At 44.0% G+C, this 63,914-nt stretch overlaps 3 protein-coding genes and 1 long non-coding RNA gene across 6 annotated transcripts; 1 reads left to right on the forward strand and 3 right to left on the reverse strand.

Moving 5' to 3' along the window:
* Positions 1 to 3,039: 3,039 nt before the first annotated feature.
* LOC138922401 (uncharacterized) lies at positions 3,040 to 39,301 on the reverse strand. Of its 3 annotated transcripts, XM_070259088.1 has the most exons (4): positions 39,230 to 39,301; positions 38,768 to 38,893; positions 35,762 to 35,949; positions 19,408 to 23,533 (listed from the first exon to the last, which is right to left on the reverse strand). In XM_070259088.1, the coding sequence occupies exons 3-4, from the start codon at positions 35,806 to 35,808 to the stop codon at positions 23,011 to 23,013; spliced, it is 570 nt and encodes a 189-aa protein (XP_070115189.1). In that variant the 5' UTR covers positions 35,809 to 35,949; positions 38,768 to 38,893; positions 39,230 to 39,301; the 3' UTR covers positions 19,408 to 23,010. The 3 variants fall into 3 exon arrangements, 1 of the variants encoding a protein (XP_070115189.1); XR_011435490.1 differs by lacking the exons at positions 19,408 to 23,533; positions 39,230 to 39,301 and adding an exon at positions 3,040 to 11,848 and having other exon boundaries at positions 38,768 to 38,843; XR_011435491.1 differs by lacking the exons at positions 19,408 to 23,533; positions 35,762 to 35,949; positions 39,230 to 39,301 and adding an exon at positions 3,040 to 11,848 and having other exon boundaries at positions 38,768 to 38,852.
* On the forward strand, positions 38,871 to 40,750 carry LOC138922403 (uncharacterized). The gene is made up of 2 exons (XR_011435492.1): positions 38,871 to 39,750; positions 39,865 to 40,750. It is a non-coding gene; the product is annotated as an uncharacterized lncRNA (long non-coding RNA).
* A 918-nt stretch (positions 40,751 to 41,668) lies between these two features.
* Positions 41,669 to 47,201, reverse strand: LOC138922402 (beta-Ala-His dipeptidase-like). Its single transcript, XM_070259089.1, has 4 exons — positions 47,107 to 47,201; positions 45,867 to 46,031; positions 42,099 to 42,253; positions 41,669 to 41,915 (listed from the first exon to the last, which is right to left on the reverse strand). The coding sequence occupies exons 1-3, from the start codon at positions 47,182 to 47,184 to the stop codon at positions 42,230 to 42,232; spliced, it is 267 nt and encodes an 88-aa protein (XP_070115190.1). The 5' UTR covers positions 47,185 to 47,201; the 3' UTR covers positions 41,669 to 41,915; positions 42,099 to 42,229.
* An 11,792-nt stretch (positions 47,202 to 58,993) lies between these two features.
* On the reverse strand, positions 58,994 to 61,812 carry LOC138922404 (ral guanine nucleotide dissociation stimulator-like 1). The gene is made up of 4 exons (XM_070259090.1): positions 61,628 to 61,812; positions 60,050 to 60,171; positions 59,739 to 59,842; positions 58,994 to 59,412 (listed from the first exon to the last, which is right to left on the reverse strand). The coding sequence occupies exons 1-4, from the start codon at positions 61,667 to 61,669 to the stop codon at positions 59,255 to 59,257; spliced, it is 426 nt and encodes a 141-aa protein (XP_070115191.1). The 5' UTR covers positions 61,670 to 61,812; the 3' UTR covers positions 58,994 to 59,254.
* Positions 61,813 to 63,914: the final 2,102 nt, after the last annotated feature.

Consider the following 63,914-nt stretch of genomic DNA (forward strand, 5'->3'; position numbering starts at 1 on the left):
GCATTTCCATTTGTTTACTTAAAACAAGCTTATTTAATTAAAAGAGTTCTTGGAATTAAGTTCTCATCTTGGTCATATTTAAAAATTAATGATTATAAAATACCATTATTAAAAGAAAACCATCATGTAAATAAAATAGTCAACATTTGCCTTTCTCTTTTTTTAATTTAAAAATTGTTTTAGAAATTCTATGCAAACCTGTTCCATTCTTTCTGCGTGGACAACCCATTCCAAAACGAATGCTTGCACCTGAAGCACTGGTGCCGTATTATACTGATGCAAAGAATCGTGGTGACCTGGCGGATCCGGCCAAATTTCCTGAAGCAAGACTTGAACTCGCCCAGAAGTATGGTTATATTTTACCTGACGTTACTAAAGATGAACTCTTCAAAGTTACTACTCGAAAGGACCCAAGGCAGATTTTCTTTGGTCTTGCTCCTGGACGGGTGGTGAATATGGCAGATAAGAAAATCCTGAAACCTACAGAGGAGAATGTCCTCAAGTATTACAGCTCATGAATTCCCTTCCAAGAAAGCAGAGTTGGAAAAGAGGACTGGAAAAGGAGGCCATGCGATAAAACAAAGAATTGGTGCGGTCACTGTGTTTGAGTGATGTCTACGACCTGGCTCTCAATAATACTTTCATCTTGGTCATTGTATTATTTCTTATCATAGTCATTATCAAGGAAAGTCTGCCTAGCAATGGCTTAAACAAATTAGTTTTTTTCTTATTTTTTATCACCTAAGAAGAATTGGTAGTGACGGTAATAGCCATAGCAGTTCAATAATCTTGCAGTTTCTGTATCTGCAATTCTCATGGCCTCTCCCCAAGACCCTAAGATGATCACCATGGCTCCAGTAAGAATAACCTTAAAGGGCAGGAAGAAGCGGGGAGAATGGTTCAAGCTATAGCTGCCCTGTTCATAAGGAAGCAAAAGTTTTCTCATGACCACCCCTTGCAGACTTTCATATACATCTTATTATCCATAGCTGTGTCATTTGATTCCCTCTAAGGGCAATGAGGCTGACGCACTGAGACTTAACTATGCCTGCCTCTACAGTTGGTAGATGGGAGAGGCAGAACATCCTTGGGGATGGAAATTGATTAGCCAACCACTAAGGACTGCCAACGTCATCAAAAAAGTTATTCATTCAGTATATATTTGTTGAATGTCAAGTATTCTAGGTTCTATTTAAATAACATAATATACATATATTTTATAGGGTACTTGATATTTACAAAATATATTTTTATAAATATAAAATAATTAAAAATACTTTAGAAAAGGTGCACTACTTCAAAAAAAGATCATAATAGAAGTTTTCAATGTACATGTTTTAAAATGTGCTTTCAAAAACTGTACCTAGGCATTCTGGAAAATGTAATGAAAACAGGTATTGCAGTTTGAATGGTACTACGCTAGAAAACAGAAGTAAATAGTTGTAGCAAAAACTTGTAGATATAAAGATGTTTCTGTGAGAACATAAAGGGCTGATGTACCCATAATGCACATGACAGAGGGTTTAACAATGTGCTGCCAGGCACCGTAGCTTTTATATACTCGTTGATCCGTTGCTGCTGCTATTAAGTTGGTTTTTCTTACTAACGCAATAGGATAGACTTAGGGTAGATGATAATAACACATTGTGTTCTGTGAGAAAATATTGGGCCGTGGAAAAGAGAAAATTAAAAGGGGCGATTTAATTTTGAAGTTACATATATGATCCTGAAAGAGATAGAGAAACAACAGGAATAGTATTATCTTATAATAGCACATCTATTTATTTGGTAAATTTAAGACAACTGTTTAATAGTATCTTTATTATGTTCAAGATTATCATTATTATGTTTAAGATATTATTATTATGTTTTTAAGACATAATTTTCACTCTGAGCTCATTAGTAACAGTATAACAAAAGTTGAGGCAAATTCATTTTTGTTTTCAATCTGAAAAAAGTCACTTTTGGAAGTTTCAAGAATGGAAAAAGTGCTATAAATGTGTTTCATTAAATTGTTCTTTTAAAAATGTATTTTGAAAGTCTACAACAATGTATGAACACACCATTTTACTATTAATTTCTTCTCCTGTACATATCCGTGAGACCAGAATAAAAATGGACTATTTTCCTGGCTAGATATGCATTTATTTCATAAAGGAGCTCCTAATTGCGGAAATACTTGGGTGAAACCATCATCTCCATTCTCTGGATCCATTCCCAACGTCAGATGGAGAGACGAATGTGACTGGATTTCACCTGTTCAGCTTGTAACCCCAACCTTTGTCTCCACTTGGAATAAAGTTGTGTACTTTCGCTATCAAAAGGAACTTCCCATTCACCATCTGGCCCTTCAGCAGTCCCCTAAGCACTAAAAATAGAAGTAAGACTAAACGGGTGAAATTAATTTTAATGATTTGTTTTACTTAAGCCAGTATTTCCAAGTATTGTCATTTCAATGTGTACGTAGTGTACACTTAGTAATGAGATATTTGATCTTCTTTTTTTGTACTAAGTTTTCAAAATCTGGCTTTTACAGCCTATCTCAATTCAGACTATCTGCATTTCAAGTGTTCAATAGCCACATGTGGCTAATGGCTACTGTGTTGGACAGTCCAACTCCAGAGTATCTGGGATTTAGCTACTCTGTTTCCAGTTGACTAAAGCAGCACAGCTACCGTGACAATCAAGTTCGGTGGTGGGTTAAAATAGTTCTATATGAATTGATGTGCATAATGAAGATGCATGCCTAATTAAAATACAAAACCACCTCCCCTTGGAGAGAAATCAAGCAGGTACCATAAGCCAAAACATAGACCACACATCAGAAAATATTTAGATAATCATCACAAATCTGCTTTTAATTTTGAAATATTTGAAACATAACCAGCCAATATTAGAAGACTAACAGAAAATATTTGAAGTAATCCAATAGTACAAAATAGAGGCAATAAAAGTTATGAGTATTTAATAAATGTTGTGTTCAATAACATGGATAATATAGCCATGAAGTATCTTTAAGTAAAAAGAGTTAGAAGACACTGTGTCTGATATTACTTCATTTTGGTAAAATAAAAACATTTATCATTATTTGAACAAATACATAGTAAAAAACATTGAAAATGCTTATTTATGTTTTCTAAAGGCACCATTTTTTGTTCATAACAAAAAATAAAATAAGGCATGGCACTGTGCATGAGTAGCTAATCTGAAAAACCTTCCACTGTAAACGCCTGGATATGCAAGACAAATTATATCAAGCATTCTTGTACCTGCAAAATTGAGGTCATATAAAGGAAAGCACAATGCCTCGTTTTCCACAAAGGAGGAGGAGTTCAGAACAAGCTCAATGAGCATCCAGTGCTGAGGCTGGTGTACCGCTTCCCTAAGTTGATGGGTATGGGAGGATGGGTGGGGAGCTTCTCTAGAACCTAGAGGATTGGGTTTTACTATCCCTACTGGAAGAGGAACTCTGTACTGGGACCCTGAAGGATCCGTGTTTCACAATGAAACCCCTACAGTAAAACTAACCCTCAATGAAAAACTTGGCTGAAATAGAAACCCACAAACACAGGGAGTTGACAGACAAGTCTTTGTTTTTTTCTTGGACTCCAGCTGGGATTCCTCTAAGAATTTGTCACTAAATGTGTGCCATCCAGTTGGTGTGGCTTCAGTGTCCACCACAACTGTACCTAGGAAAAGTCTAGCCGAAAAATAAATATAAAAGTATATTCTAAATTAATTGCATTTCCGTAGCAAGAGAAACTCTACACCCAGGCTACACAACAGTTTCAAGATAAAGCATTATGAAGTTTTAGCTTCTAGTATAAATATAAATTTACAAATCCTATATTGGGGTTTCTATTGTTAGATAACAAATTCTTACAAAACTACTGGCTGAAAACCACCTTTCCATATACTTATGGGTTCTGTGGGTTTAGAATTCAGGAAAAGCATAGGAGGAAGCTTCTACATGTTGCATGGTGTCTGGGGCACAGGCTCGTGAAGACTTGACAGGTCAGGGTGACTCCGTGGCTGGTGGCTGGAATCAATCAGAGGAGTCTTCACATGTCTGTGAGTTGATTTTGGCTGTAGTCTGGGTCCTCAGTGAGGGTTCACAGGAGCACCAGCATTTGGCCTCTCCGTGTGACTTGGGATTTCCACTGCATGGTGGCCCCAAGGTTCCAAAAGCAAGCGTCTTTGCAAACAAGTCAGAATCAACATTGCCTTTCATGACATAGCTTCAGGAGTCCTGCAGCATCACATCTGCTATATTCTATTTGTTAAAAGTGAGTTACTTATATCAGCTGAGATTTGAAGGAAGGGGACACGGAAACTGCCCTCAATGAGAAGAGTGTTAAAGGATTTATGGACATATTTTAAAAACACCACAGTCTGCATTTGGGCTACAAATTATTTAAATTCCTCTCACTTGCAAAACATACTTACCTTCTCCCAAGACCCCTCAAAAATTTGATTTCATTACAGCATTTGGGTCCGGTTCAAGGCCCAGGATCTCATAATCTAAATCAGATCCAGGCCAGATTAAGTTCTTCAGATACAGTCACCCTTGATATGAAGACCTGTGAAGCAAAGAGGTAAGTTTTCTGCCCCCTCTAGCCACACCCCTCTTCCAAACATACACATCTGTGGGGATACAGGCATTGGATAACTGCTACTGATATACCCACTTAAAAAGATGGCAAAAAAAAAAATTTGTTATGTAACAGTGATACAGTGTCGGATACATATGCTGTGTATCCACAGCAATTCTGAGGTACACCCAGGTGCATGCTGGCAGTTCTCTGATGTAGGCTCAGCCCTACTCTCTGGAGGGTTTTTTTCTTGCTTTTGTTTTGCTTTCCCCATGGTGCTTGGCTTTGACTTCTGGTTTCTTGGTTCTGTACTCTGACAAGCTGCACGGTATTTCCATAGATAAAGCATGACAAATTATGAGCTAAAGATGCCAAGTTATAAGGCCCATTATGAAAAAACCTAACATGATTGAATGTAATTAATATCAACTGAAAGTAGGTTTAGAATGCTAAGAATTTATAAAAGTGGTATGATAAATTATAAAAAGCATATTTTAAATGATTAAGACACAATCTTAAAATCTGAAAAATAAGATACCACGAAGGGGTAGGTATAAAAAAGTAGAATTTTATAAACAAAAGTTTTATTAAAATTTAAAACACCTTACACGGGTAAAATAACAGTTTAGATACAACTGAAGACAGAATTAGTTAACCAGAAGAAAGGACTAAAGGGAATGCAGATTAGAGTGAAAAACAAATATGTAAGGTTTAATGAGCTTGTGGGATAAAACTGTATGGTCTAACATATCTAATGGAATGTCTTTGAGGAAAGGAAAGAGGCAATATATGATGTGAAAATGATTGAAAATATTCCAGACTTATCTTAAATCGTTAGATCCCAGAAGTATAATTACCCCCCAAAAGGATAAGTAACAATAAATCTATACCTAGAAATATTCTAAAGGAAATTTCAGAGTCAGAGCTTACAAGCAGCCTGGGGAAAAAAGACAGGATAACTACAAAAAACAGTAAGCTTGACGTTAAAGTTAACATCAATAAAATGTCGAAAGATAATATTATATATTCATGGTGCTCAGAAAAATTAACTATCATTCTAGAATTCCAAGCCCAGGTAAACTACCATTAAGCGTAGGCATGAAATAGACATTTTCTAGAGAAACCACGAGGCAGGAGGTGTCTACCACTTATAGACATTCATAAAAGAACTTACAAAGGGTGTCATTTAGGAGGAGGGAAGTCTCCACACTAGGAAGGAATAGGATACTAGATCCAATGGGGATCGAAGAATCTGTTAGATACATGGGTAAGTCCAATTAAGGTTTACCCAAGTTCTGGAGATATAAAAAATTATGGAAAAGAAAAGTGTGTAAGACAGGAGGCAGTGGAGTAACTGGAAGTAACAGATAATAAGCATCTTGTATATCTTGGGAGGAGACTAATCATAACTCACTTTAGACATTCTTAAATGAATTACGGTTATTAAAATTGTTAAAATATCACAAAAGTCAGAGAGAGAAGATAAAACTCTGTTTCAGGAATATAGAAGAGAAGGGACTTTGAAAATTCTCTCATGACAAAAGCACTTAGAATATTGCAAACACCATTGTAAAGGTATACTGAAATGCTCATGATTGAAAGTGTAACACCTCGGCTCCAAAAACAAAGAGTGAATGGACAGCTGGAGTGGAAAGTGAGAGCTGACACAGCTGCTGTGCCAGGAGGCACGTCTGTATAGTGGTGACCGAAGGCTTGGCTGATAGTCGTCCACAAGACAACGTGTAAGTTCTACACTAGGGCTGAAAGGGAGCACCGATGCTTCAGCCGTGCTTGTGGCAATTGTTGATAGTGGTGATCAAAGGGCTTGAGTGCTAATGGTCACATAGGATGTGGGAATTTGAGCAACAGATTTGAGCATGAAGCCTGGACTTGCAAAGGATCTCTGCTCTCCGTGTAAATGTGGACCAAAAGAAAATGCCCACCTTCAATAGGAAATGAAAAGAAATACTGTCTGCTTCAGTTCTGGCTGTGGAAAGGGTAGAAAAAAAATTTTCCCCCTAACATTTTATGACCACATGCTTCCATTCACATGGATTTTTGTGCTCATATTTGTATTGCTTTACTTATGAGGTCTGGGAACTCAGACGACACAGGATTTCTGAGATAAAGTCGCACCAAATGGAAACTTTGAATCTAAAATAACAAAATACAAGAGGAAGCAAGCTATCATGATGTCAGCAGCAGACAGAAACAAATCGCATCACTAATCTGTCAAGAAAAGCAGAATAGAATTATTGGACGGAGACTATGTGGTGTAGACTGGCTAGCTGTTCTCTCAATGTATTTCATCTTCCTCTCGGATTCAGAGATGGAGTCATTACATCTCCAAGTTTCCCTTATGGTTGGCTATGGCCATATGACCAAGTTCTGGCCTATGGAATGTGTCACTTTCAGGCCTACTTGATAGAAACTTCCAAAATACAATCCTCCATTCTCAACCTTGCAGAATGGAGAGAACAGTATGGGTTTGGAGGAGGAGGATCCAAGATGTATACTCAAATAGGCACAAGGAAGACCACTCAGCCCCAAATACCTGTTGATCTGATTTCTGTTTGCAAGGAATACATGGCACAGAGACTGATTGCGTTTTTGCAGCAACAGCTAGCACTAAACAAATCAATAAACTATAAAATATGTGTAAGTGATTAAACAGATAAAAGAAGGAATTGAAAATAAGAAAAAGAAAAACTCTTTCAGTAAGGACCAGGCAGATTTGGAAAAGAACCAAAGTGAATACCTATAAATTATATGCGTCATCTTGTATATCTTGGGAGGAGACTAATCATAACTAACTTTAGACATTCTTAAATGAATGACAGTTATTAAAATTGTTAAAATATCACGAAAGTAAGAGAGAGAGAAGATAAAACCCTGTTTCAGGAATCATATGAAAGCCTGGGGGAGGGTGTGGTCTTTACTCCCAGGGATCATCATCTGTATTATTGATCCTTCAGCCAGTTGCAGCTATGTGACAGTGAGGTCCAGAGACGGTCCTCTGCTTCAAGCAAATTTGGAACTATTCCCTTTAGCGGCTGCCACTCTGATCCTAGATTAATCCATAAAAGCTATGATCTTAAGCATTTTCCATCAAGCTAATGAAGCTCAGCCATCAGGGTTCCTACACTTGCTTGCACTCCTTAAGGGCCTTGGGATAAAATCCAGCAGTTTGTTCACCTGGTCAGAGATTTTTTTGTAACGTTGAAATAGTTTTAAATGCAACTGACTCCTGTCTCCAACTCTCAACTTTCCCTACATCCCATATTCTCTCGTATCAGAAGGCTTGAGAACGACAAAGCTGACTTAGGGTATGACTAAATTTGGCTGAATGGCACTGATTTTTGTGGTTTGCAGTCACATCTGTATTAAGTTATTTAGAACAGATGTAGCAAGATGACCACTCTCCACTGTGCTGATTCATCCTGCACCGTTGTGACACAACAGTGTCACAAAATACGTCAGGTGCAGCGCATGTCCTTTTTTTCATTGGAGTAAAGGCTTCTACCACAGTTCCTCATGCTGTTGACTATTTCAATATTTTACAATAGTTTACATTTTCTTTGGGAATTTGGCTATTATGTGGAATATGTTGACTACAGAGCAACTTGAGTTTTTCTTTATCATTTAAATGTAATAAGATGCTCATTATACAGCTGTTCAAGCCTTGTAAGGTGAGTACAGCAAGGTTCTGAAAACTAAAACATATTTTTGCTGAATTAGAGGAGAAACCCATTCACAAATGAGATGCAAAATATGTATTTAAAAAGCTAATAAAGTTTGAATCCTCTATCTTAACTGAAATGACATTTGGAAGAGTTTCAATGAACCCTGTTAGAAGTGGCAGATTCCTGGTTGGGTGTAGGAAGTTGCTGTGGCTGGGTGGCACGGAGGCTCCAATATTTCACATCCCTCGGTTTCTGTGCCCTTCGCCATGTGACTTGCACCGTCTGCCAACTCAGCCCTTCGAAACAGGCCTAGACTTGTGAGCTGCTTTGGTCAACAGAGTGGGCAAATGTGCCAGTGTGCCAGTTCTGACCCTAGGCCTTCAGAAGCTGTGTGTGCCTGTGGAGTTGATTTCCCCTCTGTCGTGATCATGAGAACACGTCTGTGTAGCCTGTTGGGGGATCAGGAACCATGTGGAGGAGAGATGCCTCACTCCCCCTAGAGGACATTCCAGACCAGCCAGCACCCAGCTGACAAGCCAGCTGAATGCGGACACCTGAGTGAGCCCAACAGAGCTCGGCAGAGCCCGTCCGAGACCAGCGCAAGCAGCCAGCTACCCCCGAGACTGTGCAGAAATGGTCAGTAACAGGTTTTTTGTTCTACCCAAGTTACGTTTTGAAGTGGGTTTATTATGCTCGTTATTGTGACAACAGATGCCTGACATAGAGGGATGCATTCTTTGTTTTTGTTTTTATTAATGAAAGAAATAAGAGGAAAAACAGCTAAGAATTAGGGAAATATGGGAAATGTAATAAAATGAGCCCTAAACTTCATAGACATTATTCAAATACTGTAGTGGGCTGCACGGTGGTCCCCAAAAGATATGTCCACATCCTAACCCCTGAAATTGGTGACTGTTACCTTATTTGGAAAAAGGGCCTTTGCAGTTGTAGTTAAATTACAGATTTGAGATGAGATCATCCTGTAGGATCCAGGTGGGCCCTCAATCCAGTGACAGCTGTTCTTATAAGACACACACAAGAGAAGACAGACATAGAAGAGGGGGCGACGTGAGGACAGAGACACATTGGAGGGATGTGGCCACCAGCTGAGGAAGCTTCAGCCACCAGAAGCCACAGGGGCGTGAAGTGGATGCTCCCCGCAGTCTCTGCAGGGAACGCGGCCCTGCCGACAACTGGATCTGAGAATCTTGCCTCCAGAGCTGGAGGAGAGGACATTTATGGTTTTTTTAGGCACCCAGTTTGTGGCAACTTGTTACAGTGACCCTAGGAAATTAATGCAGGTACCCAGAAGTAATTTGTAGTCAAAACATTTTAGATTCTGACCAAGCCGCTGCCTCAGAAACCACACGAGCCTCTTATTGTCTGTGATGGTCTCTAGGGAATGAGCTGGTCAGAGTCAGGAAGGAGGGGCTCGAGACCTTCCCATCTGTTCACCAGCAGCGATGCCCTGACACTCACCTGAGCAGGGAACAACGCTTCCCCGGGCCGTTCAAGCCTCATTATCTTCTTCTCCCTCGGATCACGGGATTATCCAATTCTTTCTCTACCACAAGTATCAGTATTTTCCAAGATTTTTGTATCTTAATGTCACGGTCATTAGCACTTCCTTAGGCCCATTCCTCACTAACTTTAGAAGCACATCCTGCTTAACACTGTTCAAAAATTATTTGAATACACTGTTTTCGTTGTCCCTCAGTCACAAACAAATGTAGATATTAATCAAACAGAATACTAATCTGTGATAGGAAAAAGCTGTAACCAAAGCCCTGTCAGACACAGTACGTCCGCTAGTTTCCTGTGACTGCATCTATTTCTATTAGGATTTTATGGATTAAGCACTGAAGATCCTAAAAAATAATATTCATTATGTGAACAGTATTTCCCAAGTATGACAGAAATATCACTAGTGGCGTTTAAAATAAAGTTATCTACCACATGTTGGGATTTTTAAATAAGTATGTATTATTCAAATAGATATTAGGAAAAAATAACACACCAATCTATGACTCCACATGTATTACTTCTTATGACAATGCTAAGTTTAAAAAAAAAAAAAGTGAGAAAGGGGCCGGCCCTGTGGTGTAGTGCTTAAGTTCGGCACACTCCACTTCAGTGGCCCAGGTTCGTGGGTTCGGGTCCCAGGTGCAGACCTACACCACTCATCGGCCATGCTGTGGCAGCATCCCACATGCAAAATAGAAGAAGACTGGCACAGATGTTAGCTCAGGGAGAATCTTCCTCAAGCAAAAAAAGGAAGCTTGGCAACAGACGTTACCAAACAAACAGAACAACAAACAAAAAACAAGAGTGAGATAAAATGCTGTGGTATAAAACACAGCAAAAACAATGAAGGAGTAGGGAAATGACTTAAGTTTGGAAAATGCCACATCATACATACCTTATACATTTGCTAATTTTTCAATTATGTAAATTCTAGGAAATCAATAAAAACTAATAATTCTTAGCCCTAAGATCATTATTAAACGAGAGTGCTCTGAAGATCAGTCTCTCCTCCACTGCTGGCAACCTTCACAGTTGGCATCACAAATCCTCATTCACCAGTTTTCACCTGAGTAGTAGCCTCCTTCAGATTACACCTCTAAGAAAGTACTGCAGCCTAATAAAACGTCCCAACTCTGTCACATCACACGTCTACATTCTGAGGAACAGATAACAGAATTATACACGTGGAGAAGGAAAACTGCAGAATACTAATTTTCTACATACTCAGAACCTGCCTTTCCTTTGAGATTTGGATACAGTGGCTAGAATCCATCTAACAAGAAGATAATGCCCTAATACCATACTGGTATAAAACGTGCACTTACAACTGGCCAAAGCACAACAGAAGTCTCTCTCTCGCTCTGGTAAACTTCCACGGCAGGTGTTCCTGGTCAGCAGGCGGTCTGTTGCAGGCCGACTCAGGGATCCTGGCTCCTTCCATCTTGCAGCTCTGCCCTGGAGCTTCCTCGTTCCCTGCATTCAGCTGACTGAAGAAAGCAAGCCTGGAAGCAGCAGACTCTTGATGAAGTATCATCGAGACGTGCTCTGAGACAATTCTCCATGTCCCAACCAGCTCTGCTTCCATCTGCTGACCTTTGACTTTCAGTATCTGGTCAGACATAACTAACAGTAGTCTTGCAATCTTGACTCAAAAGCAGTGTTGGGACCCAGGGCAGACTGCCCCCAAAATATGCTACAATGGCACGCTGATTATTTTGACTTAGTTATTTGAGAAGCAGCTGATGCAAAAATTGCACTTTGACCCTTTCCATTTCCCCCTGAAAGCAGCAAACGAATCTCCCATGTGAAAAACAGCTTCCTCACGAGGCTGACCCAACGGCATAAGGGTTAAGTTGGCGTGCTCTGCTTCGGCGGCCCAGGGTTTGCAGGTCCGGATCCCGGGGCGGACCTAGCACCGCTCATCAAGCCACACTGCAGCGTCATCCCACATAAAACAGAGGAAGGTTGGCACAGATGATAGCTCAGGAACAATCTTCCTCAAGCAAAAAGGGTGAGGCTGGGAGGGGGTGGAATTCAGGGCGGAGAGGCCTGTATAAACACACCTTGTTACTTTTTTACTAATTTACCACCACAAGTCCAAACTCTGCTTAGATTGCTTACTAATGAAGCACCCAAACCTAAGTATCTTTGTCCTGTCAAATCCTCACAAATTTAGTGTTTCTGTGTGTAAAAAGTATAAAAGCTGCCTGCTTTGGTCACTTCTGAGCGTTAATTTTAGGATCTCCCACGTGTACGCATTACATTCGAGTTTTCTCTTTAATCTGTCTTGTGTTCATTTTACTATGAGGCCAGCCACAAGAACTCAAGAGGAATAAGGGGGAAATTTCCCCCTCCCGGACAGGGGCATCTACCACTTCCACTCATACCTGCTTCGCCGCAAGGGAATCTGAAAAGTGAAACCTGGAGCTGTAGAACTGTATCTTATGGAAGGACAGAACCGATTTAGATGGACAGCTAGCCATCTCTGCCACATACCAATGCCCAAAAATTATCATATCGCTTGTCACTCTACCATTAATGAAGGCTTTGCAAGACCTTCGACAACCTTTTCTGAGAAACGCAACTGTCCCTGGAAGAGCATGCCTGGACTTACTACCTCCACGTCTGTAACACAAGGGAGCCACAGACAATACCAATCATTTATCAGTTTAGCTAATCAGCCAAACATGAATCCCTTGGTCCCACCCATGGAGAGATCCTGATTAAGAGAGTCTGGGGTAAGGACAAGGATCTGTAGTTTCAGAGAGCTCCCTGAGTGATTCTGATGAGCCAGATTTGGGACCCCCTGGAGTAAAGTCCCTTCTAACTTCAAAAAAAAATAATATAAACCTAACATATATTTACTAGACAGAGAGCTGAAGTGTGGAGAAGAGGGGAAAAAAGGAGAAGAAGGGTGAATGAGGAAGGAGAGTAAACAAACGCACTCAATAGGGATGTCACACAGGGATTCCAAAACAATCTCTCATGCAAAATGACTCTGAGGAATGTCACTTTTAGCAAACACTGCCTCCACCTCCCACCCTGAAATCCTAGGGTGTTAAACACCACCCATATGGAAAACCAGATTACAGACCCTGAAGATTCTTAATGAAAACCATTTGGTCTCATTTTTTGAAAGACTATAATTCCTACTACCTCTCCTCGAATGATCTAAATTGTCTAAGCTATTTGTAAAAGCAGATTACCACCTTAGTTTAAATTCTAATGGTTTTATAGTTATATGAACTTCTATAACTGTGATTTCTCATTCTAGAATAATTGATCCAATAATACGCATCAAATTCTGGTCCGGAATCCACGATCAGCAGAAATCACAAGTGAATTACACACTTTGAAAGAAGTGGTTTGTTGCTTGCTCTAGGTTTAAAACACAAAGTTTCCATTATCCTTAGTAACTGACAAGCATGCTGGGCTTTGGCTACATTTGATGATTACACTGCTATTATTCCAAATGCATCAAACAATAAATATCTTTTTCCTATTAGGCTTCCTATTACCTTACTTGTTTTTATTTAAAACTTTTCGTGTTTTTGTTTAAAGGGAGGAAAAAAGCATATAAGAGAAAATAAAAGAGAAATAGGAACATGAAACACATTGAAAAGCACTGGCAATTAAGACTGAGATTATCCAGCTTCAGCAAAATGCATCTGAAACTAGAAGAGCTGAAGTACTTAAAATTTGTTTTAAGAAGCCTATGTTCGGATCTCCAACAAGCACTACATGTGTCTCAAATGCAGACATCCCTGCTATGGAAGGACTCTCCTGGCTGTCAGCTTAGTAAGGGGCTGACTCTGCTGGAAAGCATGACATTACACAATTACAAATGCTTGACAGTTCATGTGGTTTAGACAATTTGAGCACTCTGAATTGAATACCAAACAAAAACAGTAGTGCTATTTGGTTTCATATCATTTGACTTATGGCTTCTGGAACATCTTTTAATTTTTTCTGTATTTGTTAATTTTAAGGAGTGACTGTCATACTACGGTGGCTTAAAATAAAGTTTACAATATAACCAATGTGTATCTAAGAAATAGTCCTCATAATATGAGATAATTATGATACAAAAACAATTATCAAAGGCTAGAAAACAATAGGCAAAGGGAGAGTCCCCAAAAGTGCCCTTTTTAGCAACCAAACTGCCTAAGCAAAGAAGTAAGATTTCCCAAATCCTATGGTGTGATCTTACCAATTTCTAATGAACTGGAAGATGCAATCCTTAAAACTAAAAACAAAATCCAATTACTTTTCTGCTTTAGGGACTCAGCATCTGCTAGAATGACACTCATATACGCTGGTTTAGAAACAAACCTACTAACATAAAGAAAGCAACTTCAAAAATGTGGGTATATACAGCCTTCCCTCTCCACAGTCTTCCACACTCCCATTCCTATTTTGACTTTTCCTTTTTGTCTCGAAACTCCAACGCTCTCAGGCATAACAGTCTTGTCTGGCTGTCCTCTCCCTCTGACCAGGTCTGACAGAGTGTTAGGAGTCAGCCAGCCTCTACCGTTTTCACCTCTGTATCCACACACACCTTTCCTCCCCTAGGAAACAGGAGGAGTCGTGGTACCAACCCCCATATGCTCACTGTGAGGCTCAATCCTCAGTTAACTGAGGATAAACTCAGTACGTAATGTCCTTAGACCAGTGTTTGGCACCTGGCAAGTGCTCAGCAAGTATTAACCATCATCATCATCAAAAACAATCTTCTGTTTGATATCCCTACTGCTGAAAGTACTTTCAGACCATAATGCTGCAAGAACATATCTTCTCCACCATCACCCCCACCAGATCTTTTTCATACAAACTGAATAGTCCCTGTGTAGACAGACTTCGCAAAAAGAAAAGACATAAGTGTATGTTTTTTAAAAATTTGGCAGGTACAAAAAATAATTTGAATATGTGCGAGGCACTAAGCATAACATAAGAAAACCCTGAGTACAGATCACAGTTTAAGAAAATTAAATTCAGGGGGCCAGCCCCATGACCAAGCAGTTAAAATTCTGCACACTCAGCTTCAGGAGCCTGGGTTCACAGCTTCGCATCCCAGATACAAACCTACTCCACTCATCAGCCATGCTGTGGAGGCATCCCACACACAAAACAGAGGGAGACAGGCAACAGATGTTAGCTCAAGACGAGTCTTCCCCACCAAAAAAAAAAAAGAAAAAAATTAAATTCCTATCTTTCAGTTCCGTTTCGGGATCCCTATCACCTTCTCTCTTCTAATAGAGCTACCCACTAATTTGAATGTGTTTGTAATTAATCTGCTTTATTACTTTGCCATATCTGTATTCCTAACAGTATGGACTTTTGCTTCACATGTTTCAAAACTTTAAAAAAGGAAAAATACTATGTGCATTCTTCTGGAAGTAGCTTTTTTTCCTCAATATGATATTCCTGACAATAATCCTCAGTGGTGCAGGTGGCTAAAATCCATTCAGTTGCACTCCTATAGGAATACAATTTATCCATTCTCCTCGGATGGACACTGCTTCCAGTTTTTGCCTTTTACAAACAGTGCAACTGTGAGCATTTTGTCATGTCCTCAGGCACTCACATACATGCGTTTCTCTGGGGCACCAGTTTGCCAATTTTAGCATGCATTAAACCACCTGAACGGCTTGTTAAGACTGAAAGCTGGCTCATCCCCAAAGCCTCTGATTCAATAGGTCTAGGGTGGAGCCCCAAATTTTGCATTTATAAGAAGTTCCTGTGAGATGCTGAAAACACAATTTAGAAGCACTGCTCCAGGATAAAGACCCAGGAGTAGAATCACTGGGTCAAAGTGTACATCCATCTTTAACTTTACTAGGTAATCCCAAAGTTATGGTACCAATTTACAATCCCACCAGTTGTGTGTAAGCATTCCAGTTATTTCCGCCCTTCCTAAACAGCAGACATTGTCAGATTTTTACACTGTTGCCAACCCAATGTTATGAAACTATACACCACGTTGGTCCTAAACTGCCTTTCCCTAATTGCTAACGAAGTCGAGAATCTCTGCATGCAGGTTTCCTCTTCTGTGAGATGCCTACTTGGGTCATAGGCCCATTTTTCTATTGTTCTTACTGATTTGTCACTGTTTACCTTTCTAGATACAATCCTTTCTCAATAATACGTACTGAAAATATCTATTCTCACTTGTGACTTGTCTGTTCACTTTCTTGATGGTTTCTTTTCATAACCACAAGCTGTCAAATTAATGCTGTCAAAGCGGTCAATCTTTTCCTTTATGGTCTACACCTTCTGTGATCTGTTTAAGAAGCTCTTCCTTGTATTAGACTCACACAATTACTGTCCTACATTGTCTTCCAAAAATTTCATAGTTTTGCCTTCTGTATTTAAGCCTTTAATTCACCTGTAGTTGATTTTTCTGAATGATATGAATTAGAAATGTATCCCACTCTCAAGAAGTTTCCTATTGGCTAAGGCCCACAGATATGACCAACTATAACTTCAGAGAGGATAATGATTCCTGTTAACCCCTACCTTATTGAGGTTTATTCTGCTCTCTCATCAAGGCAAACCAAACACTGGATAATTTTCATACGGAAAACTTGGAGGGTTATTAGCAAATTAGTCAGACTATGATCCCCACCCCACCATACTCCAGGAAGAATCCTTAAAAATACCACACACACAAAAAAAGAGGCCAGCCCTGTGGCCAAGTGGTTAAGTTTACACACTCGGCTTCAGCAGCCCCAGCTTTTGCCAGTTCGGATCCTGGCTGCAGGCAGGGCCATGGCACCACTCATCAGGCCATGCTGAGGCAGCGTCCCACAGAGCACAACCAGGAAGGCCTACAAGTACAATACACAGCTATGCACTGGGGAGCTTTGGGGAGAAGAAGAAGAAAAACAAAGGTGCAAATCGTAAAAACAAAAAACAAATTTTTTTAACTCTAAATTTAGTCTTATTCTAAAAAACTGAAAGTTGAGCATTGGGGAAAGTGTGGCAAAATGAGCATTCTCAACAGTACTGGCTGGAATATAAATCTATACAAACTTTCTAGAGGGTTATTTGCAATATATCAAAAGCCTTAAAATACATATCTTCTTTGAGCTATCAATGACTCTTTACAGAACTTATCTTAAGGAAACAACTGAACAAAATACATATTTAGGAATATTCACCATGGAACTCTTTCTAATAGAAAAAATTGGAAACAGCCTAATCTCCAACAACGCAGGATGGGTTACAGACGTAGCTGCTGCAGCACATCCATATATGGTCATGCGCCATCTAAGGACGTTTCAGTCAACAGTAGATCACGTAGATGATGGCCATCCCATGAGATTAGTACCACAGAGCCTACATGTGTAGGAGGCTATGATAGAAGAAAATTTTATATATTGAGGTGTATGGGGAAGCCGTTCTGGTTTAAATGCGATTTGGACTAAATTTTATTTAAACCAAAGAAGCCTGACTTACAGCCTGTCAAATGTTCGTTGTATATTGTCCCAAAATAAAGAATGTACTCTTTTTTTTTCAATATTTCTTTTTCTGCTTTATCTCCCCAACCCCGCCCCCCCCGCACACAGTTGTATATCTTAGTTGCAGGCGCTTCTAGTTGTGGGATGTGGGAAGCCACCTCAACGTGGCCTGATGAGCGGTGCCATGTCCGCACCCAGGATGCGAACCCTGGGCCGCCGCAGCAGAGTGCGCGAACTTAGCCACTCAGCCACAGAGCCGGCCCCAGAATGTACTCTTTGAAGGTAAGAACCAATGCCTCTCTTCTTATGACACCAGTACTTTTTGAAGATAAGTGTCCTTTCCCATGACACTGGGGTCATGCTGACCCACTGTGTATGTACTCATCTATAACAAAGTATCTCCTTGAACCCTTGAGAGAATGTACCCCTGTCACACTTGATGTATGTCTGTTTGGAAATGGTATATAATGGTGCTGAAAAATCACTCTTCTTCACAGCACTTACGAAGGCTGCACTCCCAGGCTGCAGTCCTCAGCTTGGCTCGAATAAAACTCCCCGCTGTAGAATGACTATTGATTATTCGTGTCAACAGCTCGACCATCTAGGTTTGTGAAAGTACACTTTATGATGTTTGCACAATGATAAAATCACTTACACATTTCTCAGAACGTATCCCCATTGTTAAGCAAGGCATGACTATAGTGGAATACTATGATGATTATATAGCTGTGTTAATGTGGAAAGATGTTTCTAATAGTCTGGTAATTTCTAAAACCAGTTAACAAGATGCACATATGATATTCTTTTATTCTCAAATATTTATGGAGAGCCTTGTGTATGCCAAGCACCAAGCAAGTGACTGGTAAACAAAAAGAGATCTGTTCCCTGCTTCTAAGGAGCTTACAAGCTTTGGAGGGGGATGAGGGGGAGGGAGACAGGCCACATACATATCTTCCAACTGACTCCTGTTGGCATATTAAAGGGATATACGTTTTGAAAATACAGACCATTTATATGTGTCTGTGTATCTATGTAATATCTGCAGCACCTCATCAGCATAGTCTACAAAGAGAACACACACGCTCAGCTGTATGGACTAGGAAGTGGGTCAACAAGAGGATACTTGGAGCAACTGCCTTGTGATGAACTGAAGCACACAAATCTTCTACAAAAATGCTCTAGGGAGAATCTTAAGAAACGCAATGTAGTTATGGAAAGTCATCCACTGGAAGACAGATGCGAGACAGATCGCAGAACCACAGAAAAAGAATTGGAACAAAGAGCTTCCGCTGTTGACAATTCAAGACTAAGACTGACCAAGATCAGGTACAAGTTCTTGAACAAATAACTGTTCTTCTACAAGTCTACAGCTTTACCCTTCCCTACTATGTTGGGATCTAACAAATAATAATGAAGCCTCCAAGATAAGAAAGATCTCATAATTAGGGTCAGGCTCAAAGGATTCTGACATTCTATATTCATTTCATTTAAACATCTGCACTACAATCAGTAAACTTACGAGAGTCATTAATTACAAAGGGAAAATTTTTTTCTTTGGAGCACAGAAACATGTCAGACACCTCAACCAAGAGATCAAAAGTTAACATTCACCAGCGATAAGACCTATCTACATCACACATGTGCCAATATGATGCACTGAGAAGGGAACAACCTCACCACTGTGGTATTCTTGTCACAAATGCTTAACCCTCAATTTAATCATGAAAGAACACCAGATAAATCCAAACTGAGGGACATTCTGCAAAATAACTGACCGGTACTCTGGAAAAGTACCAAGGTCACGAAAGATAAAAAACTGTCACAAATTGGAAGACACCAAGGAGACACCATAACTAAATGCAGTGTGGGCTACTGGACTGGATCCTCGACCAGAAAAAAGACATCACGGGTGAAACCCGAATAGAAGACTTTAGATTAACTCTATCAACTGCCTGGTTTCAATAACCGCACTATGGTTACATAAGAGGCTAACAAAGGGACGCTGGGTGTAAGGTATATACGAATTCTCCGGGCTATTTTTGCCATTTTTTTCTACTTCTAAAATTATTTCAAAGTAAAAAGTTTGCAAAAGTAACTTCAGATGAATGATAAAGAGATATGGGGGATCACTCAATAACTCTTACATAAAAATATGCTACCTCCTCGGGGCTGGCCCTGTGGCTGAGCGGTTAAGTTCGTGCGCTCCACTGCAGGTGGCCCAGTGTTTCGTTGCTTCGAATCCTGGGCGTGGACATGGCACTGCTCACCAAACCACGCTGAGGTGGTGTCCCACATGCCACAACTAGAAGGACCTACAACGAAGAATCTACAACTATGTCCTGGGGGGCTTTGGGGAGAAAAAGGAAAAAAAAAACTATGCTACCTCCTCCAATAATTGTGCTAAAAAAAACCCAGTAATTGCAAATAAGGCGTAAACCAGAATAATCTGTAAGTATTCACTAAAAACCTGTGATTGGGATAATCTAGAGAGCCGACTAACTTTCCTAGGGCACTGAAGTCTCTCCAGATAAATAATCTACCTCATTTTCCCTATTAATCTTTTTTAATTCAATTCAACTTATATTTATTTAACATCTACTATGGGCATGGAACTGTGCTGGGGCCTGATAAGATTTTGATACATTAAGAACATTTCAGTACACAAAATGACAAAGAAAAACATAGAGTAACAAAACTGGAAGGAACTTTTCACTCCCATACAATCTAGCAATCAATACCGGCACCCTTTTTAGTGTGATTGCTGCTAGGAGCTCAAGTGCATCCCCTTCAGCATAAGCGGTTCTGACCTCTACAATTATCTCCAAAAATTATCCCTGAAGATGCCAAAATGACTCTAAAACATACTCCATTTCTAGTACTTTTTTTCCATCTAATCATTATGTTGTTGGTGCATTACAGTACACAACACAAAATTAAAGAACTTGATTCTCTGAACGTCAAGGAAGGGTCAAGCTGGTATAAACCCACAGACGTTTACTTACTATCCTCTTAGAAGAGGTCAAAGGCAACATCACAGAAGGCCGGGGTTCTCAAAGTGTGCCCTCAGAGTCAGCAGCTTTAACATCACCCAGGAACTTGTCAGAAATGCAAATTCTCAGTCCCAGTCCAGACCTGCTGATTCAGAGACCCAGCCCAGCATCTGCGTTTTCACAAGCCCCCCCAGCTGACTCTGATGCACCATCAGTTTGAGAACCACTGATGGAACAGCAGAAAGACTGGCCCCGTGAATCCGGAGGCCTGATTCCAATCCTTGCTCTGCCACTAACACCTCTACAATGCATTAGCCGCTCAGCTTCTGTGGGGCTCAGCCTCCTGATCAGTGAGGGAACTGCAATAGCTCACTACCACAGTCCTTACACCCTAATTTGATAACCATGAAAGCATTCATTTGTATAAGGCCTAAAAGTGAAAACACCACTGCAGTATTTCACCACGTATCTCTCTCTTTCATCCAAATGAAACAATTAAAATTTCTTCTTGGCATCCACCAGCCTCTGAATCAGAGTTAACATAGCTACAATAATTTCTTCTGATTTTAAATAAAATTCTGTTTACTACTTTGCTGTAGCAAAAGCCATATAAATGCTAATTTTACAGTTTCCTATTTAGTTCTCTATCAAGTCTATTTTGGAGCAATTCCTCATAATAACAAAAATTCCAAGAAACCCACCTACTACAGACTGAATTGTGCACCCCCCCCCCCCACACACACACACAATTTTGATGCCGAAGCCCTAATCACCAATGTGATGGTATTTGGAAATGAGGTCTCTGAGAGGTACTTAGGTTTAGATGAGGTCAGAACGGTAGGGTCTCCAAGACGGGATCAGCGTCTTTAGAAGAAGACGAAGAGAGACCAGAGTTCTCTCTCCATCTCTGCCATGTGAAGACACAGCAAGAAGGTGGCTGTCTGTAAGCAAGGAAGAGCCCTCACCAGGAATCAGCACCTTCATCTTGGACTTAACCTCCAGAACTGGGAGAAGTAAATGACTGTTGTTTCAGCCACCTGGGGTTATGGTGTTTTCCTAGAGCAGCCCACAATGACCAACACACTCACTCAAAATACCCCTCTGCTGTGGGCATAGTTCAGAAGAACTGTGCTCCAACCTCGCATAAAGAACGTGTGTGATCAGACCACTGAAGTACTCAGCAACTATGAAAGAGAAAGAATTTTAAAACGTACAGATCTAGATACTTCCATTACTAAGAAACACAGCTTAATTTCATCTCCTAGTCATGGATTTATAAACCGCGATTCTTCTCACAGCCTGTGGAAACTATGACAAAAACCTCTCAGAGGAGATGTGAGAAAGAGGGAGAGAGGAGAATCAAATAAGAAGAGTCCGTTTTATAAAGGTTAGAGAGTTCTCTTCGAACACAAACCTAGGTAGCACGAATGTGGGCAGAAATGTCCCATCAATCAAGTGAATACCCACTAATCCTTGAGACCTAACTCAAATGCTGTATCCTGCAAGCTCGCGCCACTCCTTCCCAGGCAGTCAGACATAAATTACTCTGTGCTCCCCTTTCTCCATTTCAGCACTGAGCAAAAGGCACTATACTTGTTTATGGATCTGTCTCTTCCACCAGACCTTGAAATCATCTAGGGCAGCGTGTTACTCTCTCCAGCACCTAGAATGGTGACTGGCATGAAGCAGTTTGCTCAAGTGGAGCCACTCTGCTTTGCTGAATACAAGAGGAACTCTCTGTGCTATCTCACAGCTTTTCTGCAAATCTGAGATTATTCCAAAATAAACAGGTTTTTTAAAAAAGGCACCAGGAGCCAGTGTATTATCAGTAATAATCACACCTGCCTTACATGTCACGCAAGAAGACACCAGCTACTAGAGAGCCTTGCCTCAGTGTTTTTCAGACGTGCCAGCAGGAGTCAGTAACCTTACATGTAGCAAACTTGAAAAACAATGAGTAACAAACACTTGAGACGCTAATCCTGACCTTAACTTTGGTCAAACTGTTTAACTTTAGTCTCAGTTTGTGAAAAGGGACTAGTAATTCCGACCCTACACGGCTGCCGTGCTACATGAAGTCTACAGAGTATACATCAAATGAGCTCTCCTAACGATGTTCTAATCAATACGTGTTAGTGACCTTCCCCAGGCAGTGTTGCATCTGGACTAACGCTTCACCGCAAACCAGGTGCATACTGTAACTAGTTCCACCGGCACGGACTGTAAAGTCCCGACACAATCACCATTCGGGCTATGATTACCTAGAAAATAATCCTACATATGTGTCCACAGATGCCAACCCTGCCAAGATGTCCTAGTCCAGAACCCCCCAACCCAATAAACAGGCTATTCAAAACTCAACGCAAGCGCAGGGGTCAGCAGCTCCTGGCACCCACCTCCCCCCGACTAAGCTCCAGAAAGCGGGCACGCACACTCAGGCCGTGCTCGCCCACTAGGAAGAGGTGGGTATCTCCAGGGACGATCCCGCTGCTGCCAACAGCGACGTGCGGCAGCCTGGGGTCTCCCGCTAGTTGCTGAGAGCAGCTGGACCCTGAGTGGCCAGGACCGTCCCCTTCCAGGCGTGGTGCTCTCGGGCACCAGCATCCTCAACCGAAGGAGGCGCGGGTGGCAGCAGCGCATCGGTGCGCTGGGGAAAACAGGGCGTGGGCGGGCAGCCACGGACACCACCGCCCGGACTAGAAACCCACACCGGGCAGCTCCCCGCCTGGGCGCCCGCGTTCCAGTCGGAGAAGCCAGGCGGTCAGAAGCGCCCCGACTGCGTGCAGGGGTGCGTGGGGCGCCCGGGGAGCCGCTCCCGAGCCGACAGCCCGGGCCCGCGGGGAAACGGAGGCCCGCCGGGTCCCCGGGAGCCCGGCTCGCGGAGCGAGCAGGTGACGGCGGGGGCAGGGCGGCTGCGACGCCGCGCGGGCGGCGGGCGGGTGTTGGGCGAGTCGGGGCGGCGCCGGGAGGGACCGGCGAGCGGGGGAGGGGCGGAGGCGGGGCGAGGAGGGAGGAGGAAGAGCCTAGGGCCCTGGCGGGACTCCCGGCGCCCAGCTGCCCGGCCCGAGCCCTCAAGCCACCGCCCCCAGGCCCCGCGCAGACGCTGGACGGTCCCCGCCTCCAAACCTCCCCCCAGGCCCGGCCAGAAAATAACTTCCCCGTTTGCCGACGGAATCGCTCCTGCTGGCCCCTCTGACGGACTCCTCCGGCTCGTCGTCTTCCGGAGATGAAACCGGAAGTCCCACCCCTCCCCAAGAGGAAAACGGAAAGCCGAAGGAGTCAATCTAAGGAAGGGGAGACGCAAACATGAAGATATTCAAAGAGATAGTCAAAAAGAAATGATATACTAAAAAACTGTTTTCATAGTTAATAGTATTACAGGTACAAAATTAGGTTCTGTCTCATCTACCATTAAAATAGTTTTAAAAGCAGTTATTTAAACAATAGACTGAAACATACATTTAATAGGCATAGAACATGAATGGATCATTTTAAAACAGAGAGATGTAAATTTTTAAAAATTAGATAAAGAAGTTTGGCCAAAATAGTTCATCAAAAACTGCCAAAAGCAGATTATGAGAGTTTCCATCCATTAAATGAGCAAATACCAAAAATCTAATGCTAATGGTTAGAAGGTGCAGTAAGCTGGACAGCACTCACAAGTGTCAAATGGGTCAGACTTTCTGAAAAGCAATTCAGTTGTATCTAAGAACAACTTTAAAACCTCATCATTCACTTTGAAACCCAGTATGTCTACTTCTAGGGGCCTGTCCTAAGAAAATAATATGAAAAGGTTGCAATGATGTATACAAAAAGATGTCCACCACAGGGTCATATATAAAAGTAAAAAACTGAACAACCAACGTAACAAGCATTAAAAAATGGTCATATAAACCAACATATGCATGCATACGAAGTATTATACTGCCATAAAAATATCTACCAAGAATATCTAATGACAAAGAAAAACACTTCTCACATGATTTTAACCAAAAGCAGATTTTAAAATATTATGCATAGCACATTCAGTTGTGTAATACCCCCCCAAAAAATCAAAATATTAAAGTGGATATGGGTAATTTTTTTTCAGATTCATTAGAATTTATTAATTCCTCTCAATTTCCTACAACGAGCATATAATGCCTTGACAACAAAATTTAGAACTATTTTTAAAGAGGTTTGGGGGCTGGCCCGGTGGTGCAGCAGTTAACTGTGCACGTTCTGCTTTGGCGGCCCAGGGTTTGCCAGTTTGGATCATGGGTGCAAATATGGCACCGCTTGGCAAAAGCCATGCTGTGGTAGGTGTCCCACATATAAAGTGGAGGAAGATGGGCACAGATGTTAGCTCAGGGCCAGTCTTCCTCAGCACAAAGAGGAGGATTGGCAGCAGATGTTAGCTCAGGGCTGATCTTCCTCAATTTGGAAAAAAAAAAAAAAGAGGTTTGGTTTTTTTTTCTTTCACTTCATATACTTCTGGTACAAAATACTAAGCTTCTAACAAACCAAACCTTTCACAAATAACAGCTACGAAGTCTGGATAAAATACTAAAAAAATAACTATGTGATGGCTCTGGAGACTAAACAAAAGCTGGAAGTTTTTAGTGTGGAGTCAAGGCCCAAAGCAAGCAAATGGCAAAAGGTAATCCAGCACGCCTCCCCTTTTGGGAGGCTTTACCCAGAGGATATCCAGGGTCGGAGACCACTGACGAAAGACAGGCAGCTAAATCACAAGGGAAAAACCAGTTGTACTTCTGGATCAGAGGGAAAGTGTCCGAATGCAATGATAGCCACAGAAGAGTAAGAAGTAAATACCATAAAGGAGAGAGCTAAAGGAACACCTGAATCTATGAATAAACCCAGAAAACATAAACCATGTATGAACAAGAGTGAAAGCAGATTGCAATTAAACACCAGGAATGAGATAGGAGTGGCTGACTACTGCAGACATGACAGATAACGATGTGGTCGTAGTCAAGTCATCCGCCTGCTAAAATGAAAACACCAACAATATTTAAAGCAACACAACAAAATCCAGAGACCACACAACATAAAATTCAAAATGACCAAAATTACTTGAGTTAGGAAGAGTCAGAAAACCGTGTCCAAATCTCAAGCAAAAAGATGTATGGCAAACATGATGGTCAAAATGATGGAATTATTTTAAAAGAACCATACAGTAGCTGTTACAACAATATTAAGTGAAGTAAAGAAAATATGTTTGAAACAAATGGAAAAAAAAATAATAAATTTCAGCAAAGAAATAAACATTATTCTTTAAAAAGCCACATGTTAATGTCAGAAACAAAAGATAAAATATTTAGAATAAAAAAAGGGGCTTAATAACAAAATGGAAATGACAAAGTAAAGAATCAGTGAGTTTGAGGACAGATCAACAGCAATCATCTAACAAAAAGAATCTAAGGAAAAAGACAGAATTAAAAAAAAAAGTAAAGAGGGGCCAGCCTGGTGGTGTAGGGGTTAAGTTCACGGACTCTGCTTCAGCGGCTCAGGGTTCATGAGTTCAGACCCCGCATGAGGACTTACAACACCATCATCAAGCCATGCTGTGGCAGCATCCCACATACACAATAGAGAAAGAATGGCACAGACATTAGCTCAGGGCCACTCTTCCTCAGAAAAATAAATAAAAAATAAATTTAAAAAAGAAAAGAGACTCTCAGGGTCCTATCTGAGGACTACAAAAGGTCTAATGTATAACTAATTAGCTAGAGTCCCAGAGGAAAAGAGAGAGAGAGAAAGAAAACGGAGCAGAAGACACTTCTGAAGAAACAACGGCTTACTCAGGAATATCCAGCTTTGGCAAAATAAAGAAGTCAGTGAACCTTCTCAGCAGATACAAGTATAAAACTGCATAGGACTGTCAAAAGCAACAATTTTATGATTCTGAAAACCATATTCAGGCAACGAGTGGAAAATGCACTTTATCCAAAGCCCTAGGTAAGAGGCTGAGAAAGGAGCACTTGCCTGGGAGACTACCATCCCCGCGACTTGGTGAGAGAGCATGCTAGCTCTACCAACACATGACTGGCACAAAAAGAGGAGCTATGAGCTAAGGTGGTGGAGGGAGGAAGCTATTTGGAGCAGGCAGCAAACCTCTATCGCTCTGTCAGCCAGAAGGGACCAAAGTTGGTGGGAAGCAACCAAAGAAATCTCACAACATTGGTCCACAGAGGTATGAGCCCAGTCTGGGCAACTGTCAGACTAGCAAGAAACTCAGCAAGGAGATCCTATAAATGAAAGGCCAATAAAAGGACCAGATGAAGTTCCCCACACATGCCTGGTTGACTAAGCAAAGAAACTTCGAGGGAACGTGGTAGACAGTAAAAGCCCCAGAACAGAGGCTTGGTAACTAGGTAAACTTTGAATGTGCCCCCTGTACACCCACAAACAGAAAGACAGATGGCAAAGATCATAATGGGCTCAAGGTGTTTGACTACAAATTCTGCCCAAATCATTGTGTGACCATTAATTCTTACATTTACAGGGGAAACACCCAGAGAGTAAAGCAAAATACAAGTAAGCAAGCATTTAAAAACTGAACATAAACATCAGTGTCTGTACACCACAGGGAGATAAAATTCTATGCTTTTAAGACCATGCAAGTTAAGGGAAAAAAAGACATTCTAGAAAAGTGCATCAAAATCCAAACTTTCCACATCACACTATACAAAATGTCTTATTTTCAACAACAACAAAGAAAGAAATCATAAGCTGTGTTTATAAGAAAATATAAACTATGGTCCAGATTCAGGAAGAGAAAAACGTCAATGGAAAATTGGCCCAGATGTCAATGTAGCAGAGAAAGTCTTCAAGTATCTCCTGTAAAGAGGTTCTAAGAACTCTTTCAAATTTTCAAAAATTTTTTAAAAATATAATAACAGTGATTCCACAAATAGGGAATGCGAATAAGGAAATGAGAATGATAAAAACAACCAAACAAATGCTAGAGATGAAAAGCACTATAAGAGAAATGAAAAAATTATTACATGGGAAAACAGCAGATTTGAGAAGGCAGAGGAAAGAATCAGTCAAATTAAAGATAGAATGATATTAATTATCGACTCAGAAGATTGGAAATGAAAGAAAACTTTAAGGAAAATGAAAAGAGCTTCAGAGACCTATGGGACAATTTGAAGTATTTCAACAAATGTGCAGTAAGAATCCCAATAACAGAGAAAAGAGGGAAAGGGGTAGAAGAAATATTTTAAAACGTAATAGCTGAAAACTTTCTAAATTTGATGAAATACATTGATCTACAGATACAAGAAGCTTAACAAACATGAATAAGTACAAACACAAAGAGAGTCACACCTACAAACATCATAGTCAAATTACTAAAAAGAAAAAGACAATAAGAAAATCTGGAAAGCAATCAAATCCACCACATACAAGGAACAGCTACATGTTCAACAGGTGACTTTGCATCACACTGAGGAGAAAAAAATACAAATAAGAGCTGACTTAGAAGAAATAACAGAGGCCGAAAGCCAGAATAATAATACAGTCAAAGTGCTGAAAGAAAAACCATCAATAAAGAATCACATATCCAGCAAAACTATACTTTAATAATGAAGGGGCAGTAAAGACATTCCCAGATAAATAGAAGATGACAGAATTCATGTCAACACAGAATAAGGCAGTAAAGGAGGAACAGACAAAGAAAACACAGGAGACGCAGAATAATAAAGAGCAAAATAGTATAAATCCAACCAACTACATTACATTAAATGTTAATAAACACTACAGTTAAAAAGAATTATCAGATTGTATTAAAAGATCAAAACTATGTGCTAAGCATAAAAGACACAATTAACATTCAGAGACAAATATATTCAAAATATAAAACCTGGAAATGATACTCTCATGCAATCTGTAACCACAGGACAGCCAGAGTGGGTAGATGAATGCCAGATCTAAGAACAGATTTTAGGAAGAAGACTTACTAAAAGTGAAGAGGAACAAAGAAGTGAAGGCATAAATACCGGATAAATACAAGTAAAACTACTTCCATTCTCGTTTACATAGAAAATCCTCAGGATGTAAAATACACACATACACACACACACGCCCACACTAGAACAATTAAATGAATTTAGGAAATTCAAAGGATAAAAGGTTAATAAACAAAAATCAATTGCACTTTTAAATATTAACAGCATGCGATTTGATTTAAAATTGTGCAAAAATAAATTTAACCAAAAAATGTGCAAGGCCTATGCACTAAAGACTAGAGAACACGACTGAGAGAAATTAAAGAAGACTCGATGGCAGTTTCTTAAAAAGTTAAACACAGAGTCATCACATTACCCCAGTCATTTCCCTCCTAGGTAATTACCCAAGAGAAATGAAAACACGTGTTCACACAAAGACTCAGACAACAGCACATACGACAAGATATAGCAAATTAATTTACAGTGACAGAAAACAGGTCACGGGTTCCCTGTGGCAGGCAGGAAGAGGTGGTGGGCTGCAAAGAGGCATGGGGATACTTAAGGGGGTAAGAGAAATGTTCTTTTATCTTGATTCTGTAGATGGCTTCAGAGGTGTATAGAACTGTCAAAACCCATCAAATTGTGCACTTTATATAGATGCTGTTTATTGTATGTAAACTATTCTGCAATAAAGTTTTTGAGCAAAAAAATAAACAAAAGAATAAGTGAGTGAATGAACAAGGGTTTTAAAGCAAATAAGCATTATACACCTGTTGAAAAGGAAAGAATAAAATTTAAATGGTGAGGAAACTCTGTAAACAAGTTACACTTTTTAAAAAATCTCTAGTTTTGTTTCTTCTAATTTGTCTGTTTTAAGTCTTAAATCTGTCTTGAGCATAAGGGGATAAAACCTTAACAGGTTATACTATAAAAACCAGTCATAGAAACAAATCATTTAACTATGGCTATATAAGGAAAATGACCTCATATCTCATAGATTGTTTTTCGATCTGTAGAAATAATTCAGTTTTACTGCTGAAAGCAGTACCAGCTATCAGATGGAAAACAAGTCAATTTTATCGTCTGATTCATCTTGAACACATCACGTCTGCGTAGCCCACAGAATCACAAAATGTAAAGCTATTACAGCACTACAGTAGAAAAAGCGTCACTCCCTAACAGACTCAAGAGTATAGTCTACACTTGCCATCTCCCTGTCCAAAACAATGCTGGTGGAAACAGACTCCTCCTGAACAAGAATTGTCACAATAAGTAATTGCACTATGAAACTGAATGACTGCGTTTTTATTACCATTTTCATACAGAATTTTTACATACTTAAAATTCTGACCAGAAAGGTTAGATTAGAATCACCTGGGCCAATTTGGAAATGCTAAAAGATATGTATGGACACACACAAAAACACACACTTACACACTCTCTCTCTCAGTCACACACAGACATGTTTGTTAGTATATATATTTGTTTTTAAAAGGTAAAGATAACAGTAACATTAATAACAACAGATAGTACCTCTCTCTATCTAAATATAGAAACATATCGCAAATGTATAATACTGTCCTAGTTTTGCTTTACTGCCAAATAAACAAAGCAATTAATTCAGAGGGTGTCACTGATTCCTAAACTCATCATTCATGAACTTGATTATTAACGAAATTAATAATGAATAAATAAAACTGATATACCTAATTTCTTCAAAATTGATCACAATAAAAAATGCCTGCTTTGATACTATAATTGAAGTAAGTTATATAAGAACAAATGGATAATATAAGCCTTGTCTATTAATTCTTAAAACATAAACCATTTAAAAGCATTCCTGAAATCAGACAAAACAGTTAGACCACATCAGGAGAGCAACGAAAACAAAATGACCTGAATCGTGATGCAGGGAAACACGAACACCTCAGCTATCAAAAACTCACCAAGGCAGCAACATCACCCACCAAGCCTTAGCTAAAAGTAAGAAACCTGCCCAAAAGGGCTTGGAGCGGCAAAACATATTTGAAGAGATGATGTTTGAATTTAGGTACTGGGATTGAAGGTGAGTCTCTAAGTTCCTTCCTCAGATCCATCACCCCTTCCTGATACTTACTGATAAACCTGATTCATTGGCTTCTTATCGATGGCAAATAATGGAGAGCAATTGTGCTACTCTAGACAAGATCACTGATAGCAGTGAAACGGGAAAAGGGAAGAAAAACTAGAAAAAGCAGACAGAAAAAATTAAAAGTAATCAGGGAACATTCAGATATTTAAAAACACCCTTCTCTGGGTCAAAATGCCCAGAGGACATGATTTCTTAGAGCCCAACATGACAACGCACAAAATAATAATCCTAAGTCACTGAGACAATATTAAATCAGGTTATGGAGAGGTTCCAAAAGTTGAAAACTAGGAAATTAATTTTTTCAAAGGTTCTCACGAAAATGATTAAATTTAAAAAAAAAAAAACAAAAAACAAGAACATCATGAGACATAAGTCCCCAATGATTCGGGTCCATCCACCAAGCCATCTAAGCAGTTATGGCTGGTGGGCAAGGCCTGCGCGTGCTCCATGGCTGTGCTCTGCTGTCCTCAGGCCTCAGGCTTGCTGCCTCCTCCAAGAACCAGACTGCCAACCCTGACACTGGATTAGCCCTCTGCCTGCACATTCCCATCTGCCCCCACCACAGTTCTTACTACTCTGCGTTACAACTGGCATGTGACCTTCTTGAGCAGAAGAAATAAACTCTTTCACTAGCATCCCAGAACCCAGCACAGTACTCAGCATATAGTAGGATTTCAGTAAATACGATTTTTTTAAACTTATTAAAAAAAACTTAAGCTATGCTCTATCTGCAAAGCATATTTTGATAATAACAACAGACACCCAAAATATGCCACAAGAGCATAAAGTAAGAAGTTCCTGTTGACTGCTAAGATTAGAAAGTCTTCACAGAATGGACAGAGTTCCAACCACACATTCAAGCTCAGGATGAATTTAACCAAATGGCTAAAAAAAGTACAATGGTCCCCCCCTTACCTGTGGTTTCACTTTCTGCAATTTCACTTACTTATAGTCAGCAGAGGTCTAAAAATATTCGATGGAAAATTCCAGAAATAAACAATACACAAATTTTAAATTTCTCGCCATTCTAGGTAGCGTGATGAAATCTTGTGCCATCTAGCTCCCTCTCACCGGGGCCGTGAATCATCCCTTTCTCCACCGGATCCACGATACCCGCCTGTCAGTCACTCAGTAGCCCTCTTGGTTATCAGAGCGCCTGTCAAGGTATCACAGTGCTGGTGTTCAAGTCACCCGTATTTTATTTAATAATTTCCCCAACGTGTAAGAGCAGTCGTGCTGGAAATCTGGATATGCCAAACAGAAGTTATTGCTGTTACTCTCTTACTTTGCCCAATTTCTAAGTTTATCACAGCAGTGTACATGTCGGAAAAAACGTATATGCAGGCTTCAGTACTATGCAGTTTCAAGCACCCACTGGGAGTCTTAGAACGTATCCCCCCCACATAAGGGGGGACTACTGTATTTCGGGAGACAGGGATACTATAAGCACAAGTAAAAGAAAACGAGAGCAACTGGGTAACACATAGGTTTTCAAAAATGGCAGCAGTGAAAGGTAAGGCTGGAAAGACAGGCAGGGCTGCAGAGGAGCCAAGAGGGGTTAACATAATGGAACTTAACAAAATGGAGGTTAACATTACGGAGCTTCACACAATGGCATGCTCCAAAGGTCACACGGACACTTAGTCCTCCAGAGTGACTCCCTCTCCGCAACGTCCAGCAGTTTCATTGCATGTAGAATACATTTTGCAAGTAAGAGACAAAAGAAAGACAACAACTTTGCTATATGATTCCTCATGTCAACACTGTTTTACCCTGGACCAAATCAGAGAGTTGATACCATAAAAAATACTTCAAAACACTACGTGATGTTACGAGGAAACTACTGGCAAAACTTACTTTCGGGTGGTGATTATTATCCAAACCACACGTGATAAAATACTACTCACCATAAGAAGTGGTACTCTTATAATACAACTGCTATGCAATTTTTTTAAATTCTTCAATTTTGAAATCAAGTTGAAAGTATTGTGTCAAAAGACAGTGAAACAACTATCATTAATCTTCAAAACTGACAAACAAAAAAGACATATAAACAAGTGCCAGGATAATAAAAATGGCAGTGTTCATTTTTTAGAAGAAAAAAATAAATTGTACTAAAATTATTAAGCTAACAAAGCAACAGAAAAATATGAGCAGAAAAATGACAGTTATCTGCAAAATTCATAAATGCGTCTTTTGTATAACCATAATGATCATATTTTATGCTGTCATTTTGCATTTAATTGCTCACCCTGGTACTTTTCTTCATAGAAGCCATCGATATCCCACAGAGCCAGATGCTGAATTGCAAAAACATACTGTGACCATGGACTTATAAGAAAGTTACTTTGCTGAGCTGTGGTGTATGACAAGTTAATTTTTGTAATTACACTTCTTCCAACAATATATGAAGCTACTGCCTATGATTAGCCTATATTATTCAAAAGAGGCAAGAAAGTATTCTCTATAAAATACTAATCAGATTTTTTAAAGACTTCAGCTGATGTGAGAAAGTTAACTTTTCAAAAAGCTTTTCTATAAGACGGCCAAAAGTAAAAATCACCACCTCAGCTGAAATATATAAGCAGATTAATATGTTAAGGCATGACTATGTTTTCTGAATGTTATTAATACATAACGCCAAGTTATTTCAAGCCTTTAGGAAACGTCACATGCTAACCTTGGTCTTTTGATCATTACTTTTAGTTCTGCTATATTATGCTAAACATAGTATTCAAAGGATAAATCCATTAACCGTCATTTAGAAAGAAATGGCTATTGCACAATAATCTATCCGCAGGGCGTAAATTGTTTTAAATTTAAAATATTTGCAATGACGGTCACTGTCACATACTCAATAGTAATAAAACAGTAGGACATCATACATTGCTAAAACACAGGCTATTCCCTATAATATAGTATCTTTGTGCACATACTACAAAATTTGGCAGCTATTATGTTTTGTTTTATTCATTAAAAGAGAGCAAATGACATTTCCCTTTTAATAAACTTCCCCCATGTTGAAGCCAAAAGAGTTATTTAAAGATTAATGTTAATTATCAGGACAAAACAACCTGAGCCAAGTTTTCCAAATGCCTAGGTCAAATCTGCTCACTGGAGGAGGATATTTAAAAAATAACTATGTAATATATTTTTTTTTAAAAACTCTATCACTTAGAGACTTAAAATTTAATAGAAGTTATGTTTTAATTACATAATACTAACAAAATGGATATTTTCACTGCATTATACAAAAGGAACGTAAGATACTAAAATGCTCTAGATAAATCTGAAGTTTTCCTCAGGATTTTAATAAATATATAATGACCGATTTTTTTAATGTGTAACGTCGTTCCCACGTCATTTCCTAATCTAAAGGGGTTTGTGTTTGTGAAGGTGTCAACTCAATGTATATTCAAGACTTAATAAAAAGTCCTAGAATTTTGAGAATCTTGGAAATCTTTTATTTCAAATCCCTCGTGTGTTTTTTTCCTAACTTGGACTGCAATTTGAGATATGCTATTTCACGGTTCCACGTCTGCTTAGAGATCACCAACTCAGACACTGATCGTACAACAGGAGAAACATAAAGCACACAGAGCTGAAACACAATCACCAATAAAGCAAATACCTGGCCTTTCGGGTCCTCTTTGTTCTGACCCCTGCTATTTAAAAGGGAATGATAAACTCTGCAGACGTCATCGGGCATATACTAAGAAGGAACATGCTCAAATCCCAGCTATTTGTATTTTTCTTTCCCCTGCCCAGCCTCGATCTTCCTCCCTGGTCTACTTCATTCATTCTGCGTGCTCTCCAGCCACCTCAAATGGTCCAGGGACTCATTGCCTTTATTTCCAGTCTCTACCTTACTTCTAATCTCAGCATCTCTTCCTGGATGACCTACAGATATCAAACACTCAATACAACCAAAAACAAATTCATCTTGCTCTCCTCTCCCAAACCTGCTTCCATGGAGCTAGTCTGCCAGCTCTCTACACAAAGATCAGTGCTCTAAACTATTCTTAGTTCCTCCCTCTCTCACCTCCTCCTTCACTGGCCCTTAATCCTGTCCTTTCCACATCAAAAATGTCTCTCCACTCTATCCTCTGTACTCTACTTCTACTGCCTTATGTGGAACGTCATCAACTCCAGCCTCTCGCGTGCCTCAGTGGCTCCAGGGAGAGAGCCTCCTCTAATGGGGCCTCCACAGAAAAGCCTCAGTTACTGAAGCGAGCTTCTCACACAGCCCCTGAGGACAGTATTCAGTGTCTGAATAGCTGTGCGAAAGGGAATGGTACCTATTAAGGAAAAGGGACAACACCAGAGGGTGGGAGATCTGACAGCTTTGACGGTTTCAACTTGACCATAGGAAAAAGTACCAAGTAAAGCACACAGCCTTCAATTCAAAGCCCTTGACAAACTAAACCTTGTCCTCTTTCGGCGCTTCTCCCTCTTTTAGGCCCTGCTAAGACCCACATTAGGCTGCTGACTGGTTCTCAACCAGGTGTGCCTTCCAACAAGCTGCCCTCTTTGCCTAAAAAGCCCTCTCCTCCTACATCCGCACAGAGAACTCCCATGGGTCTTCCACGTTGCTGTGATATTTTCTGTGACTTCTCCAGGCCAACCTAATTACTCCGCCGTGCACCTCTGGCACTGACAAATGTTCTGTTGCAGCCAGTATCTTGGGACTGACTGCTGGGGTTACTGAAGATTACAAGGACAAGAAGTGGGATGGTTTACTTTTTGTGCCTAGCACAAAGACTTTTCAAAAACTTCATTAATTTTAAATGAAGTGAATTTGTTGGAACATAAAGCATTTTGGGAATTTAAATAAACGGAAAATAATCATTTTCTTTAAACTTAAAATGTTTGACAAGAAATGAAAAAGGTAACAAATTAGTTCTGGAAAAATGCAAACTAATTCCTATACTCCCATTCTGAATCAATCTTACAAATGGGACTAAAAAGAAGGAAGGAAGCGCCTGTCTGGTTTTTCAAGTAAGAGAAGGCAAAACCAATATGGCAGCAAGGTAAGGTTCTGCCTGCTCCACAGAACCCATGGTACAGAATCCATGTTTCCGACCTCTTGTTGTGCAGAACTCTCACGTTGCATGTATTAAGGCTGGATTTAAAGACTGTAGAGTAGTCTTAATAATCTGTGCAGAGACAGCATTTTATAGTTTCTAAGCCACGCTCACACACATTATCTCATCAACTACTCAAAGACACATCATTTCTCCACTTGGAGAGGAAGAAACTAAGGCCATTTTCCTACAACTAATACATAGAGGCTGGAATATGAACCCCCAAGAATTCTAACACTAACTACATTGCCTCCCTAACAACCACATTTTAAAGATGTCCAATACAGGCCTCAGAACACTAACCCAGGACACATACATGATGCATGCCAGGGCCAAACCACTCACCTAGCGTTCTTCTGAAGTTCACAATAAAAAACAGAATGAATGAACATTAATAAAATGGTTCACTTTTGGAGCCGTCCCAGTGGTGTAATGGTTAGTTCATACACTCTGCTCCAGCAGCCAGGGGTTCGCAGGTTCCAATCCTGGGCACGGATCTAGCACCACTTGTCAAGCCACACTTTCGCAGTATCCTACATAAAATAGAGGAAGATGGGCTCAGACGTTAGGTCAGTTGACAATCCCAAAGTTATTAAGTGTACAAGCAAAAAGAGGAAGATTGGCAACAGACATTAGCTCAGGGCCAATCAACCTTACCAAAAAAAATATTTCACTTTGAAATAGACCTTAACGAATAACTTTGCTTTAAATTATAACACTACATATTATTACATTTTACACGTTACTACATATTCCATAGACTATGTAACATAACATAGTCACAGATTCTAGCAACTAGGACGTGGAATCTTTTGTATTGGGAGGGATAGGGCTAAGGAGGAGTTGCATTATTCTGCCAACCAAAATAAGCAAGATTACAATTGGATACTAATTAAAATCCAAATTTAATTTTGAAGTTTTGTGCCCCCTCTCCATGAAATGGGTCCATGAGGAATGGACAGAAACAACTCATATCCACTTGTCTAATTCTGACAGGACATCAGATAAAATAACAAGAGTGCTACTTTAAAAGACTCTGCCCAATTACCCAGTAAAATGAAGGATTTATCACATTCATTGAACTTGGAACTATTCCTTCTTATACAACTAAGTTTGACTGCTCTGACTTTTATTTTCAGAGACTGTTTTTCCCTTCTCCACTCAGGTTCACTACATTGATTTAAAATGCAGAGGGCAAAACTCAAAGACAATGACTAACTCATTTTGATTGTCAACTTGTAAGCTAGTGAACATTAGTAAACATATTAGATACTAAAAATACAGTAGTAAAACTTATAGCTCTTTACCACTTAAAAAGCATTCTTATTATCTCATTTGACGCTAGCATCACTGTGAGGTATAGTTACAGAAATATTACTCAAATTTTTCAATAACACTCAGAGAAGAGAGGTGATGTTGACAATCCCAAAGTTATTAAGTGTACAGCTGCCTCGGCCCATGAGGACAGTATTCACACTGTCTGAATAGCTGTGGGAAAAAGAATAGTACCTATTAAGGATAGAGGGGGAAAACCTAAATTCAGTAAAAACATTATAACATTTCCCCAAACTACACTATTCAATTATTTTAGATATGATCATTAGAAAAAAAAATGAAGAAAATGTATAATTACACATTTCTACTCAGTAAGAGAAATCTGAATTAATTAGAATTTTAAATTGAAAATATTAAAACAAAAATCAATACTCCTACACTAGAAAAAATGAAAATTAGAAATCTCATACCACACTGGAAAAGTTTATACCATTTCTTCAATTTCATTTTTCTATTAATGTGTGTAAACTCTGTAGAACTAGCCAAAGTAATTAAATAAAATAGACATAATATCCAAAAATCATGAAAGTTTATACATTTTGGTAAACTTTTAAAAGTTAAAATTTATCTTTCCTAATTGAAAACTGGGTTAAAGATCTATCACAAATATACAAGTACAAAATTGCAGTGAAAGTTCCATCTTTGGTATATTCACATGAACAAACAAAATAATTATCACCTCTTTGAACGGAAGTTATAGACTTTTTCAGGTCAAAATTCTGTTAAAATATAACTATTTGAAGTGTTCAAAAATTTGCATTAATGTTAATATGGCAACATTTTAATGTGGACAATAACAGAAAAACGTCATTCCCTCCACAGAATTCTGCCTCTAGAAGTACATTTAACAAAGTTGGAGGAAACAGGATGCTTGTTGATAGTGACAGGCTTATTTCAAAACCCAATTATATCTGTTCATTCCCTTTTGCTAATTAAAGCAAAAGGCATCAAAATCTCTCCTAACGATGTTCTAATCAATACGTGTTAGTGACCTTCCCCAGGCAGTGCTGCATCTGGACTAACGCTTCACCGCAAACCAGGTGCATACTGTAACTAGTTCCACCGGCACAGACTGTAAAGTCCCGACACAATCACCATTCGGGCTATGATTACCTAGAAAATAATCCTACATATGTGTCCACAGATGCCAACCCTGCCAAGATGTCCTAGTCCAGAACCCCCCAACCCAATAAACAGGCTATTCAAAACTCAACGCAACCGCAGGGGTCAGCAGCTCCTGGCACCCACCTCCCCCCGACTAAGCTCCAGAAAGCGGGCACGCACACTCAGGCCGTGCTCGCCCACTAGGAAGAGGTGGGTATCTCCAGGGACGATCCCGCTGCTGCCAGCAGCGACGTGCGGCAGCCTGGGGTCTCCCGCTAGTTGCTGAGAGCAGCTGGACCCTGAGTGGCCAGGACCGTCCACTTCCAGGCGTGGTGCTCTCGGGCACCAGCATCCTCAACCGAAGGAGGCGAGGGTGGCAGCAGCGCATCGGTGCGCTGGGGAAAACAGGGAGTGGGCGGGCAGCCACGGACACCACCGCCCGGACTAGAAACCCGCCCCCACCGGGCAGCTCCCCGCCTGGGCGCCCGCGTTCCAGTCGGAGAAGCCAGGCGGTCGGAAGCGCCCCGACTGCGTGCAGGGCTGCGTGGGGCGCCCGGGGCGCCGCTTCCGCGCCGAGAGCCCGGGCCCGCGGGGAAACGGAGGCCCGCCGGGTCCCCGGGAGCCCGGCTCGCGGAGCGAGCAGGTGACGGCGGGGGCAGGGCGGCTGCGACGCCGCGCGGGCGGCGGGCGGGTGTCGGGCGAGTCTGGGCGGCGTCGGGAGGGACCGGCGAGCGGGGGAGGGGCTGAGGCGGGGGGAGGAGGGAGGAGGAAGAGCGAAGGGCCCTGGCGGGACTCCCGGCGCCCAGCTGCCCGGCCCGAGCCCTCAAGCCACCGCCCCCAGGCCCCGCGCAGACGCTGGACGGTCCCCGCCTCCAAACCTCCCCCCCCCGGCCCGGTCAGAGAATAACTTACCCGTTTGCCGACGCAATCGCTCCTGCTGGCCCCTCTGACGGACTCCTCCGGCTCGTCGTCTTCCGGTGATGAAACCGGAAGTCCCACCCCTCCCCAAGAGGAAAACGGAAAGCCGAAGGAGTCAATCTAAGGAAGGGGAGACGCGCGTCAGGCTGAGAGCCTGGCGGCGTCTGACCGGGAAGGCCACCTGGCACTTCCAGCGGCTCCCCGAGCGGGTAACCCCCGGGCGATCCCGCCTCCTCCCTCTCCATCCCTCCTCACTCCACCCCTTCGCTCGCCCGCCCGCGGTAAAGAACCCCGAGGGCGGTGCGGGAGAAACGGACGCGCCCGGGCCGGGCGGGAGCCGGAGGCCTGCGGGCCGGGCGGCCGGCCTCCGCCTCCACCGGCCCAAGCGATGCCCGGCGCCTCTGAGGCCTCCTCTAACGGAGCGAGGTTTTCCTGCTGTGCCAGGCGCGTGCGCACCTCCGGGTTAGGAGAACAGCCTCTGGATGCTCCTAGCAGGGGTCCTCAGAGTCGCAGACCCTAGGAAGCCACGAGCCGAATTCGGATTCTAACGGGTTCTAATGAAAAATGCAGGAGGATCGGGGTCCAGTTCTCAGAAGAGGGGGCTGGGCTGCGCTGGGCTGGGCTGGTGTCTGGCTAACACAGAGGCTGAGGGAGGGATGCGCTGGAATGAACATGTGGAGCGAGAAGAAGCCCAGACCAGGTTCTTTGTGTGTCTGTGGCCGACTGCCTTCCTCCAGCTGCAAGTGCAGAGAACGTGTGTCACCACAGGGCTCTTGCACTGTCCAGCACACACTCACGCAAGGTTTATTTTTATGAATACAACGTAAAACCAAGAACATTCCCAGTCCTCGTTATCTTCCATAAGAGCATCTACCAAATCTAACTGACAGTCCAAACCTGGACAGTCCCAAACCTGACATGTTGCCCTCCTTCAATACGATGACGTCCCCTCCTGATCATGTCACTATATACTCCCAGTAAGTATACTGGGTGGTCATCTTTATCCATGTGCATATGCTTCTTTGGTAAAATTTTTTAAAGCAAATACTTAAATTTCTCTATCCCCAACCTCTTTGTCTTCTTATTACTAGTTAATTGGTCTTCTGGCTAATCACTGGGCGGATTTCTGTCATCCCTCTGAATGTAATCTATCTGGAAAATACTTCCTATCTGGCTCCCAAACCACAGCAAGACCCAGGTAGCCACATGGCTTGGGTTTGGGTAGAAAACGTGGACCCATCAATGAGAGCTGGGGAGACCCATCATGACCCGGGGAGGCAGAAAACCACGGCTCTGGACTCAGGCATCCCAGGGTTGGAATCTCCTAGATTCAATGACCTCATTCGTCCTCCTCCTCTCCTCACCTGGTGGCAGCTGAATAATTGACCAAGACACTGCAGGTCTCAGAGATTCAGCAGGAATGCAGATCAGCAAATACATCTTCTTATTTAGTGACTTGGTAAAACTGATGTTCCCTTGCTCAGAAATGGTTATATTTTACAACCAACTTTTGTTAATTGACTACTATGAACACCCTTGTTAAAATATAAATTGGCGTCAGAAACCTCGTGTACAGTTAGTCCTTGGGACCTCTGCCAAATACATCAGGTAGGTCCACGGAATCCGAAAACCTCACAAGATTCAACCAAATCTGGCGAGCATGGACTGTGCTTAAATAGTGACGAGTACCAAACACCTGCGAATATTTAACCAAGAGGACTTGATGTTGTCCAGCACCAGAGAAGAAGTGGCTCCTTATGGATGCCTCAGCGAGGCTGATGCCACAGGTGGGTCCCGTTTCTGTGACAAGAGGCAGGGTAAGCTGGCCCCATGATCCAGCCGTTTTAGACATGACGCAGCAAGCTTTAAAACTGACATTTCAAGCACCCACAAAGAGATGGAATGTGTGGCACTTTGTTTTTATTTGGAATCATAAGAGAAACATTTTTAATAAACCCTTAACTTCTTCTCCATTAATGCTATTTAAATAGTGAATTCATAAAGACTGAAGTGATTTGTTTACTTATACTTAGCTGTAGAAAACTTACGTGCTTTTGTTTATTTGTTTACACCATCAAATCCAATCAAGCCAAACAAGATGGTCGACTGAAATGACTGATGAATGCAACCTGAGCTGACAGCTTCAAATTTGGGATGTGTTACTGATGTCAGGTTGATCAGTTCTCTGTCTAAAATTGATGCTATTTAAAGCTTTGAACAATTTAGATGTAGTCACTGAGTAAAATCCCAACGGGGTGAGAGAATTCCATCAGGGCTGATTCTGCTGTGGTGAATTTCCACGTGCGCAGGTGTCAGAGGGAGAGTGGCCTCTCCCGATGGGGTAGTGAGACAGAACAGGATGCAGGAGGGGCGGTGGGCTGGCGTCACTCACAGCAAAGGTAAAGAGGCTTAGAATAAAGATAGACGCATCTTCTCACAAGGAATCCCAAATGGCATAAGAGTGTGAATATTGGTCATTTCTGTTTCAAAACTTTTCAAGAAAGGAAAAAGTGAAGGGGAGGCAAGAAGTGAATATGTATCACGCTTCAATAACTCATCTGAAAATGAACCCCCAGGGAAATCATGGTAGTCGGTGGGGTAGACCAATGTTTTTATTAACAATATAAAAGGAATGTGTGGTGAAAGCAACGGTGACATAAGTACTGACAGTCAGTGGATGAATGATTATGTGTCCTGAGCACCTCAGGACACAGCAAACTAGAGCAATTCCACCAATCAAATGGCAAGAGAAGTCTAATCGAAGAACCCTCCTTGTGCTGGAAGGGCAGAATGAGTCCAGTCCGGGGACTACTGGGGCCAGACTTGGGGAAATCAAGTTGTTGAAGGTAGCTGTGACTTTAGAGAGGTGTGCAACAGAGACATTAAGCCATTTCCAGTGTCTCTACCTTTAAAATAGTTTATTACTGGTCCAAATGTCCAAAGACGTATTAAAGAGGGAAAATATTGTTTACTGGACAGAAATTCTCTGGATATTTAGATTCTATTCCTGTCCAGGGATGTGAGAGAGGGGATATGTCAGCAGCTCAGATGTAAGCTGGAAGGTTCCCGTCGTTGTTAATGCAGCTTAGCCGTCTCTAGGAAAAAGGCAGCAAATAATTGGGATCCTTCTATGTAGTTCCACCTAACAAAAGAAGAAATAAAGAGAAACTGTTATTTCCATTCAAATAATGGAGGAAAAGTAGTCTACAATTTAAACAGGAAGATTTGATGACATAAATTCAATCTAAAATATGCAGCATGTCGGAAGGTTACTGATGTGGACACCCTGTGGTTTGCACACTGAGAGATCAGCCCCCTCAAGAACCTGCTCACTGTTGATTTTCTCCTTCTGCGCGTGCTCTCCATCGTCCACAGTGCCCAGCGGGAGCATCATCACACTCTTTTGGATAACATCCTGGAATATATTGGCAATTGGTGTGGTTGATCCATCCCGGATCATATCTGGTTCTGTTCCAAACACTGAAACACAGGAAAAGAAGGCATTGAATAAATTAATGAGAAGACTACCCCCAGTGATCTCCGCAAATGTCGTGTTCACTTTATCTTTCTTTCTTTTTTTTTTTTTTTCCCACCATGAAATTTGGTGGCTGGGATAAGTAAGCGTCCTGATATCATGCAATTTATATTCTAAAATAGTCAATAGAGTCAAGAAGAAAACTGTGGTTGCCTTATTTACTATTATCTACTTTCAAAAAATATTTTTAAATAATATTTTAAAGTAACGTTAGACTTACAGAAAAGTTGCAAAAGTAGTACAGAGAGAGTTCTCATATATTCCTTACTCTGCTTTCCCTAATGTTAACATCTTACATAACTATTGTACAATTATCAAGAATAGGAAATTAACATTGGATAATATTATTAACTAGACTCAGCCTTTATTTGAATTTCACTCTTTCCCTTCTGCTGTACCAGGATCCAATGCAGAATCCCACACGGCATTTTGTCATTGCTCCTTAGTCTCCTCTTGTCTGTGACTGTTTCTCAGTCTTCCCTTGTCTTTCATGACCTTGACCCTGCTGAAGAGTACTGATCAGTTGTTTTGTAAAATGTCCCTCAGTTTGGGTTTATCTGACGTTTTTTCACGATTGGAAGAGGTCATGTGTTTTTGGCCAGAGTACCACAGAAGATGTACCTACCTACTTTTATGGTTGCTTCACGAATTAAGTATTAGAAACACTAATATTAAATATTAGGAACACATTTCTTTGGTGTTTTGTGTTTCTTTTGTAACCAACATATGAATAAATCGCTGTACTCAACTTTCACCTGAATGTTGCAGTGTTTGTACTCAACTTTCAAGGTATCCCAGGAAACAGTTTTAATGGATATCCTGGGGTCTAGAAAGAGATGAGTTGAAACCTTCTAGGCTATAGGGAAAGTTGCCAGAGATGGAGTGGGAATGAAAAATAAATGAAGACACAAAAGAGAACATGCCGTGTCTTCTGGATCCACAGAGCAAGGCGTGAATGTGAATAAAGATGATGTACACTCGTGCATTGCTTAACGACAGGATACATTCTGAGACATTCATCGTTAGGTGATTTAATTGTTAGATGGTTTAATTGTTGTGTACTCACACAAACCTAGGTGGTATAGCCTACCACACGCCTAGGTGATATGGTGCTAATCTTATGGGACCACTGTCATACATGCAGTCCGTTGTTGACGAAAAACTCATTATGTGGCAGACGACTGTCCTTTGTTGGCAGGACTGGTTTAGCACACAGACAGACAAAAAGGTGCCTTATGCATTCCTGCATTTTCCTGTATTTCATGTCTTTACTGTTGAATTTGACATTTCAATCACACATCTCTCTTCAGCTGGCATTCCATTCAACTTCCTAACTCTTCTTCCTCTTTTCTTCACCCCCAAATTTTACTGGTAAAATACTGCTACAATTGAGGGCAGTGGGGATGATTGTGTAGAGAAGTATGGCTCTCGGTGTTGGACTTGTCCTCTAATTTTTGACGTCTGTGTCCCTTGTACTCATAGACGCAGAGAGTTAGTGCTCCAAGGAGGTCTGGAGGCCATTAAACCCAGAGCTCTGTGACCGGGAAGAGCAAGTCCCCACAGGGCAGCCCGGTGCCAGCTTGCTCGCTCCACTACAGTTTAGCTTCTTCATTTTTAACCCCAGAGGACTTCCTTTACTTTCGTGCAAGTTCAGCTGTGCTTTTAAAAGTTTTTATGTATCGGCCAATATTTCCATGAGTTTTGCAGAAGGAGGGTTGGGAGGTTTCCAAGTCCATCATTTTCCCCCAAATTCAGGTCTCCAGAACGTGAGTTTGAACCCTGGCTTCGCTACTTCTAGCTGAGTGCCCTCCAGCAAATTATTTAATCTCTTCTCGCCTTAATCTGCACCCCGGGGAGGGCTGTTGGGAGGATTCATGAGACAGTGTGTGTAAAGAGCCCTGAACCACACCGTTTACCGTCAGTAATGCAGCCCATATAAAAGGAGAGTCCACAGTGAAGTTTTAAAAGTGTCTGCTTTATCTACAGCCCCACCGGGTACCACCCCTTGTTCCCAGTGTAAACCAGCAATCAAAATAGCATAAGTCTAACCTGTTTTGATGGCTCTTTTTGCTGCAAGATACTGATTATCTTTAATATTTGCGATCCATGGGTGTAGTCCTAGTGCCATAGAAACAACCGTCTGGTTGGAACGATTTCTTTGGGAAAATATATATTCAAGATGCTGCTTTACCTAAAGGTAACATTTTCAGTTGTAAGAGAAAATTTTGAGTAGCTCTCATAGCCTTGTATCAAGAAACTGATTGGAATCCCAAGCTGACGCATTCAAGCGTTCTGATTTTCCCTCAGCTCTTCCAGAGGGAGGACGCGGAGTGAGCCGGGTCTCCAGGACGGAGAGCTGCGCCCAGTGTGAGGAATGCTTGCTCTCACTCCCACCCCTCCCGAGACCCCCCAATCCCCCCTCCTGTCCCCACCCCTCCCCGACCACAGTGTCTCACTGTTAATGTCGGCTTATTATGAATTTGGGTAATTATGAAACCTTGAATGATATTGTGGGTAATACAAATATGATGAATGTTTGAGGTAATTATGAAACACAACACAAGTAGAACTTCTCAATTTGAATATCCCTCTTTTTGGACTTATCAGTATCTTAAGGAATATTTTGGGAACATTACACACTTGGAAATTTCCAAAAAGTGGGAGCAATTTCACGCTAAGCTGTGAAGGAGGCTCATTGACAGCATCTTTCTCTCTCCCCTGGGCTCCATTCCGGTTGCCATTATGGAAATCCACCAGAGAAAAACTCCATACTCTGAAATATTCATCCCTTCGACAAAGATTTAAGGCACACCTGTCACGTGGCAGGAACTGTTCTAGGTGCTGGGACATAGCTGTGAGCAAGACGAAGACCGTCCTGCGCTCATGTAAAGTGTGTGCTGTGAGGAGGAGGAACAGTCCATCCAGAAAGGGAAGGAGGGAGGAAGATGGAAACAAAAAGACGGAGGGACGCAGAGGGGAAGGAGGATCTTTGAGAATGTAATTAGCGCTAAGACGACGATAAAAGCGGACAGTGGATGGAGAGAGGGCGCCGAGGTATTCCTTGAGCTCCCTTCTTCAGAGTCTACCTTCTGTGCAACTTGAGGTACACTGATGATAGGTCGATACTTCAGGCACGCACCTCCTTCCAGACACAAACATTTTCATTAAGGTGGCTGCTTTCAGGGGGTTCATTTCAGACATCATGGACGAACCAACGCTGGGGGTAAAGATTTTCCGGCTCAGTCCAGCCGTAGACAAGTAGCTTCTCCGTCTGTGTGTAAAACCCATCTTGCCTTTTTATGCACCATTTAGTTTTCAAAAATTTCCCATCACTCCAACTCCAAATGGTTATTTGTCTGATGACTGTAATTGCATATAATTGAGGGAAGAGATTTTTACTGAACAAAAATCCTGTTGGTTTCTTGACATTTGTTCCAGTCCCTTCTGTATTGGAAAAAAGTGATACTTCAATGCTAACAACTGAGTTGCTCACTACTGTGTGGCATGTGGCTCTCAGGAACGGCGCTGCTGGACAGAAGAACAATGCACGTTTGTTACCTGTGTTTCCACCACGGACATGTTCATGTGAGGGACTAGACGGATTGAAAATTTTCCTACAACTCGGCCAGGTATGACTGTTTTAGCTCCAGGCTCCTCAAAGGCGCCCTCAATCCCGTGAATAGAAAGAGATGGGTACCTCCATAGGTGCATTAGAATTTCCTCCTAAATTGAAATAAAAGTATTTTATTATATGAAAGAATGTTTAATTAAAACTCAGTTGAATTGTATTGCTTGCATCACCAATTTCTGTACATCTGTGACACGGTTAATGGCAAGTTAATTATCGCCTCACTTAGATATGTCTGGACAAACAGTACAAGTGGACTTTCCCCTCAGGACACGAGATCTCTGCTGCCTTCGCCTGCCCAAGCCACTCCCATTGGCGAGGGCCCCTCGTCGCTGAAGTTTGCAGTTACTAGATGGCAAAAGGGCCCTTTCAGAAACTTGGGTTCATTTATAAATTTCTATCCCAGTCATTGCGATGATAATTTGTGTGCTAAATGTATTTTATTTTTCAGAAGGCTTCAAAGAACTCTGCAGATGTTTGAGCCAGTTTTCAATCTTGCTATGGCCGCTGTAGAGCTAGTCTGAGGAAGAGCTACACTTCATGATAAGAAACTCTATCGCTCTCTTCTGCATGCTTCTCCCTCTCTTGGCTGTTCCCCCAGGAACCAGCCATAGCTAGCAAACACCCTAGCAGGCAAGCGTTTTAGAAAGGAGGAGGAGGAGGAGGAGAAGGGAAAAGGAAAAAATCTAAATTTGCCAGTAACGCTTTCGGCTTTGGGTCTACTTATTACACCAAGGCAGCAGTGACGTGGCAGTCTACAGATTAGCCCCTAAGTCTCTTGGTTTTGTCTAGAAAAATGAACAATTAGGGTCATGGAGCTGGAATAACCTCAGACTATCCTCAATCTTTAAACAGTTAGGGAGCCCAGCTCACCGGCTGCAGGCCGGCTTGGGATTGAGTCCAGAAAACTGATTTGGAAAAACGCATCTGTGAAATGAGCAATTGCTCCACGGTTAGGTGCCTGAGTCCGGTGCCAGTGGGACCCCAGATAAAGGTCTGCTTGATCTAGACCACAGGGAAGTGGCCTTGAAAGTGAAAGTCCCCCTTGGAATTAACATCTGCTTTCAGTTCTAAGATGTGCAGATAAACAGGACACAGTAAATTAAGCCTTGGGAAAATATTTGTTACCATCATTCTTTGTTCAGATTATCCATCAACTTGTGATCATACCTTGGTGTCAAACAGAATTTTCTTAACCTGGCTGCTATTCCGGTATTCTTCTAGGTCCAGGTCAATGGCTTCGTACATTTTTTTTTTCCTCTTCAGTAAGAGGAGCCACGTGGTCATAGATTCCAGGGATCAGAATATGACCCGATGAGTCTACAAGGCTACCTACAAGATACACCCAGGAAACAAAGCCACACGGAGTCACCGGTATGCTGATGTTCTGGCCCTGGAGCAGGATCACTGGGGACTCTCCTGGGCTTGCAGCAGACCTTGTGACCGGCCCTGGTCCCCACAGCAGGGCCACTGACAGCAACTCACATCCCAGAGGTGATGGTCAGAAGAAAGAGCTGGTCACCAGGCAAACTCAGCCTGACTTGGACCCGCGTGAATGTCCACCTTGTCAATGGCGGGATGAAAACACACGGCTCTGCAGTAAATTCCATTGGGTATGACTTACCTGCATTATATCCCAGTTCTCAACTCCACCTTTATATCATAAACAAGCTTCTTTTTTTTAAATTTTATCTTATCCTGAGTTAAAAAGTAACACGTTCATTATTAAGAAACTTTTTTTTTTTTGAGGAAGATTAGCCCTGAGCTAACTACTGCCAATCGTCCTCTTTTTGCTGAGGAAGACTGGCTCTGAGCTAACATCTGTGCCTATCGTCCTCTACTTTATACGTGGGATGCCTACCACAGCATGGCTTTTGCCAAGCGGTACCATGTCCGCACCTGGGATCCAAACCAGCAAACCCCAGGCTGCCGAGAAGCAGAACGTGCAAACTTAACCACTGCGCCACTGGGCCGGCCCCCAAAATTTTCAATATATATGTTTATATATATATATATACACACATACCTGAGAAACTGAAAACCATCACTCCTTCTCAATTTTTCTCCTCCTACATACACCATAATAATATAATAAATACTCATCTTTAATCAAAAGCATCATATCCCTGAGGTCTAGTCTATGAGATATACATCATGACCACAAAAGCCTCCACAGTGAATAAGAAGATACTCAAATCTGTTCTTTATGAAAGAGTTTTGGACCGATAGGAATGGGAGAAAATCATCAGTGACTATCTATAAAAGAAACAGAAGTCAAGATTTAGCAAACACTGCTCAATATCTTGAGAAAGTACTTATCAAAGATACAATGCAACTAGCAAGTAGACGAACAGAAATGACAGGAAAATGTCTCCAGGGCAGCCAACTTAATCCCCATTCAAGTAAAGACACTTCATAAAGATACGCTTCATATTCTTGATGGGACAGTCTTTCTTGACAATATCAGAAAATTACTGCGAAGCACTGTACTTTCAAATCTTTCTGTTAAAGTCGATAATTACAAAGCACAGAGTTGAAGGCTCTATGAGGATGGATGCCTTCCACCTAGTGATTGGACACCTGCTGTGTTCTAGGCCCCAGAGGAATGAATACACAGGACAGCGCTGTCTCTGACCACAAAAGGCTAAATATCAAGTGTGACCCGACATGAGCAGACCACCAGGTGGCTGGCTCTGTAGAGACGCAATCAAAGCCAAGGTAAACACTCTACCAAAATCTACAGTAGTGGGGACGGCAGTAGTGCGATACATAACGGGCTTCCCAGCACTCTGAGAATGATCATAGACAGCAAAGCCCTGAGGTCTGAGGGTGTCAAGGGAGCAAAATGTGAAGCGATGTCATCACTGTTCTGGTTTTCAACCACATCCTCCTTGGGCCCCCTCTCCTGGTCCTCCGAGGACTTTGCCCAGACTTGTGTAATCCCACTTTGGGGACAGTACTGCAGATTGCTGTGCATGCATCAGCCTCCCTGCAGGTCCTGAGTTATGGAATTCTCCTCATTTAGCCCAATCAAGCATGTTGTATACTGAGTAAATGACACAAACTCATTAGTAAAATTCAAGTCAAAATAATAAGCTGAGCACTGAGCGATTGGGACTGTCACTGATTGGCAGTCCACCCTCTAGCACCCTCACCAAAATCAAAACAAAACATCAAAGTACCGCCAATAATACAATCACTAAGTCTTCCCTTTAGGGTATGTCCCTCAACTTCTGCTGGCATTCTTGTGTGGAAGAACAGAGCTGCAAAGATGAATAAGAGACAGACCCTGCTCACAAACCAGCCAGAAAGATGCAGGGTAAAGAAATAACTCTGGGTCCACGTGCAAAGAGCTCTAAAGAGGGGCAAACCGTCAGGAGCACAGAGAGCACACGGTGAACCAGCCAAGGAGGAAGCGTCAGGGAAGACGACGGCATCGCAGTGGGGCCTCAGAGGTTGAGTAGGAGGCGACAGGCACAGTCTCAGTGGTGAGAAGAGAGATGCATGTCTGAAACATCCAGATTGACAACAACGAAGACCCGAAATACTCTAGCAGCCAGGATGCTCAGTGTCCATCTTATGACACTGAGCTGTGACATTTTTCCTGTCAATTTAGCTGGTGTTACCAGACATTACCACAGTGCGTGTTTGTGTATTGGGGGATTCAGATGTCATTAGCACATTAGGCTGTGATTTGAGCAGCACGGGCTCTCCACATGTCACTGCACATCTCCCGTAGAACTGCCCGGCCCGGTCCTCGGTGTAGGTTTCCACCTCGGACCCTGTTTTCTCAGGACACAAAGCAGCCATCCCAGCTGCTGGCTCAGGCTGTGCCAGCAGACACACATCCTGACAGGAGAGAAGCGACATGTCCTCCTTTTCCTTCCCTTTACATCCTACGGCGCCGTGATAGTTGGTGTGTCCTTCCGGGCTTCAGAAACAGTTCAGACCTTCACCGAGCCTTTCCAATCTAAAAACTTCTTGCCTTTCCCCTCACTTTCCACCAAGGGGGTCATCTCCTGCTATGTTGATGAGTTAGATCATTACAAGAAATACTTGAGCTCACTGCCGCAAAGTCTACAAATATCCCACCATTCTTAACCATCAATGACTCCTCTCCTGATTCCATTGAAAATTCATCTTGATCCTTGGTTTAGCCTAATTGTCTCCCTTCTTCCTCCTCTCTAGAGAAGTTTTATTATTGATTCCAAACGTCATGTTCTCTGCTAGCAATCTCCCCTCCCCTCCCCCATCGAATTCCTTTCACTCATTCAATCTCTTCATTGTTGAAACAACAGCCTCTCCTGAACCCATTTCTCTCTAGTTCTCGCCCCACGTCTTCCTTCCCCTTCACAATGAAGCTGAAAGATCAGTGTTCATGGAATTACCAGCTCCTCACTCCCCCACACTTCAGACAATGGTCTGTGTATTAATCAATCTTGATAATATCACAGCTATCTCCCCATAATTAAATCCAAAGAGTGTTTCTGCATCTTTCTATTACTTGGAACAAACGCAGAACCGGGCCACGATTTTCTTTTGGAATGATTCCCTGTCCTCCGTTTCTCGACATCTCAGGCTCCTGACTGCCTGTGAACCAGCTCACACTCCCTGGTGTCCTTCACAGGGTCCTTCTCACACAGCACTATTGCGAAAGCTCAGGACTCAATGTGAGCCCTATTCTCTCCATTGACCCTACGTTGTCTCAGTACTCTTGTGCATTTCTTCTATTGCTTCAATGCCTTCCACTGTTATCTCTATGATGGCGATGTCTAAAAACCACGTCCAGATCTTATTTCTGAGCTATAATGCTCCAGGTGTATGTTATAGGCACCTTAAGCAAACATATTTCCAACGGAAGCTGTTAACTCCCCCTCGCCAACTAGACACCCCTTCACCTCTCGGTCTCCGATCTCGTCTGATGACTACAGTTGACATCCAGGGAGTGATGTTTAACGCAAACTCTCAGAACCACCTGACAGAACAAGCACTGCTGCTGCCAGCACACTGAGCAGTCACCCTTCATCTCCGCCCCAGGATCCACACACGTATTCCTACTCTATACTCCGTTTCAGTTCAAAACGTCAGGTCCTCCGAGATCCCTTTGTTCAAACTGCTGCTGAAGTAAGCCTTCCCTCCCCGCCTGTTGTCTGGTGACTTTCCCTTCAGGCCACTGTGGAACAAATTAGGACATTCTTTTGATTGCATATTGTGTAACCTTTGAAATTGTCTCAAATAATAGTAAAATGATTATAATCACAGTGGATATTTGACAACTGAGATATGAAAGTAGAGAGCAGAATCCTGATTTTATAAAAACAAATGCATGTTGACCTCTGCAGGGAAAGTTCATCCTCTGTCGCACCAAACAGCATCATCCCAGGGGATGAGACAGTGAAGCACGAGGCCTGTGCTCATTAAAGAACAAGGTTCCTGCCAGGAGGCCAGAAAGTTTGTTTTTCCATTGTTTCACCTCACAGTTAGACGCTTTGCGTGCCCTACGTGAGCAATTCATTTGATTTTTTTTGTTTCTTTTCCAGATTGGCGCCTGAACCAACATCTGTTGCCAATCTTTTTCTTCTTCTTCCCCTTCTTCTTCTCCCCAACCTCCCCTCCCCAGTTCATAGTTGTGTATCCTAGTTGTAGGACCTTCTGGTTGTGCCACGTGGGATGCCCTCTCAGCATGGCCTGATGAGCCGTGCCATGTCCCTGTCCAGGATCCGAACCCTGGGCTGCTGAAGCGGGGCACGGGAACTCCACCACGTGGCCGTGGGGCTGGCCCCCCAACTCATTGAATTTAACATGTGCTCTCTCTCTCTCTCTCTCTCTCTGGGTTGTCTTGTTTCAGTTTCGATGGGCTGGGGAGTAAGGTGAACATCCCTGAGGACTCCCCTTGCTGAGTGGACATGTGTGGTCCTGGTGAAAGCCCTCACCCAGTGGGGCTCCTAGAGATGTGACTCAGGGCCACTAATTCCCTTTTGGTGCCTGGCAAACTGGGACTCATCTTCCTCTGTCTGCTATTTGCTCTGTATTATGTCTGCTCCTTTGGAAGACAAAAATTTGTGTCCAAAGGGAAAGTTCCAGAAATGCTTCCAGGGATGATGATGGGACTTTGATTTCCAAGTGAGTATTTCTGGCATCTGATTCAATTCCGTTGTCCTTAATCAAAAGCTGGCTCGTTCTGGATTGGTTCCATCCTTTCACAGCGATAGCACCATCTTCTACGGTCATTACCAAAAATGATCATTTCGTTTGAAAGCTCTTCCCTTAGAAGCCACTGCTGTGTTAGTACTTTATCAAGTTAAAACACTTAATTTTACATGCCTGGGTTTCTGTTTTGGTTTTTTGGTTTTTGAAAGCAGCTGAGCATGTTTGAACTGAAAATGAAAAGTATTTATTATGGAAGTACCCATGCTACCTCATTAGGATAGAATAGGACATATCATTTATTTGTTATAAGATGCGAAAATTCAGAAGTTTTCCCTTGATCGGTAAAATTGCCCCTCTCAAGAAAGGTTTTTTTCTTTATGTTCAGTAACTTATTTTGGAGACCCACGGGGTCATGTCCAGTGAGATAGTTCTGTTGGAGTGAGGATAGTGCTGCTACAACCTGTCCTTCGTGCCACCTGCGACATGCCCTACTCTGCACCAAAGACCAAGGACGGTCCTTCTGAAGACAGGGCTATGTTTGCATTATGAGTTGAGAGATGCTGAAAAGACCTCCTATGGTTTCCCTTATACCCTACACTACACAAATAGACACTTATGCTTTTAAGTCTTGACATTTCATCTCGAGTGTCTGTTAAAACGTGAGTATCTAGGATAGAAAGCGGCTGTCCTCCAGAATCTTACCAGGGTTTCCTGCTGGCCACTTTGGAGGACAGAGCAGAGTGACCCACTAGGGGAGGGGCGCATGACTGCCGGGCCTTGGGGAAGAGCTGACCGGAAGCTGACTCACCAAGGACTGTCCATGCTTGTCTTGGTTTGCAGTGACAGCAGCTGAACGCAACTTAAAGGATTTTAATTTGCATGCAGCTTTGCACAACAACTTTCCATCTTACTTCATCCTCCTTGCTTCCTGTGACATTTGGGGATGGCATAGTTTCAGGGATTCACTGAACTCGTTTACAATGTTCAAATAGTCTTGTATGATGTGTGCGCTTGTTAATTGAGGTATAATTGACATATACTTTATATTAGTTTCATTTGTACAATATAATGATTTGCATGTATCGTGAAATAACCACCACGATAAGTCTAACTAACGTCTGTCCCCAGACGTAGTCAATATTCATTTTCTGGATGAGGACATGTTGTGTTTTAAGGTGCAGAAGAATCGGTAATGATGTCATACTTTTCCGTATGCAACTTGATGAATTTGAACATAAGTGTCCACCCATGAGACCATCACCACCATCGAGGCCATAAACATATCCATCATCTACCAAAGTTTTCTCCCACCCCCTTTACTATTATCATTATTTTGCTTTAAGAACACTTAACAGAATATATACTCTGTTAGAAATTTGAAGTACAAAACACAATACCGTGAGATTGCTACATTATACGCTAGGTTTAATTTTTAGAGGAACCTCCAGACTATTTTCCATCATTACAGTATTAGTTTACGTTCCCATCAACAGTTGCAAGGCTTCCTTTTCCTCCACAACCTCACCAACATTTGTCACCTCTACTTTTTTTGATAATAGCCGCCCTAACCGGTGTCAAGTGATATCTCCTTGTGGTTTTGATTTGCATTTCCCTAAAGATTAGTGATGCTGAGCACCTTTTCATGTGGCTGTTGGCCATTTGTGTGTCTTCTTTGGAAAAATGGCTATTCTACTCCTTTGCCCATTTGTTAACTGAGTGCCTTGGTGTTTTTGCTATTGACCCGAGAGATGAAAAAAGAAAAAAAAATGTCCAGGCATTATGGATGCTTCCCAGTTGATGCAGATGATTTTGTCTTTATGGTGATGACAAAATATCGTGTTGTGTGCTTTTTCTTCAGCAGTTATCATAAGACTAGCAGTAGAATGGCAAAGCAGATAATCAGGATCTCCCGGGTTTCCAGTTTTACAACACAAATAAGACGAGTGGTAAGGAATTTTTGATTATTTCAAGGAAATTATTGAGATCACAGTCCGTGGAATGTAGGACTGACAGGTCCACGAGGAAATTAAAGTGAGGACATGGTGATCTGGCATCACTTCCGATCTGAAGGAACAGGTATCTTCTGTATGAATGTTTGAAGACATATTGGAAATCAGGAATTTGTGGTGGATGAATACATTTTCTGAAGGGTTTATTTCTTTATTTAGGAGGAAGATTACCCTGAGCTAACATCTGTGCCAGTCTTCCTCTCCTTTGTCCGTGGGATGCCTCCACAGCGTGGCCGATGAGTGGAGTAGGTCTGCACCTGGGATCTGAACCCGCAAACCTCAGGCCCCTGAAGCAGAACACACGCAACTTTAACCACTCAGCCATGGGGCTGGACTCTAACTTATTTAGTTGTGAACATGATCGTTTGGGTTATGTAAATATCAGGACCTGGGAGTGAGTCGCTAAGAGTGGGGTAGTTGATAATGTCACAATTGATTTAGACCCTAAAGAGGCTAAGAGCAACAACTGGCCAATGGGTTAACCAAAGGAATAGTCAGAAAACACAGAAAGGATGGGAATTGGGATCTATAGTAAGCTGGGGGATCACGTGTCCTCAGAGAGAGTGCCAGGACTTGCACAGGTGAGAATGGCAAGAGCAATAAAAGAGAATAAAATCACACTGAAACAAGGAGGGGGTGTTACGAGACGGGGGAGGAAAACTGATCTGGAGCAGTCCTGAGTTTTGACCTTGAGCTTTCTGTCCTTGACCCAAATCTGCTTGACGATGTCCTGGGACACAGGTCAGAAGAGCTCCAGAGGGAGAGAGGAAGGGTGGAAGTATAGGGAAACTGAGATAATTGTCCTAAGAAGCCATGCTTCATTTCTCATTTGGGTCCAGTTTCATGATTACTTTTACAGGATGAGAGGAAAAGAAGTGATGATGGTCAAGTCTTCGCAGAGGAAGCTGCGTGATCGTGGGAATCAACCCAAACCAAAGCCCGGATTAAGAATTCCCATCTCTTTGAGGATGCGCAGTTACATATTCAGAAGGCCAGTTACTAGAATGCCATCCCACCCAGCAGTGAGGGGTCGCTGGGAGAGCACGTGGCACCAGCCCCAACAGGTCTGCTGGCAGGAGAGAAGTGGCAAGCCCTTTGGAACTTGCCGTAGCCTTGCAAAATTGCACCTTGCAGCAGAGGTGAATTCCTGCGGGGTGCGCTCGCATGGGGTGCCCCGTCCAGTCCCATACACACCCCTGCCCTTCCTCAGATTTGGCAGAGATGATTCTGGGAACTGGTCTGGGCATCCCATAGCTCCACGGCCAACAATTGCTGGTGACTGTGGAAGATCTGAGCAAACAGGAGGGGACGGGGAAGAGGGCGGGAGAGAGCGATTGTGGACAGGCTCAGCAGCCAGGCAGAGAAAGTGAGCGCCCAAGAAGGATGTGCTGACAGCACCAGGAAAGAGAGGAGACGCTGGTGCCCCTGAGATGGAGCCCGGCACTTCACTGACGTCTCCTTGAAGGGTCCCACGTTTTCTTGCTTGAGCTCTTGCAACTTCAAGACATACCAATCCTTTTCTTTTATTAAACTCCTCTGTGGGACGTAGGAAGCATAGACAGGGATTTCTTGTGGAGGAGAGACTGGATTTCAGCTGAGTAGAGCAAGGAGGGCTTTCCGTTTCACGGTGCTCTCGCATTTTCCTTTCCGAAGTATATTATTTATCTGCGCTTGAAAGTCACAGAGAGTTACCGATTCGCGGGATGATTCCGTTGTCGCCCTCACAGCGACACAGTAAAACCTACCTAGTCGGAATGGATCATTCCTTCTGTGCAATACTCCGGTAGACTCCAAAGATCATTTCAAAAGCGCTGGTATATCTCTGTTCTCAAATAAGAGGTCTGCTTCCAGGTCTCCATTTTTCTGCTCTTTATTGCATGTTAATTCAGAGTTGCAAGGAGGAAAGACCACATTTGCCTCAATCTTTAGATCTCTATGTGCTGGAAATTGGATTCACAGAAATGGACAAGGCCTTTGAGGGATCGTGCTGTCAACAGAGACCTTTTCCGGCATCAGCAACGTGACAATAAACCGCTGCTTGTTAGGACTTGATTGTCTATTGGAGGGATGGAGCTTGCAGTATTATGGAAATCCTCTTTAGAATTGCTTACCTTCACGTGACAGATTTATCAGTTTCTGAGAGTGATGTGTTAAAATAACCTAGGGTGGCGCAGGGCTTAAACTGGCCCACTCCACTTTGGAGGCCCGGCATTGGCACGTTCGGGTCACGGTTGTGGACATTCACACCGCTTATCGGGCCATGCTGTGGCAGACATCCCACGTGTTAAATAGAGGAAGATGGGCACAGATCTTAGCCCAAGGCTAGTCTTCCTCAAGCGAAAAAAAAAAAAAAACCGAGGAAGATTGGCAATGGATGTTAGCTCAGGGTGAATCTTAGCCCTTGGGCATCTTCAGCTGTGGTCATTTGCAAAATATGTAGACCATGCATGTACTGGGCAAGCCCAGGCAGGACAGCGCAGCCGGCCTCCCGCCTGGGTGCTTGGGGCTGCTTGTTGTGGAGCCTCTGCTGGAACCGTCTGGGTGGATTCAGTGCAGAGAATGATGACAACGGACTGCCTTGCTTCACCCTCAGAGTTTCCCCTGAGTTTTCTCCATCTTGACATGCAAAGCAGACACTGTCTGGAGCCCTCGTGTTCCTCTGGGACTCGGGCTTCCCTCTGCTCCTCAGCCTGGAGAGGAGGAAGCCCACGTGTGGACTTCAGGAGATTCCTGACCGCGTTTTGTGGGCTAGCACGTCCTGGGCTTGAAGTCCCCAGGGAATGAGCAGAATCCAATCCAGGTAGGACTGCCATGACCCAGACCCTTCAGGAAGGCAGGTTATGGTCCCCTAACCAGGCAGAGCACCATGACCAGCCGCGGGGTTTGTGGAGGGCGAAGGGAAGATGAAATGGGTCCTGGAAGAAGGTGCTTATAAATACCAGCTACCGAGAGGGAACCAGCTGCAAAACCGTGCATTTGAGGAGTATGAGTATTATTTCTTGATTCTGTTTGGAATAAGTTAGAGTGCATGATATATTTGTGTGTGAGTGAACATATATATATAGCTCTCTCTCTAAAATTTATATCAAAGTAACATAAAGACTGATGAGATACAGGTGCTGCACATGTGGGCCTCTTTTTGCTGGCGATCAGTTCATTTTTGGCCATTGGAAGCCCAAAGAGGCAGCGAGTTATTGTCCTCTGCCGTCTGGTAGGCTCATGACAAACAAAGCGCTGCAACCAAAGGGTCGGCTCTCAGGAGCCTCACGGCCCTGTGAGGGAAACCCCTTGGACACGGTGTCTTCCTCCTGGGCCTGCACTAGCCTTGGGACTTGGCACTTCTCTTTCTCTGTGGCGGGAAGGTACAGCCGGCTCCGGCTTCCATTTAGAAAGTCACCTTCCTGGATGGCTGTGCCATACCAAGAAGGGCCTGGGCTGCTGGGAACCAGCATTTCTCCTCAGCTGCTGGCCGTACTGAGGAGGCCTCCCTGGCAGGGTTCACGCTGCTGTGTGTCTGGGTGACACTTGCAGCCATCAGAAAGGAGGGGAGAACTCAGAAGGGCCAAGCACTTCCTGTGGTCCTAGTCTTACAGGGTCTTTCCCGGGGTGGGGTGGGGGGGGGGCGTTCAAAATGCCAGGTGGTAACCCTCTAGCTCCTGGTCACCGGGTGGGTTCTTGGAGTGAGCTCGGAGCAGTGTCTGCTCACCACCAGACTGGAACCATTTAAGTGTTTTAATTTTGTCAGGCTGTGTTTACCCGTCATCCGTTTGCTTGCGTTCCCTGCTGGACCCCTCAACCACCCTCCTCTCACGACTCATCTCTGAAAGCTTCCAACGGGAAAGGTTCACACCCACACCATAAACGGAGCATAAGGCTGGGCAAGAGAACACAGCCCTCCGAGGGGCTGCATGGTTTATAGGCTCAGGTCCTCCTGCCCCGTTAGGATGAGTCAGAAACAACATGCCTGAGTGTGTGAACAGGTGATTGCCTGAGACCACACACCTCAGAACCACAGGGGCCCAGATGTCACCCTGGGCAGCGAGGGAGAGTATAGGTCATTCTTTGGCCAGGATTAGGGTATCTAATGTTTGCAAAGCAGACTCCACCCGTGATCCGTCAGACCCTGCCAGGGAGGAGTGGCCACGAGGTACGGGACAGAGAGGCCGAGGCATTCGAGGGAATTTCTGCCCTTCCAAGAATTGCAGAAGGAAGTGCACGGAGGCAGGAAATCCTGGTGGACAAGGAGCAGTGATGCGTCGGGAAGGATGCCCAGATGTAGCCTTCAAAGCTGCATCACAGATCTGTCCCCCTGGATACCAAACTTGCAGGGAAAGGAATTCAGAGCCGTGGACCAGGATCCCAGAGGATTCCAATCCAGGTGAAGGGTGAACATGGAGCCCCCAGAGGGGCCGGGGGAGGGAGGGTCCTGCCTGCCCTTAGTCCATCTGCACATGACCTTCTCCGGCCTTGACCCTCCACATGCACGTTTTGAGCTTTTACATCGTTCTCTGCACTTAGAGCTGCTGCTGTCCAGAGCCTCATTAGAAAACGACAAGTTCCTAACATCTGGTGAAGAGGAACCTCCACAAGAGAAGCCGAAAACGTGGCCTCTCCTCCAAAGGGGTGGAAAAAGCAGCCACTGTCCTGGGGCAGGTCGTGGTGCTGGCCCGTGCCATTTTAAAGACACCCGCATTCCAGTGGTTGTTGCTCTGCCTGTGAAAGTACCTCCACCCTCTAAATGCCAGGAGCTCTGGGTGCTGTCTCTGCTCCTGGCCCACGTGAACCACACTGAAATGAAGCCGTCCTCTGAGTAAGGGGGGGGCGCGGAGGTGTCCCTCAGTATCCAGGGAGGGGCCTGGCCCTTCTCCCTTCTCTCACATACAATAAGCCGAGACCCTGCAAGATTTCTTCATTCCAGGAGGAACGCGAGAGTCTGTGTCTCCTTGACACGAGCACAGGAGGGGAAAGAACCAGACCGTGACTCGCAGGCTGGAACAGAAACAGGATTTTAACATCAAATTCAAAACTAGCACTAACTACTAACACGAAAGAAATACGGCCCCTTCCCAAGTGGTAAACAGGCGCTGGGGTGGAGCTGCCAGGCCTGTGGGGTGGGGTCGTCCCCTCCCTCTTGGGCTCCAGGGCTCCCAGGAAAAGGCTTAGAATGTTCTTCTCCCCATCAGCATGGGAGGAGCCGGCCTGGGGCCCCGCGTGTTTCCCAGCCGCGTCCCCGCCGCTGAAGAGCAGGCTGCACTCGAGCTGTTGGAAGGACCGGGATCTGCCACTGTTGCTGGGTTCTGCGTCAGGGGTCTGGTGACTGAAGAGAAGACACTGATGATTGGGGGGGGTCACACCAGTATCCCAGCCCAACACCTCAGCCCCACTGCATTCTGCTCCAAACCTTGTCCTGAGTGTTCAGTCAACACTACCCCATTGTCCCTGACATGGGAGCTGGCATTTCGCTTCACCCATTTCACAGAAGAGGAAGCTGAGTCCCACAAAGGTCAAGGGAATTGTCCCTCACAGGCCTGGTCAGCAGTGGAGCTGGGATCCCCGTGCCGGCTGTCCATCTCCCTAGGCCCGTGCTTAGCCCGAAGCTTTCCGGAGCCCCTGGCTTCAGTCCCTGCCTGTCTGGACACTCACCGAGCCCTGAGCTGAGAGACGCGCGGTTCTTCTTGGGCAGGAAAAACCGGCGCATCTTGCCGGCCCTCTCCTGTGGGGGCTCCAGGTGGCAGGACAGGCTGTAGCTAAAGGACAGAGGGGACTTTTCAGCTACCGGGAGCCACACCTCAGGTGACCCTCCCAGAGACGGCCAGCAGTTGGAGTCCCAGGGCCCCACGGGTGACCATGCGACAAGCCCCGGGACTGACCCGGAAGCCACGGGCACGGGCTCCCTGGAGCTGGCCATCAGAGAGAGTCCGCCTTGCCCTCACCAACTCCTGCCCCGCCCTCACCTCTCATCCTCGCTGAGGGGCTCCATGGCCTCGAACCAGGCCCCAAATCGCTCCTCAGCCTCAATGTGGTAAAGATGGACTGCCTCCTGGAGCAGGAAGATCTGCTCGGTGACTTTGAATTCCTGGGAGAAAGGACATGATGCAGACGGGGCCTGGGTGGGGGACCGTGCTGGGGACTCAGACAGGTGAGAAGAGGGTCAAGGAGCTGGTCTGGGGTCTTGGCCCACATGGGAACCCTCCTTCCCTCCAATTCCGTGCAGGACTTGCTCGTTCTCACAGTTGGCTTGAAATAGCTCCTCCTGCAGGAAGGTGTCCTTGGTGCCAGCCCCTTCCCCCACGCACCAATGGGACGGCTTTCCCAGCTCTGGGTGCCGAACTCTCCCAAGGAAAGCAAGGCCCAAGGCATCGGGCCAGAGAAGGTCTTCCCCGGAGGAGTCTCTGATTGCCACAGCCCCACCCTCCGCACGGGGAGGCCACAGCTGCTCACCTCACTCCTTTTCTCAAAATTGATCTCATTTCCCTGGAAGGCAGAGAGCCAAAGCCCATGAGCAACAGCCCCCTTAGCCCATAGCTAGCCCCCGTCTCCACCCTTTCTCAGGTTGCACTACCAGCAGGGTCGACCAGGGAGCAGGCGCTACCAGAAACGGGAATGGGTCCCGGGCAAGACTCTGAGCTCCAGAGCAAGGAGGCCACGGGGCTATGGCTCAGGGACATTCTAAGACAGCCCTCTCTGACAGACAGACAGACTGAGGCCTCAGGCAGGAAGGGATGCTCAGCCACTCGTGTGCTTCCTGCCTTGGAGGGGCCTGGCTTCACTCCCTGCAGGGGCGGGGCCTGAGGGAGAGGCTGAGTCCAGCTCAGACACACCCTCCAGCAGCTCCGCAGTCAGGCAGCCTGGACTGGCGGCTCACCTGGATCCTATATTCACTCATCACTAAGATGGCCATGACACCCAGCTCCCGGGGTGGCTGTGAGGCCCTCACGAGAGGACTCTGCCAAGGGTTGTGAGCTCAAGCCTCAGTGCAAGTCTCTCCTCCCAAATCTCCGAATCCTGATCCCCAGCTCCACCTCCAGGCTCACTCACCTCCAGGTAATCCTCCATGTTGGTGTCCAGCAGCAGTAGGTAATTGAGGAATGTGCCAAGGAAGGGGATTGAGCCCCTGTGCCAGCGGGGTGGAGACGGTGATGAGATCCCGCTCTCAGGAGCCGTCAAAGACCTCTCCTCCACTCCTCACCCCAGCCTCCTGCCCAGCCCAAGCTACCCACCTAGGCGGCCTCCCCCCAATTTCCTCCTCTTCTCTCCTCCAGGAACCCCAAACTCCTCCAGGCACCTCCCAGCAGCCGGCTCTGGCAAAACCCAGGGTACGTGGTCCCCGCCCCTCCCTGTCCCAAATCCGTTGTGCGCCCATCCGTTCCAGGCCTCCTCCTGGTCACTTCCAATGCAGGCATTTCAGGTCTGTGGCACCAGGAGCAGGGCTGGAGGAGAAAGGCTCCCTCTCTGCTGGTAGAGACCTCCGGCTAGGAAGGGGAGTCCCCTCTCCTGCGACTCCTGGGCCCCTCCTCCACAGGCACCCTTACCTTCTGGGCACCTGTGGGGCCCGTCTCCAGGCTGGTCAACATAGAGGTCGCCTCCTGCCAGGGTGTTGACAGGGCCAGTGAGCCGACGCTCCCCTCCAAGTGTCCTCCCAGACCCCTCCCAGATCGGGGACCCTGGACATGTGGCCCCAGTCACCTGGTGCCCCTGCGGCTCCCGCCTCCAGGGTGCTCTGATTCCAGAGCCATCCCAGCTCCAACACTCACTCCTGTGTGACCTTGGGCCCGCCCAGGCCTCCCTGAACCTGTTACCTCGTCTGGAAGGTTTGACGAACTCTGTCTGCCTCCCACAGTCTCCTGAGGCCCAAGCGTCATCTGACCGTCATCACTGCTCTCCGCTCAAGCCTGCCTCTGGAGCCAGGTCCAAGCTCCCCCACATTCCTCCCCACCCTTGAGCCTCGGCACCCACTGTGAGGCCTGCACCACGGCTCATCTCCCTCTGGCTCCCAGATGAGGAGACCAAGGCCCACACAGGGGCAGGGACTTGCTCAGGGGGCCCCAGAGGAGAGGCTGCTCCCCCTCCCAGCCACAGGCCCCTGTCTCCTCTGCCTTCAGCACCACCCTCTGCCCAGCCGCTGACCACAGTGCTGTCCTCGGGACTCTCAGGCTGTGTTCGGGCCCCCAGCTGGGCCGAGCCACGGATGGAGGGAGATGAGGGTGTCTCAGGAGGCCTGGTCAAGTGGCTTCTGCCAGCCCCAACGCCCAGGAGTCTCTGATCCCAGGCCGAGGCCAAGGCCTTGCTAAAGCCCTCAGCTCCCTAGGATCCCCTCAGGGAGTTCCCCTGCACAGAATTCTTTCTTCTCATCCGCTCAGGATGGGGGACCCCGAATGCCACGTCTGACTAGCAGGGGAGGGGGGCGACCAGGGCACTGCGGGGTGGCATTTCCTTTCTGTTTTACGAGGAAACTTCTGACGTCTGGGCGGGAAGGATCCCTGAAGAAGCCATCAGTTCCCTGGGCACTTGCCCTTGCCCTCCGGGGCACATGTCATCGCCAACAAGGACCTGGGTGAGCATCCCACTGGGACTGTCTGCAGCGCCCACTTTAGGGGCCAGAGTGGGGAGTCACCGAGGGGACACAGATCTGTCCCAGGTCCAGTGTCCGTCCCAAGGCTGGGAAGCCCCTGAGTGCCCCCGGCCCGTGGGATCCGGCAGTGCCCATCCCTCAGGCAGGCAGGGTGCCCTTCTTGCGAGGCACAGTGAAGACAGAAGGAGCAGTGGGGCCCTGGCTTCCTGAGCACAGACTGGGCTGACTTCGGAAGAAAGGAAGCCCGCCCACTCGCTCCAGCCAGTGGCCAGGAGGAAGATGCAGGGCAGCTGATGGAGCAGCATGGAAGCCAGACACCGGCACCTTCTGCCAGGTCCTCAGCCTCCTGGAACAGTCCAGCCCGCACCATTCTATCCCATGCCCCTGGCCTCCTGTCCCAAACTGCCCCCACCTGCCCATGGAGCTAGCACATCCCTCTTCCTGTCCATCTTTTCCTGACCAACTTCACGTGACAGGAGAACCAAAGCTCATCCTGCCGGGTCCCCTCCCCTCTCGCTCCCCCTCCTTCCAGATGTGCAGCCTCCGTCTTACCTTCACCAGCTGCCTCCTGCTCACCCACTGGTCTTTGATGAACCTCTTCAACTTTCGAGAGCTCTTCCTGAGGGGAGAGGAAAGGAGGAAAGAAAACCCGGGGCGGTTGAAGGCGAAATGCCTTTGGCTGAGAACCCGGAAGGTTCAAAGGGCCTGGGGCCTGGACGAGGGTTTTCCCCGGGTTCTTCGGAGCTCTGAGGTCACCGTGGGACTCGGGTGGAGGCTCTCCTGCGGTCACCTGGGGCCTCCATTCCCCACTCCGACTGAGCACATTGTTTCTAACAGCGTTGGTTGCCGATGAGGGCTCCGTTGCTGCGAAGTACACCCTTGGAAATCTCCAGTGTGGCTCAATCCAGGATGTGACAAGGGGGAGAGCCACTGCCTAGGGTCTCAGAGAGTCTCAGAGACCCGAGCAAGGAGGCCAGTCCCCATCCCTAGGGTCCGCTGCCTCCCAGATGGTCCTAGCTGAATGAGGGGTCCATGGCAAGTCGCACGGGGGGATGTCTGGTCCGCCCCTGGTGGTGCTTGGATGGAGCACGGCCTACCCACCTGGCAACTCGTCCCCATGTCTTTTGCAGACGGCTGATGGAGGGGCTCTGCAGAGCAGACACGATGGCACGCAGGGACGCATAATTTCCAAGGACTCGGCACTCCTGAGGAAGGGAAAAAAAAAAAAAGCGACGGCGGGCTGGAGC

The sequence above is a fragment of the Equus caballus genome, unplaced genomic scaffold (genome assembly GCF_041296265.1).
Source record: "Equus caballus isolate H_3958 breed thoroughbred unplaced genomic scaffold, TB-T2T haplotype2-0000793, whole genome shotgun sequence".
Taxonomy (NCBI): domain Eukaryota; kingdom Metazoa; phylum Chordata; class Mammalia; order Perissodactyla; family Equidae; genus Equus; species Equus caballus.

What these genes read in the sequence shown, in the direction of transcription:
- LOC138922404 (XM_070259090.1), bottom strand. Translation starts at nt 61,669, where the DNA reads ATGTTGACCAGCCTGGAGACGGGCCCCACAGGTGCCCAGAAG. An exon ending in GCCCCACAGGTGCCCAGAAG is followed by an intron (nt 60,172 to 61,627) that starts GTAAGGGTGCCT and finishes CCTTTCTCCCAG; the next exon opens with GAATTCAAAGTCACCGAGCA. An exon ending in GTCTCTCAGCTCAGGGCTCG is followed by an intron (nt 59,413 to 59,738) that starts GTGAGTGTCCAG and finishes TCTTCTCTTCAG; the next exon opens with TCACCAGACCCCTGACGCAG.
- LOC138922402 (XM_070259089.1), bottom strand. Translation starts at nt 47,184, where the DNA reads ATGTACGAAGCCATTGACCTGGACCTAGAAGAATACCGGAATAGCAGC. An exon ending in AAATTCTGTTTGACACCAAG is followed by an intron (nt 46,032 to 47,106) that starts GTATGATCACAA and finishes ATTTCAATTTAG; the next exon opens with GAGGAAATTCTAATGCACCT. An exon ending in TGTCCGTGGTGGAAACACAG is followed by an intron (nt 42,254 to 45,866) that starts GTAACAAACGTG and finishes CCTGTGTTTCAG; the next exon opens with TGTTTGGAACAGAACCAGAT.
- LOC138922401 (XM_070259088.1), bottom strand. Translation starts at nt 35,808, where the DNA reads ATGTTCATTCATTCTGTTTTTTATTGTGAACTTCAGAAGAACGCTAG. An exon ending in GAACTTCAGAAGAACGCTAG is followed by an intron (nt 23,534 to 35,761) that starts GTGAGTGGTTTG and finishes CCCCTTCCTTAG; the next exon opens with ATTGACTCCTTCGGCTTTCC.